At 39.4% G+C, this 72,089-nt stretch overlaps 9 protein-coding genes across 9 annotated transcripts in view; 4 read left to right on the top strand and 5 right to left on the bottom strand.

Annotated features, from left to right (window-relative positions):
- Positions 1-8,244: 8,244 nt before the first annotated feature.
- Positions 8,245-9,207, top strand: LOC311578645 (olfactory receptor 56A4; the record flags this gene model as incomplete). Its single annotated transcript, XM_084748628.1, has 1 exon — positions 8,245-9,207. One exon carries the CDS (start codon positions 8,245-8,247, stop codon positions 9,205-9,207), a length of 963 nt encoding a protein of 320 aa, XP_084604754.1.
- A 4,780-nt stretch (positions 9,208-13,987) lies between these two features.
- LOC311578639 (olfactory receptor 52L1-like) lies at positions 13,988-14,857 on the bottom strand (the record flags this gene model as incomplete). Its single annotated transcript, XM_084748621.1, has 1 exon — positions 13,988-14,857. The coding sequence occupies one exon, from the start codon at positions 14,855-14,857 to the stop codon at positions 13,988-13,990; it is 870 nt and encodes a 289-aa protein (XP_084604747.1).
- Positions 14,858-21,568: 6,711 nt separating this feature from the next.
- LOC311580994 (olfactory receptor 56A4-like) lies at positions 21,569-22,525 on the top strand (the record flags this gene model as incomplete). Its single annotated transcript, XM_084752831.1, has 1 exon — positions 21,569-22,525. The coding sequence occupies one exon, from the start codon at positions 21,569-21,571 to the stop codon at positions 22,523-22,525; it is 957 nt and encodes a 318-aa protein (XP_084608957.1).
- Positions 22,526-33,715: 11,190 nt separating this feature from the next.
- Positions 33,716-39,907, top strand: LOC311578637 (olfactory receptor 56A4-like; the record flags this gene model as incomplete). The annotated part of the gene is made up of 4 exons (XM_084748604.1): positions 33,716-33,855; positions 36,388-36,446; positions 37,949-38,211; positions 39,218-39,907. The coding sequence occupies 4 exons, from the start codon at positions 33,716-33,718 to the stop codon at positions 39,905-39,907; spliced, it is 1,152 nt and encodes a 383-aa protein (XP_084604730.1).
- Positions 39,908-43,145: 3,238 nt separating this feature from the next.
- On the bottom strand, positions 43,146-44,093 carry LOC311581193 (olfactory receptor 56A3-like; the record flags this gene model as incomplete). Its single annotated transcript, XM_084753224.1, has 1 exon — positions 43,146-44,093. One exon carries the CDS (start codon positions 44,091-44,093, stop codon positions 43,146-43,148), a length of 948 nt encoding a protein of 315 aa, XP_084609350.1.
- A 3,801-nt stretch (positions 44,094-47,894) lies between these two features.
- On the top strand, positions 47,895-48,599 carry LOC311578625 (olfactory receptor 56A4-like; the record flags this gene model as incomplete). The annotated part of the gene is made up of 1 exon (XM_084748593.1): positions 47,895-48,599. The coding sequence occupies one exon, from the start codon at positions 47,895-47,897 to the stop codon at positions 48,597-48,599; it is 705 nt and encodes a 234-aa protein (XP_084604719.1).
- A 4,798-nt stretch (positions 48,600-53,397) lies between these two features.
- LOC311581185 (olfactory receptor 56A3) lies at positions 53,398-54,345 on the bottom strand (the record flags this gene model as incomplete). Its single annotated transcript, XM_084753215.1, has 1 exon — positions 53,398-54,345. One exon carries the CDS (start codon positions 54,343-54,345, stop codon positions 53,398-53,400), a length of 948 nt encoding a protein of 315 aa, XP_084609341.1.
- Positions 54,346-62,688: 8,343 nt separating this feature from the next.
- LOC311581299 (olfactory receptor 52E5) lies at positions 62,689-63,630 on the bottom strand (the record flags this gene model as incomplete). Its single annotated transcript, XM_084753402.1, has 1 exon — positions 62,689-63,630. One exon carries the CDS (start codon positions 63,628-63,630, stop codon positions 62,689-62,691), a length of 942 nt encoding a protein of 313 aa, XP_084609528.1.
- An 8,339-nt stretch (positions 63,631-71,969) lies between these two features.
- LOC311581326 (olfactory receptor 52E4) overlaps positions 71,970-72,089 on the bottom strand; it is a gene marked incomplete at both ends in the record, with an annotated part of 939 nt that continues 819 nt past the window's right edge. Inside the window, one exon of the mRNA XM_084753449.1 lies at positions 71,970-72,089. This exon is cut by the window's right edge and continues 819 nt beyond it. Within this exon, the coding sequence (XP_084609575.1) occupies positions 71,970-72,089 (120 nt within the window).

Below are 72,089 nucleotides of genomic sequence, written 5' to 3'. Positions count from 1 at the left end.
AGGTGGGTCTCAAGCTGGGCCAGTCACAGATTTGCCATTCTTTCAATCTCTGTTTCCATTGCTGCCCCATGCTTCTTGTAGACAAGACTCATTTTGGGTCTAAGATTTTATGTGTGGGCTGGTGTCCTACTCCCTCCACTGGTTACATAAGGTGCCAACTTTATGCTCCTAAACATCTGTTGCTTGGAGTCTCAGCGAGGGTCACACCTATAGACTCTCAGGAGCTTCCCCTGTGCCAGAGATGCACTCTCATTTTGGTTCTTTCCCAGTTCTTTTCCTCACCCATCCTCCTTTCTCTACCCATCTGATCCCATACCCTTATCCTCTCGACCCCATTTCCCACCTAGTTTCCTCCCTCCCATCTACTTTGGATGTCTATTGTATTTTCTGTTCCGAGTGAGATTCAAGCATCTTCCATTGGGGTCTCCTTGGATTCTTTGAGTCTGTGGATTATAGAATGGTTATCCTGTACTATATGGCTAATATCCAATTGTAAGTGAGTCTATTCCAAGTGTGTCTTTCTGGGTCTGGGTTACCTTACTCAGGATGATCTTTTTTAGTTCCACTCACTTGCCTGCAAATTTCACGGTTTCCTTGTTTTTAATAGCTGAGTAGTATTCCACTGTGTACACGTTCCACATTTTCCTTATCTATTTTTCAGTTGAAGGGTATCTAATTTGTTTCCAGTTTCTGGCTATTATAAATAAGGCTGCAATGAACATACTTGAGCAAGTGTCCTTGTGGTAAGGTGGAGCATCTTTTGGGTATATGCTCAGGAGTGGTATAGCTGGGTCTTGAAGTAGATCTATTTCCAATTTTCTGAGAAACCTCCAGATTGATTTTCAAAGTGGTTGTACAAGTATGCACCCTTGCCAGCAATGGAGGAATGTTTCCCTGGCTCCACATTCTTGCCAGAATGTACTGTCACTTGATTTTTTGATCTTTGCCATTCTGATGGGTGTAAGATAGAATCTTAGAGTCATTTTGATTTGTATTTCCAGGATGATGAAGGATATTGAGTATTTCCTTAGTTGCTTCTTAGCCATTTGAGATCCTTCTGTTGAGAATTCTCTGCACTCCATATTTTAATTGGGTTATTTGGTTTGTTGGTGTTTAATTTCTCGAGTTCTTTATATATTTTGGATATTAGCCCTTGGTTGAATGTAGAGATAGTGAAGATATTTTCTCAATCTGTAGGCTGTTGTTTTGTCCTATTGATGTGTGTGTTGCCTTACAGAAGATTTTCAGTTTCATGAAGTCCCATTTAATAATTGTTGCTCTTAGAGCCTGAGTTGTTGGTGTTCTGTTCAGGAACTTGTCTGCGGTTCCAATGATTTCAAGACACTTTTCCACTTTTCTTCTAATAGATTTAGTATATCTGTTTTATGTTGAGTTTTATGATCCATTTGGACTTGATTTTTGTGCAGGGTGATAGTTATGGATCTATTATCTTTTTCTATGTGTAGACATCTAGTTAGACCGGCACTGTTGAAGATGCTATCTTTTTTCCATTGTATGGTTTTGGATTCTTTGTCCAAAATAAAGTGTTTTTAGTTGTGTGGGTTTATTTCTGGGTCTATGATTCAATTCCATTGATTAACCAGTCTGTTCCTATGCCAATGCCATACAATTTTTATTACTGTTGCTATGTAGTACAACTTGAAATCAGGGATGAAGAAGCCTCCTGAAGTTCTTTTATTGTATAAGATTGCTTTAGATATTCTGTTTTGTTTTTCCCATAGGAAGTTGAGAATTTTCCTTTCAAGGTCTGTTTAGATATTTTGATTGGAATTGCATTGAATCTGTATATTGCTTTTTATATGATGGTCATTTTTATCATGTTGATCCTGACAATCCATGAACATGGGTGATCTTTCCATTTTCTGATATCTTCTTCAATTTTTTTCTTCAGAGATTTGAAGTTTTTAATCATACTTGCTTTGACTTGCTTTGTTAGAATTACACCAAAATACTTTGTATTATTTGTGGCTATTGTAAAGGGTGTTGTTTCCCTAATTTATTTTTCTGCCCATTTGTATTTTGTATATTGGAGGGCTACTAATTTTCTTTTCTTTTCCTATCTTTTCTTTCTTTTTTAGTTATTTTTGCATGTATTTACTTTGCTGAAGGTGTTTTTCAACTGTAAGAGTTCTCAGAATTTTTGGGTTCACTTATGTATACTATCATGTCATCTGCAAATAGCACTACTTTGACTTCTTCCTTTCCAATTTATTTCCCCTTTATTTCCTTTAGTTGTCTTATTGTTCTAGCTAGAGCTTCAAGTACAATGTTGAATAGATATGGAAAGAGCAGGAAGCCTTGTCTTGACCCTGATTTCAGTGGAAATGCTTTACATTTCTCTCCATTTAATTTGGCTATTGGCTTACTGTATATTGCCTTTATTGTGTTTAGGTATGCACATTATATCTCTAATCTCATTAAGACTTTAAACATGAAGGGGTGTTAGATTTTGTCAAAGGTTTTTCAGCATCTGGTGAGATGATCATGTGATTTTTTTTCTTTCTTTCAGTTTCTTTATATGGTGGGTTATATTGATGGATTTTCATACATTGAACCATCCCTGCATCCTTGAAGCCTACTTGATCATGGTGGATAGTATCTTTGATATGTTCTTAGATTAGTTTGTGAGTATTTTATTGAATATTTTTGAATCGATGTTGATAAGGGAGATTGGTCTTAAATCCTCTTTCATTGTTGGGTCTTTGTGATGTTTAGGCATCAGGTTGATTGTGGCCTCATAGAGTGAGGTTGTTAATGTCCTTCTGTTTCTATTTTGTGAAATACTTTGAGGAGTATTGGTGTTACCTCCTTTTTGAAAGTCTGGTAAAATTATCCAGTAAAATTGTCTGGGCCTGGGATTTTTTTTTGGGGGGCAAGGGGAGGGGTGGAAAACTTTTAATGTCTGCTTTAATTTCCTTAGTGGTTATAAGACTATTTAAATATTTTACCTGATCTTGATTTATCTTTGGTAAGTGGGTATCCATCAAGGAATATGGGCATTTTGTTTAGATTCACCAATTTTGTGGAGTATAGATTTTGTAATAAGACCTGATGATTCTTTGAATTACCTTAGTGTCTGTTGTTATGTCCCCTTTTTTCCTTTGTGATTTTGTTCATTTGGATGATGTTTCTCTGCTTTTTAGTTAGTTTGGCTAAGGGTTTGTCTATCTTGTTGTTTTCTCAATGAACAAGCTCTTGATTCTTTGTATTGTTCTCTTTGTTTCTATTTTATTGATTTCAGCCCTGAGCTTGATTATCTCATGCTGCTTCATCCTCTTGGGTGTGTTTGCTTCTTTTTGTTTAGAGCTTTCATGTAGCTTTTAGATTTCTAGTATAATCTCTCTTCAATGTCTTTATGAAAGTACTTAGTGCTATGAACTCTTAGTACTGCTTTCATTGTGTCCAATCAGTTTGGGTATGTTGTACCTTCATTTTCATGGAATTCTAGAAAATCTTTAATTTCTTTATTTTCTCTAAGACCAAGTGGTCCTTGAGTAGAGAGTTTTCAGTTACCGTGAGCTTATAGGCTTTCTGCTGTTGCTGAAGTTCAGCTTTAATCCATGGTGGTCTGATAGGATATAAAGAGTTATTTCAATTTCCTTGTATCTCTTGAAGTCTGCTTTTTGGTGCACCATATGGTCAATTTTTTAGAAGGTTCTGTGAGGTGCTGAGAAGAAGGTATATTCTTTTGTGTTTGGGTGAAATGTTCTGTAGATATCCGTTAGGTCCATTTGACTCATGACATCAGATAGTTTCATTGTTTCTCTGTTTAGTTTCTATCCAATGGTGAGAGTGGGCTGTTGAAGTCTCCCACTATTAATATGTGGGGTTCAATGTGTGATTTAAACTTTACTAATGTATCTTTTAAAAATGTGGGTACCCTTGCATTTGGAGAATAGATGTTCAGAACTGAGACATCATCTTGGTGGATTTTTTTTTCTTTGATGAGTATGAATTGTACTTCCCTTTCTCTTTTGATTATTTTTGCTTAAAAGTCTATTTTTATTAGGTAGTAGGATAGCAACTCTAGCTTGCTTCTTGGGTCAGTGTGCTTGGAAAACTTTTTCTAGCCAGTTACTCTGAAGAAATGTCTATCTTTGTTGTTGAGATGTTTTTATTGTAAGCAGAAGAAAGATGGATCCTGGTTTCTGATCCACGCTATTAGTGGATGTCTTTTACTGGGGAATTGAATTTATTGATATTCAGAGATATTAATGTCCAGTGGTTGTTAATTCCTGTTAATTTGATGTTGGAGATGTTAGTATGTGTATTTGTGTGTAATTATTTATTTCCTATGTTTCCTTGGGTGTCGTTAACCTCCTTGTGTTGGATTTTTTTCTTCTAGTATTTTCTGTAGGACTGGTTTTGTGGCTAGTTATTGTTTAAATTTGATTTTGTTATAGAATATCTTGTTTTTTTTCCAGCTATGTTAATTGAGAATTTTCCTGGGTATAGTAGTTTAAGTTGGCTGCGGTCTCTTAGGGGTTGAAAAATATCTGATAGGGCTCTTCTAGCTTTTAGAGTCTCAGTCGAGAAGTCAGGAGTAATTCTGATAGGTCTGCCTTTGTGTATTACTTAGCTTTTTCCACTTGTAGCTTTTAATATTTGTTCTTTGTTCTGTAGATTTAGTATTTTTATTACTATGTGATAGGAGATTTTTTTTCTTGTCCAATCTAAGTGGTGTTCTGTAAGCATCTTTTATGTTAATGGGCATTTCTTTCTTCAGGTTGAGGAGATTTTCCTGTATGATTTTGTTGAAGATATTTTCTGGTCTTTGGATTTGGGACTCTACACTTTCTTTAATTCCTATTATTCTTAAGTTAGGTCTTTTAATAGTATCCCAGATTTCCTGGATGTTGTGTATCAGGAATTTTTTACATTTACTGTTTTCATTTACTGATTTATCAATTTCTTCTAGAGTGTGTTCTATACCTGAGATTCTCTTTTCCATCTCTTGTAATCTGTTGGTGAAGCTTACATCTCTTCTGTTCTCATCCCTAGGTTTCTCCTTCTCTCAGATTCCCTCAGTTTGTGTTTTTTAAAGTTGATTCTACTTCAATTTTTGAGGGCTTGATCAGTTTTAGTCATCTTCTTCACCTGTTTGATTGTATTTTTCTGTATTTATTTAGCAGATTCATTCATTTTTCTCTTTAAAGGTCTCTGTCATCTTTATAAGATTGGATTTGAGATCATTCTATTGTGCTTCTGTTATGTTAGGGGATCCAGGGCTTGCTGTGGCAGGTTCCTTGTGTTCTGCATGTGCTATATTTCCTTGGCTCTTGTTTGTGTTCTTACACTGTTCTCTAGCCATCTGGTTGTCCCTGGATGTTCTTGTTTGATGCTAGAGTGCCTAGCAGAAAATTTGCCTAGTACTCATGAGACCCTGAGTTTAATCCTGAGCATGGCCCAAAGAGTAATAGTATATATATACCCATAATTTCATATATTTTTCAGTGTGTGTGTGTGTGTATGTATGTGTGTGATGAGAACATGTAGCTGCTGGGGGCAACTTCAAGAGACTGAGGCAAGAGTATGACTGTGGTATAAAGTACTATCTCAAAAACAAAAGAAAGAAAGAGAGAAAAAGGTAGGTAGGTAGATAGGTAGAGCATTGCCATAGACAATGTGACAAATTCTTGTTCTATGTACTGCACATTGAAGTCTGGGCTTTCTCATTCGTCCTTACTGAGTCTTTAGACCCTTCAACCTCCTTAATTATCCCAACCTCTGCCCCTTAGTAACTACTACTTTATTGTCTATTTTCATGAATTCGATGTGTTTAGAGTCTACACAAAAAGTAGGTATGGGCAATAGATTTATCTCTGTTTCTGGCACATCCAACTTGTTTAACATCTTTTCCATTATTTAGGTTCTCCAGGTGTTTGTACCTTTTGTAATACTTGCAATGTATTTTGCCATTTTTTTCTCCTGGGAAATGGACCACAGGGCCACTTTATGTTACCTAATAAGAGCACTAACTCCATGGCAAACAGGGGAGAGGAGATACGCAGAGGAGCATCTAACACTATGTTACAGCCAACAGACAGGAACAGTGGCAGTTCTTCTGAGGCTGGTGAGTCTTAGGCATGTCAGGGGATCTACATGAAGGAAACACCAAGGAGAGAGTAAAAGTCTAGGGGGTTGGTATGGAAAGGAAGTAGAATTCTCTCAATAGGCTTTAGAGTATAGGTGCTAACCCTGCCAAGGCACTTAGATCCTAGTGCAAGGCCCCTTGACCGAACAGTAATTTCTTTAAGAGCTAAAGCTGAATCATCTGTGGCTGGTGGACCCTATGTTGATGTAAGCTCAGCCCTACCATGAGAGGACACAATGAGAGGTATCATCTGTGCTCCATGGAATGAGACCTCATCCAATTCAGGTGCTGAACTTCATGGCTCCTTAATCTTACACTTATTCACTTCTAGACAGTTAGTCATTACTGTTTGTGGTTTATACACCGTCCAGTGTATAGAATTCTGAATGGGCTAAAGTCACACCTTTAGCTCATCTATTCATTTTTTAAGTATCTGATGATTTTCTATAGTGTTTATGTGCACCTTCAGAGTGATCTCTAGGGAAACAAAAACAGTGGCCCACAAAAGAAAAAAATAACTATGAAAGCCCTAATTTTCAGTAACAGTGAATCACACAATCATGTTTATAATAAGAGAATAAGTAAATTGAATTTGTGTTCTAACTACATTGCAATAACTACCAGAAATAGCTATGGTGGGAAACAAAGATCTTTGCTTCATAATAAGATCACTGGAGACTAACAGCAATAAAATGGAAGCAGTTTTTTTTGTAAGTTTAACAAGTTGTACATTAGCCTTGAAGGGCAGGATTGTGAGGAACATAAAACCATGGACACTTCACTCAGCTTCCCTTTCCTCATTAATGAACAACCAGGAGGAAAAAAAATACACTCAAAATAGGTCAGATACTTTTCTTTAGCATAACAAAAGACACAAGTGGTTTCAGTTCTTTATTTCACTCCTATTTGTTTTAAAGTCTACTAGACACATGCACTCACCATGACTGCAGGTCATGGGCAAAGTTGGCTTGAGATAATTTTCTACTCTAAAGTTTTTGGTGGTCTCTCTCTCTCTCTCTGTATCTGTATGTGTTTCTTGTGCTTTTTAATTGGCATTTTTCCTGTCTGTTAGTTTTGTTCTATTTGTTTGCTTATTTCTTTTTTAGTTGCTTGTTTGTTTTCTAATGAGAGAGAGAGAGAGAGAGAGAGAGAGAGAGAGAGAGAGAGAGAGAGAGAGAGAGAATTTCAATTTGAGTAGGCAGGAATGTGGGAAGGACCTGGAAGGGCTACCTTGGGGATGAAAAACCATAATCAAAATATATTTTATGAAAAAAATCTATTTCAATAAAAAGACAAAAAATTATCTTCCAAAACCAACTTATTTTTTTCCATTAAAACTCAATATTTTCATTATCCCCCATTTCTCAGGAAAATGTAATTCTTCATTCCATAAAAAACTAAAACAGAAAGTCATCTTGAGCTTTGTGATGACTTGACAGACTTGTTTACTATTTTTTCTGTTTGCTCCCATTGATCAAAAGGAATGGACAAAATAACAAATGCTTAATCCTTCTCTTCTCTCTCTGTCTCTCTCCCCCTCCCTCCCTCCTCACTCTCCTTGCTATGCACACAGTTTTCTGACTACTTGTATGCCTGCATACCTGAAGAAGGTACCAGATCTCATTATAGATGGTTATGAACCACCATGTGGTTGCTGGGAATTGAACTCCAGACTTCTGGAAAGAGCAGCAAGTGCTCCTAATCTCTGAGCCATCACTCCAGCCTATAATGATTTTCTTTTAAAAAATGTTTTAAGAAAGAATGCATGTGTGTGTGTGTGTGTGTGTGTGTGTGTGTGTGTGTGTGTGTGGTGTCTGTGTGTGTGCACTGATATGCTTGTCCATGTGTATGCTTGTGGAAGCCAAGGTTGATTTTGGATGCCTTTCACTGACAACCAATACCTTCAGTATTTTTCAAAGATGGAAATGAATTAGTGGGTATAAATTATTCAGCACAGTGCCTTTTGTTAAGTAATGATGATAATGATGGTGATTTTCAAACTTCATTGGGACAGGTTCAAGCATGATGGAAACTTGAGCTCTCCTCTATATGGAACACATATTTTCTATGATCACTTGCTGCCTTCATATATGAGTCTCTGAATTTCTAGCTTGATTGGCATTTCTTCTATGGCATTATCTGGCAACAACTCTGAAGCTCCTGTCTCTGACTTCCTCCTCATCTGCTTCCCTAACTTCCAGACCTGGCAGCATTGGCTGTCCCTGCCCCTCAGCCTCCTCTTCCTCCTGGCCATGGGGGCCAATGCCACCCTTCTCATCACCATCAGGATGGAGGCCTCTCTGCATGAGCCCATGTACTACCTGCTCAGCCTGCTGTCCCTGCTGGACATCGTGCTCTGCCTCACTGTCATACCGAAGGTTCTGGCCATCTTCTGGTTTGACAGCAAATCCATCAGCTTCTCTGCCTGCTTCCTCCAGATGTTCGTCATGAACAGCTTCCTGACCATGGAGTCCTGCACCTTCATGGTCATGGCCTATGACCGCTATGTGGCCATCTGCAAGCCTCTGCAGTACCCATCCATCATCACTGACCAGTTCGTGGCTAGGGCTGCCATCTTCATTATAAGCAGAAATGCCCTTTTTTCTCTCCCTGTCCCCATCCTTTCTGCCAGACTGAAATACTGTGCTCAGAACATCATCAAGAACTGCATCTGCACTAATATGTCAGTATCCAAACTCTCTTGTGATAACATCACCCTCAATAAGCTCTACCAGCTTGTAGCAGGTTGGACCCTGCTTGGCTCTGACCTCATCCTCATTGTTATCTCCTACTCTTTTATCTTCAATGTTGTGCTCAGGATCAAAGCCGAGGGAGCCGTGGCCAAGGCCCTGAGCACATGTGGCTCCCACTTCATCCTCATCCTCTTCTTCAGCACAGTCCTGCTAGTGCTGGTCATCACTAACCTGGCCAGGGAGAGGGTACCCCCAGATGTCCCCATCCTGCTCAACATCCTGCATCACCTCATCCCCCCAGCTCTGAATCCCATTGTTTATGGGGTAAGAACCAGGGAGATCAAGCAGGGAATCCAAAACTTACTGAGGAAGGTGTATGAAGTTCCCAGCCACCTTTAGAACTCTTAATAAGTAATGGGAAAAATAGAAAATCATCTTTTTTATATTTGAAAGAAATTAAAAAATTTAAATCCTAAATGACTTTGATTCTGATTTTTATGGACATCTTAGGCAGCATGAAACCATTCACTTACAATTCCTTTTCTTTTGTTTTTTTTTTTTTTGTTCATCATGTCTTATTTATTTATTTATTTATTTATTTATTTATTTTTTACTGCTGCATTAAAGGAATAATTGCTATGAACAAGATGGACACATATTTTCATGGCATTCAGGAAAAAATACCTACAGGACATGTAAAGGACACAGAATCCTTTACTGTTCCACTCAGTGTGGAAGAATCCTGCCTCGGTTTTGTGCTATGAAGGGATATTTTGGGCAACCCACACAGTGGTCTGACATGTGTGGATCCTGGAGTGGGGTTCTTTATCCTGAGCACCTCTACTCATTTATTTTTGTCAAATGTTCCTTTCAGTGTCTCCCTAGATATTCCCCCCTCTCTCTCTTTATCTGTTCTACTCCAGCCTTCCATAGCCCAGCTAGTCTCAATGATACCACATCTGATAGGAAGAGGCTTCAAAATATTAAATTAAAAATATTTGTTTATTTTATGTGTAAAAATGTTTTGCCTGTTAGGCTGCCTGGTCTCTGTGGAGGCCAGAAGTGGCCTTGGATCTTAGAGATAGTTGTTAGGTACCGCGTGGGTGTTGGGAGCTAAACAAGGGTCCTGTGCAAGAGCAGAAAGCCCCACTGAGCTATCACTCCAGTCCCAGATTTAGAACTTTTCATCCTGTTTCTGACATCAGCTGTGTCCATTCATGACCCATCCCAAGTAAAAATGAGATGATCTGTCTATGAGTTCTACTGCCTGTGCCCTCACCACTTGTCTTGGGCAGCGCTTGAAAAAGAGTGCCCACAGTTTCCTCCATGAAAACTCCAGGATTTGTTTTTCATAGCAAAATCTTTCCCGCCCTTTTGCAAGTTTTCTCTTAATCATGATAACAACAGTAATGCCAAATAGGATGGTCGAAAGCCAATGAGGTCTCAGCCCTACAGAAAGGGCCATAGGCAACTGAGGAAATCTTTGTCTTTTCCAGGCAAGAACATATCAATTGGTCCAGTGCTAAACTCTTAAATCTGAAAAGACAACCTCATACAGACAGGGCAGGGTATATTTAGAAATACATAAGTATATACATGTATGCATGCAATAACAATGAAGAATATGTTGTGAATTTGAAAGAGAGCATGTAAAGGTATATGAGTGTTTTGAGGGAAGAAAAGGAAGGGAGAAATGTAACTGTATTAGAATCTGAAAAAGAAAAACATGATTAATAGTTGGATATGCTGATTTCTCTGAGTTGATCATTATTCAATATACACATAAAGTAAAAACCACTTTGTTCTTTACAAATATGTACAAATATTGTATGTCCATTGAAATATAAAATTGGTTGATTGAAATGTGTGTAGATATTGGAGAAAGAGAAGAGAATAAAACCTGTGTTCTGGGATTTAAAATGATTTGATTTAGGAATCTTGACTTAGTGAGTCGGAGAGTATATATATGCTTTAGAAGCTGTATTTCAGATTTTGAATTATGATCTTTTGTGGATAAGTAGTGGTATGATACTCTCGTGATAGTGGGTGGTGGCAGTCACTTGCTCACAAGGCAAACAATGGAAATCATAGGGTACTGAGTGGCTAGGCAGTTTTGTTCAGTCAGTAGGATAGGTACATGGTATATATAGTTTTTTTGTATGTGGGGTGTGTGTGTGTGTGTGTGTGTGTGTGTGTGTGTGTGTGTGGCTGGGAAGAGGTGCCACAGATCTGTTTGGATCTAGGAAGCAAGAGGTCAGTGTCAGATGTCTGTATTTATCTTTCCTTTAATGTTTAAATTAGCATTTCTCACCGAGTCTGGAGTTTACCATTTTGGGTTGAATGACTGTGTAATGAATCCTTAGGATTGGTCTCTCTCATCTCATTAGCACTGAAGTTCTGGATGCATGATGTAATGCCTGTCTTTTGTACGAGTCCTGGGGGATCTGAACTCATCTTCAGGCCTGGCATATGCAGCATGTTGTCTTAGTTACTTTCCTATGGTTGGGAAGAGACACCAATACCAAAGCAACTTAGAGAAGAAAGAATTTATTCTTTGGGCTGGAGAGATGATGACTCAGAGGTTAAAAGCAATGTCTGTTCTTCCAAAGGTGCTGAGTTCAATTCCCAGCAACCACATGGTGGGTCACAACCATCTATAATGAGATCTGTTGCCCTCTTCTGGAGTGTAGGCAAAACACTGTATGTAATAAATAAATAAATCTTAAAAAAAAAAAGAATTTATTTGTGAGTCTACGGCCATCATGGTAGGGACAGCAGCAGGCAGTTGTAGCTGAGAGCTTATGTCTGATCCAAAAGCAGAAGGCAGGAAAAGGGAGAGGGGGAGGGAGAGGGAGAGGGAGAGGGAGAGGGAGAGGGAGAGGGAGAGGGAGAGGGAGAGGGAGAGGGAGAGGGAGAGGGAGAGGGAGAGAGAGAGAGAGAGAGAGAGAGAGAGAGAGAGAGAGAGAGAGAGAGAGAGAGAGAGAGAGAGAACTAACTAACTGGGCAGGGCTTGGGCTTTTGAAACTTCAAAGTTCCCCGCCCTGTCACTGATGACATCCATTCTCCAACAATACCACACCCAATCCTTTCCAAACAGTTCCACCAACTGGGAACAAAATATTCAATCTATAAGTCTGCGGGGGGCATTTCAATCAAACCACCACCCAAGCACTTTACCTACTAACCTTCTCTCTAGCTTCTACTGCATGTATTTTTCATTTTGAATGATATACAGTTTAAAATGTGTTCATTGTTATACAACCTCTTCAGTAGTCAAGAAATGCCTGCATTAAACCCGCATTTAAAGATTTTTTTCCTAAGAATACAATTCATCTTGAAATATGCTAATTCTTTATTTTAAATATTTAATTTATTATAATTTATTCAGATTACATTCCAATTGTTATCCCCTCGCTTGTATCTTCCCATTCCTACTCTTCCCCTCTCTTCTGCCCTAGACCTCTGACAGAAGAGGACCCCCTCCTCAACCATATGACCACAGCCTATCAGGTCTCATTTTGATAATCTGCTTCCCCTTCCTCTGTGTGCCTGCTGGGCCTCCCCACCAAGGGGAAGTGATCAAATTGGGGGCACCAGAGTTCATGTCAGAGGCAGTCCCTTCTCCCCTCACAGCCACGAAGAATGAGCTATCCATTGGTTATATCTGAACAAGGGGGTTGGGTTCACTGTATGCATTGTCCTTAGTTGGTGAAACAGTTTGTGAAGATCTCCCCGGGTTCAGATCTGCCAGCCTTGACCATCTCCATGTGGGGCTCCTGAGCCCTCTGGGTCCTTCCATCCCTCCATTCTTCCATACCACTCTCAGGGAACACCCAGGGTACAGCAGCAAGTCCCAGCATCTGTCCCAATCTCCTGCTGGGTGGAGTTTCTCAGAGGACATCTATGTTGGGCTAGTATCTGCTTATAAGTGAGTTTATACACTATGCTTGTCTTTCCGGGTCTGGGATACCTTACTCAGAATGATCTTTGAACTCACAGAGATCCACTTGCCTTTGTCTCCTGAGTGCTGGGATTAAAGGCACATGCTGCCATCTTGGTTCTGGATAGTCACATTCTTAGTACAAAAACATATTTGCTTGCAAATGCATCTGCTCTCTTTTTAGAATGCCCTATCTCTTTTTTATTTTCTTTAATTCTTTTTGCCTTCCCAGTACCATTCCCACACTGTATTTTGTCTTCTCTGTTTTCTTATCCAACTCCAGGAGGAATAAGCTATGTGTTTTAGGTTCAGATGCCTGAAATGGCCTTACCTGCTGCGCTCAGTGATTGAATGAAGCTGAGGGCATGAAAGCTCCCTACAGTGTCTCGAAGAGGCTGGTGTAGCTGGTGCAAACAACTATCATAAATAGCAATTGTAGTGCAGCCTCTAAGAGAGTGGGTTGCAACCCCTTTGGGGGTCAAATGATCCTTTCAGGGGTATCAGGGGTGATCAAAGACTATCAGAAAACACAGATACTCACATTACTATTTGTAACAGTAACAAAATTACAGTTATGAAGTAGCAATAAAATGATTTAATGGTTGGGGTCCCCACCACATAAGGAACTGTATTAAAGGGTCACATCATGAAGAAGGATGTGGGCCATTGCTCTAGGAGCTGCTAGCACTGAGAACCAAGAATACATGAGGAATTGATGGTGAGGTATGTGGTAATGCAGGTGTGGAATACAGGCATGAAGAGGAACCATTTCAATAGGATTATTGCAAGCCTGCCTTTCCAAACTTAGAGGCCAGGAACCTCTCAGAATCTGGAACATCTGTAATTTATTATGAGACTAAATTTTAACTTATAATTGTATTTTTAATTAAATATATATTTTATTTATTTTTAAATTAAATGATTTTCAAAAATCTATTTTAAATTGAAATATAATTACATCATTTCCCCTTACTTCCTCTCAAATTCATGATCCCTATTTATTTTTCTGGTTTCTGAAGCTACTCCAGGATATATTCTCATGTCTGAAGATTTGTAGCTAGGTGGTATTTGTTTTTTTAAACTAATACTTACAAAACAAGTATATTCAATTCTTTATCTTGTTCTCTTTTTATACTGAGAAAAATTAAAAACACTTCAAAATACGAACCAACTAATAAAAAACAAGTTTACTGTATAAAAACATAAATTTTATTTAAAATATTTTTTCCCAAGTTTAAGTTACATACAGCACCTACTGTGGTGATTGAGGAGGGAGGACATTCCAGGGACATAGAAGATGAGAATGACACAAACATGAGACCCACATGTGCTGAAGGCCTTGAGTCTGGCTTCCCCCCCTGGGACCTTCAGCACTGCCTGGAGGATGAGGCCATAGGAAATGCCAATGGCCAGGACATCTAGCCCAACCACCAGCAGTGCCACCGACAGCCCATAGGCTCGATTAACTGTGGTTTCAGAACAGGCAAGTTTCACCACAGCCATGTGCTCACAATAGGCATGGCTTATGACAGTGGCTCTGCAGAAGACAAGGTTCTGTAATAAGATGGGAAAGGGGATGAGGAGGACCAATCCCCGCACCAGCACCACCATCCCAATACGGCCTATAATCCCTGGGTGCAGGATGGTGGAATGACGCAGCGGGTGGCAGATGGCGACATAGCGATCCAGAGCCATGGCCACAAGTATGCCTGACTCCATGGAGGAGAAGGCATGAATGAAGAACATCTGAGTCAGGCAGACAATGTACCCAATCTCATGGGCATGAGCCAGGAGCACTGTGAGGGCTTTGGGTCCAGTGGAAGAAGCCAGGACCAGGTCAATAGCAGCGAGCACGACCAGGAAGAGGTACATAGGTTGGTGCAAAGATGAGTCGTTCCAGATGATGAAGATGATAGTCACGTTGCCCACTAGAGCCAGGAGGTAAAGGACACCCAGGGGCAATGCTATCCAGTGCTGACTTTGCTCCAAGCCTGGAATCCCTACTAGGAAGAAAGGGGCTTGGGGGTGCCTCCAGCTGGAATTGCTCAGGGCCATCATCAACAACGCAGAGAACGAAGAGTGAAAAGACACCAGAGTCATGACATTCATAGCTAGGTGGCTTGCCAGCTTTCTTAAATATCTTACCTCATATTCATCTAACTTATGTCACTATTTCAGTCAATAAACCTTTGAGTATGTATAAAATTGAAAACTACCTTTACTCATTGTTACAACTGATGCCTTTTTTTTCCTTTTCAGCAACCCTCATTGACCTTATATTCGGTATCTAACAGCCATTCTTTTTTTTTCTCTCTCTCAGTTCTCAGTATCATTGCCTGAGTACATACTCCATGTTTCTCCTGCCTGAATTTTTCTACTGTAATTGTATTTTTGTTATCTGTTATCTTCACCAACTCTCTACCTCAAAGATACAGGATCTTCTTAAGATTCTACTATTACCATGCTGCCACTGTATGTAAAACACTTTGCTAAACACAATGCATAGAATGAATCACGGACTGCCATGCCAGACTTTGAGATTATCCTTATTGCATTGCTTTCCTAGCAGTTGTGTGCTTCCAGTTACACATATGCTCTGCTGTCACCATTGCAAACCTGTTGTAATTATACAATTTCTGAGGCCACTTTATGTGGTATCTTGTGCTTCTGCGTCCTCCTTCCTTCATCTGAATTGATCCCTCTTATCCATTGATCCAGGATCCAGCGTCCTCTCCCTCACAAAGACCCACAGCAGCGTCCTAACCCTCATAATGTCTATATTTTATTATCCTCCTTTATTAATCTATACTGTTCTGATTTATCATCATTATACAAATTAATTCAGTGTCTTACAAGCTTAGAATCAGATCTCATTAGACTCAGTAATCACAAGCCTGTCTATAAGCCCTTCTCAACAAATAAAGAGATTTAAAAAAATTCCAAATAGTGCCTATTTCATATTCTAGTATAAAACCTTGGCAGGCTACTTAAAATTTCTAACCCTTGATTTCTCATCTAGCAGCAAAATAATGTTGTTCATGCAAGTTGTTATAAACAGCTATCACGTAAGACATTCAAAATCTAGATTTGTGTTATTCTATAAATTATGGGTACCTTTATTAGCATTATTAATAAAAATGTTTAAGAATAAAATCTCAGGTATCTTTTCATTACTCTTGGCTGTCAAGACCCTCTGTTTTAAACTTTTGATATGTCTGTATCTTGTCATATTATAATAATTCTTTGCTATTTCCTCTATGTATGTTAAGAACAGGCATAGAAAAACCACCACATTGTTTAACCTGGTCTATGTGAGTTGAATAGTCCTCAACATTTACAGCAAAAAAAAGCTTAAAGTAATAATGATAGTTCTGTTGAGAGCTTCATGGTGATTTAACCAGGTACACAGCTTCTCCCATTGGTGCTTCATATTCCACACAACGAGAACGTTAATTCTCTTTCTTAGCTATCTTTTTCCATTGCAAGCCTTAGCCTACTTTTCTTTTCTTTTCTTTTTATTTATGCAGAGAAGTAAAAGTACCATTATGCAGTTAGGAAGTGTGTCCATAGCTACTATAGGAGCAATACTGGAGACAAGGGCGAGGGGTAATGATGTGCTTCCTTGCTCTGCGGCTTGTGTGCCCAGGAAAAAATCCTGGAGCTGCTTGTGCAAGTAAGTGGTCCTCTGTGAGCCTTACAAAAATCAGAAAAGCCTTTGTCTCCAGGAATATGAGAGAGAAATGCATTTAACTTTCTGACCAGGAAGTGGAAGGCGGAAAAGGGCTGGGCTGTATTGCCTTCCATCAGCAGACACATCCCAAGCCATCTGTCCTTTGTCAAGTTGTGCTTCAGTTCTGTAGGGAGGTCTGACGTGTCCCCTTTAGTTCTCAAGTACAATCTCTCACTGCTGCGTCACTGCATGATTACCTTGCACTGTAAGACCTTCCAATCCCTGAAAACTGGGGATGATGTCTTAGTCAGGGGAGACTTCCCAGAGCATGAGGCAGCACACCTGGAATCTGATTGGTCCTGCCTATGCCTGGACAAGGAAACTGGTGCTCAAATGTCTAAATCACACAATGAATAAGTAAGAACGCAAAGGTTTTAAAAGACCTGAAATTGTGGGAACTTGATGAGGGAAAGGGTGGACTTCAGGCACAAGGACATCATAATAAATATAAAAGTGTCTACTGAAGGGTGACCTCTGAGCCTTGATGTCCCCAATCTACAGGACACTGTGGGTGCTTCATGGGAGAGTGGGCTCTGCTGAATCTCAGCTGTAAGAGACAAGGACAGATTCTATATGTGTATAGAAAATAAGAGTTTGGTGGTTACTAGGAGTCACTTCTTTGACTGCCTCTAATGGGCAGGAAGGCTCCTCTCTGGGCTGTGACCTGACTCTTTCTCCTTAATCTCCTTAACAGTGTCCTGGACTCGATGGATGTATGGGAAAGGAAAAGACAAAAACGCAGGCAGTGGTGTAAAAATAGTACATCCATCATAATGCCCTGATATAAGAGGAAGACAGCAGAGCACTCAGAAGTGTGGGTCTAACACATCTCAGAGAACCTATTATGACAGGCAGGACACTGTCTTCCTTGTCTCTGGGCTGTCCTCTAGGATGTGCCCTTTGAATGTGAAGTTTTGGGTCAGCTATAAGGGAGATAGATACAACAGCAAGGAAAGTGCTTGGAAAGGTGGAATCTTGCTAGACTCAGGAAGGTTCTGCTAAGCCTTGCCCCTCCTCCCCAAACCTTCCAGGCACATGTCCAGCATCCACAGTGACACACTGCTCTAGCTTTGGACTGATGCTGAGGGAGACTTTGTGCTCAGAAGAGCTGCATTGCAATTCCTGAATGTTAAGAGAAAATTAAACACATCAGTCAAGACCCGGGCGGCTAATGCTTCTGAAGTTGTGAACACAATAGTAGCATCCTCCTGTGCTAGTGTGCAATAAGGATGAGAAAATGGGGCCATGTAGAAAGGCCTGTGAGTGTCTCCAGCTAACCATGAGGTTCAATAAGACCACTAGATGTCTGTGCACTAAGAGTTAGCTTGCAGCAGCACATCCTCCATGATCTCTGTGTCTGTGGGCTCAAATCGCCCTGACAGTGCCTAAGCCAGACCTGGAAAGTACAAGCAGTCTGACTCGGGAAAATATCTAAAACTGCTAAGGGATGCTGGGCTGGAGAGAAAGCTTAGTCGGTCAAATGTCTGCTCTGCAGGCACACTGTGTACAGAGGCAGCAGATGCTCCACCTCGCTGGCCAGCCTGGGTCAGTGAACTAAGGGGCAGTGAGAAACCCATACTGCAAAAACATGAGGAGGAAGAGAGAGACCAAGGAAGACACCTGTCATCTACCTCCGGCTTCCTCTTGCAGGTGCATTCATGAACACATGTGCACACACTCACAAAGCTATGCACATACACCACATCCACATACACCCACTGTGTCAAACTGGTGGTGTTGGCAGAGTTATAGCCTTACTAATTAAGCTGAGAAAGAATCATTTCCACAGGGCTGTGAAAAAAAGTCAGCAGTCAGTAGGTTTCCCCCAATACAAGGTTCCAAATCTGATCTCATTTCTACATCCCAAGTCTCATGCTTCATCTTGTTGTGAGTTGTGAAAATTATGAAAGACCATTTTTGATGACCCCTCAAGGGAGCGACAATGATTATGCACAGGCTCTGGGAATACTGATTGGCACGCCCTGGAGGATTCTCAAGACATCTGGCCCACAGCCTAAGGTAGCCTTCAAACTGGCATGGTGTGAATGAGCATCCCAAAATGATGCGTCGACAGACAAAGACACATGGCTAATGGTGGCACCTGCTCAGATTGTGTGGCCAGGTCTGTACAGTGCTGACTATGATCCCTACTCTGAATGCCCTGAGAACTGCACTAGGTAACGCATGCTCTGTGAGCCATGGGCCTCACTGTGCTCTCTCTTTACACTTCTCATTCATAGAGACTATTCTTAGGCTGCAGTTAAACACTCTTTGTCTCCAGGCGGTGCTCTGATTGATTCCGCTTACTAGAAGCATACTATTGGAACTTTATTGTCACCATTCTCTTGTGGTTAAAAAAAGCCCTCCCAATCAACATCACTTTTTTTCTTCTAAATTTAGCACATTCTCAATGATTAGTGACTTAAGAATACAAAAATATATCCCAGTGTAAACTGTACACTACACATTCAGAAAGCAGGTATTATCAGGGTAAAGATTCTTGAATTGTATCTATCCTTTGATCTTTTTCTATATGGGCCAGAGGCTAAGAAAGTCTCAGGAACCTTATGACATCAATTACAGTTCAGTTCCATACAAAAGTCTGCTGCACATACTAGTGTCAGGTGGCTGAGGGTCAGGCATCCTGGCTCCTTGGTTAATTTTTGGGTTCCCATCCTACCCTACATGTTATTGCATTCTTGCCTCTTGGGTTGGTTTGGATCATCTCTTTCATTGCTTAAGCTACCATATTCCTTGGGAGAGTCTAGACAGGATATGGATATAATTCTTCATGCTTGTTTCATTCTTCTAGGGAAAATAATTTCATAACCAATTGGAAATGATACAGATAACTTTACAGAAGAACATTTATTTCTTTAAGCTCACTACCAACTAGCTCAGGTAAGTTTATATAGTCTGACTTATGGGAAAGGATAAATATGCTTTTATTTTGATTTATTTGTAAAGTTGCATTTTTTTATAATTCAGTTTCTACCTTTTAAATCTTCACTGTTTTGTCTTTCTTTATGAGTGTTAGTTGATACTAGTTTTCATATATTTCTTATACAAAAATAATGTACCTAGTGCAATATTTGATGAGATCTGAAAAATTTGCCATTCTCCAGTAAATAGTAGGTATGCCTGTTAGTAAAAAGTAGATATAAATTCACTGCTTGAAGGAAGAAGGTGTGAGAGAAGAGCAGGGTGTGGCCTGGGTGGATGCTGCTAGAGAGGTCATCTGCGGGAGATGACCTGTGTTGGGACAAAGCATGGGCTGATTATTCCTGACCTTCATGTGTTTCCACTGTGAAGCAAATAAGATCAATTCACAAACAAATCTCTAAAGGAAGGCTATTTAAAAAGAGAGTAAAACTGTAACTTTGAGTGGACCTAGAAAAGGAACCAAATAAAATAAGTTCCCAAATCCAAAGTAAGAGATGTCATCAGGATTATCTTCACGTATGAACCAAAGTGAAAGGACCATTGCCTAGCAGTACTGTCCCACACTGAACTCAGTAGCCTTTGGGTAAGGGCAAGTGCCTAGCAGTACTGTCCCACACTCAGTAGCCTTTGGGTAAGGGCAAGTGCCTAGCAGTACTGTCCTACACTGAACTCAGTAGCCTTTGGGTTAGCACAAGTGCCTAGCAGTACTGTCCCACACTGAAGTCAGTAACCTTTGGGTGAGGACAGGTACCCCTAACAGTACTGTCTGACACTGAACTCAGTACCTTTGGGTGCATACATGGTTTGTAGTACAGTTTTGGTGTAGACTTTATAGTGCTGGGAAGTCTGTGTAGGGTGATAACACAGTGGGCAAGACATTAAAGCAAATTAGTTTCTTCCTACCTCTAAAATGCCTTTTTTCACTACTCATGCACTTACTCCTTGCCTTTGACAAAGTCACTGCTATTTTCTCAGACGAGAGAGGAAAGCTGGGCATAAGAGACCTCAGCTCTCAACAGGACCACTATCATTGCTGAGTTATAAATCGCCAAGTATGGGCTTTCTCAGAGTGTTAAAAGCATAGTTTCACTGGTGCGTATCCACTGAAGCTCAGAGAATAGCGTTGCTGTGGAAGCCAAGCAAAACCTTAGCTTATTAAAAGTTTCCTACAGTATTTATCACCTACAAGGCCAGTAACTAACGGGAAGTTGCTTAATGACTCACGGAGAATTCATGAGAGTCAGTAGATACGATCCAAAAGCTGCCGGCTACTGACATCTTTTAGTCTCATATCACCAAATGTCTGGGACACTGGAGGATGTTTTGCTATATCCTATTTCTGACTCTATCTTTTAAAATGTCATCAAGGTTGTTATTCTTGTCCAAATGAAGGCTATGTCTCCAATGAAGTTGCCAGATATACAGTCTCGTGATGCACTTGGGTCTGCCTTCTGATTTACTTGTAATATTGTCTCTTAGAAGAAGGAAAAAACCAGACAGTCCAATGAAGTCGTCATGGCCGGTCAACTTTAGGGCCTGAGTATTTTGTTTCAGTGGCAGGAAAAACCATTAGTGACAGATATAGACCTCATGTTTTTACTACTGTCATTTAGAAAAAATAGCTTAACTTACTTATGCATTTTCTCTTTCCTCTGCGAAATTAAACAATAGCAATCTATTTTTAAGAAGAACGCTAATATGATCTATTAATCAAGTTGAGTATGAGGAAATAAAAAGCAGCATAAACTGGAGTGATCCAAATAAAACCAGGAAATACAGTTTTTCTGTTAATTCCTAGAGGCCATTTAACAGAATGGATGGGCATGTAGGACAGTGCCAAATCAACTCTTATAATTGAAAAATGATTTATGTATTGTATGTGTGGAGCTGAGAGGTGTCCCATGCATGCCATGGCACATGTGTGGAGAACAAAGGAGAACTTGTGGGAATCAGTTCTCTTCTTCCACCATGTAGGTCCAGGGATTGAACTCAGGTCACTAGGCTTGTCAGCAAATGCCTTTCCCTACTGAGTTGACTCCTGGGCCCTACTTCTACTTTTTAGTGACTATTTGGGGGAACATATCACTTCCTTTTGGATACTGTATTACTTATTTCTGTTCTAGCCCCAAGGTTTTCTGGTGTTAGTCATGATCAGAAGGCAACACATGGAAGCACAAAGCAACACTTCCTCTATCCTGGTCTCTGACTTCCTCCTCATCTGCTTCCCTAACTTCCAGACCTGGCAGCATTGGCTGTCCCTGCCCCTCAGCCTGCTCTTCCTCCTGGCCATGGGGGCCAATGCCACCCTTCTCATCACCATCAGGATGGAGGCCTCTCTGCATGAGCCCATGTACTACCTGCTCAGCCTGCTGTCCCTGCTGGACATCGTGCTCTGCCTCACTGTCATACCGAAGGTTCTGGCCATCTTCTGGTTTGACAGCAAATCCATCAGCTTCTCTGCCTGCTTCCTCCAGATGTTCGTCATGAACAGTTTCCTGACCATGGAGTCCTGCACCTTCATGGTCATGGCCTATGACCGCTATGTGGCCATCTGCAAGCCTCTGCAGTACCCATCCATCATCACTGACCAGTTCGTGGCTAGGGCTGCCATCTTTGTGGCAACCCGAAATGGGATTCTTACTATGCCCATCCCCATACTTTCTTCCCAACTGAGATACTGTGTAAGAATTATCAAGAACTGCATCTGCACTAATATGTCTGTGTCAAAACTCTCTTGTGATGACATCACCTTTAATAAACTCTACCAGTTTGTCATAGGTTGGACCCTTCTGGGCTCTGATCTCATCCTCATTATCCTATCTTATTCCTTCATTCTGAAGGCTGTGCTCAGGATCAAAGCCGAGGGAGCTATGGCCAAGGCCCTGAGCACATGTGGCTCCCACTTCATCCTCATCCTCTTCTTCAGCACAGTCCTGCTGGTGCTGGTCATCACTAACCTGGCCAGGGAGAGGATACCCCCAGATGTCCCCATCCTGCTCAACATCCTGCATCACCTCATCCCCCCAGCTCTGAATCCCATTGTTTATGGGGTAAGAACCAGGGAGATCAAGCAGGGAATCCGGAACCTGCTTAGGAGGCTGTAAGAAATAAGATAAGACCAGAGCTGTGGACAGATACTGGTAATCAGAAACAATATTTGTGTTGCACAGAACATTTAAATAGTTACTGCAGGAGTAACTATAGATTTTTCCCTTTTAGTTCGTCATGTTATGCTCAGATTTAGCTCCCAAGAACTTCCGCTGACACAATGTGAATATTTCTCTATAGACACATCTGATGATCTTCAGCAGTGACATATGGCTGAGAAACATGCACTTGACATAAAGCTTACTTGGCTGATTCTTAAATTGCATCAATAGTTAGTGCATGCCTGCAATGGGTTTAGATTATATCACCCTGCCCCTTCCAACTGAGGCCTCCCCTCCCTTCCATTCTGTTCCCCACTTTATGTATCTATTTATTTATTTATTGTTTATTTTTACATAGCCCATGGAATCCAACCAGAAAGGGAAAAACTTTGGTGTAGGGAGTTGGGCTCTCTTATAAATTGTTTAGCTTATAAGATTGGTTTGGAGCTGGAGATTGAACCTAGGGCTTTGCACATGGACACAAGTGCTCTATTAGTGGGTTATACCATATCCTAAGCCTTACATTATAAAGGCACCTCATATCTTTCTAAGACCCTTAAAATATTCAGTGCATAGGTGTAACTTTAAATTGTAAAATAATCATGTTGAAGTAGGACCTGACAGAGTGAAGCTAAACTTTATGAGACTCTGCCTATATCCAAGCTTGCCCAATTTTAGGCAGAATTCTGTCTGTGGCAGAAATGAGGACATTTTGTCCAGTGGCTGGTTTGCCACATTTGAAGCCATCACCATAAGGAGGTTCTTTGATGCTCATCATCTTTGAGGAAAGCTAGGTGTTGCCAGGAGTTATCCTGTCTTTAAATCCTTAAAATAATAAAAACATCTTTAAAGGCCATATTCTGTAGGTCTCTGAGGCTTTTGAAGACCTTCTTTAATTATTTTGCCTTATATATCTATAGAATCATATCTATTTGTTAAATCTAGGATGTATATTTTTGTGATAAAAATAGACTAGTAATTGATATGACTATGATTTGATGAACTAACAATTAGCTTGTATTACTTAATTATATTAAACAGCCTGCAATACTACTTTCAAGGTATTGGAAGTAAACCTTGTGTTCCACTTGAGTTGTATAGGTATAATATCTCCTATTTGAGTAGAAATATATGTATATATATATTATGTACTTTGCAAAATTAAAGTTGTTTTGCATCAATATACAAAATTCTATACCAATGAATTAAAAATAGCCTTATTTGTGAGTAACAATTAAGGCTTTAAGTTGAGGAGTAGATTCAATAATCTACTTTTTGTCTTCTTTTTAAAATTTTTTTTATTAATTTATTCATATTACATCTCAATTGTTAGCCCATCCCTTGTATCCTCCCATTCCTCCCTCCCTCCCGCTTCCCCCCCTACTCCCTTCCCTTATGTCTGTGACTAAGGGGGACCCCCTCCCCCTGTATATGCTCATAGGGTATTGAGTCTCTTCTTGGTGACCTATTATCCTTCCTCTGAGTGCCACCAGGCCTCCCCATCCAAGGGACATGGCCCAATATGGGCACCAGAGTTTGTGAAAGTCAGATCTCCTCCTCCACTTAACGTTATCATCCCTGTATATTTGTATATTTCCCCTTTTTTCTCTTCCACTGCTATCACCGTACATAAGAGAGAATGATAAAGGAAAACAGAGAAATCCCTGAGTCCAATCTTGTTTTCTTTCTGAATAATACCAATAATAACTTATAACCAACTCCTAATGAAAATAAATATCTTTAGCCCAAGAGAGCCAACAAAAACCTACCCAACCCCCCTTAGTGGAAATGGGGCATCATTTTCTTAAGGTTTCTTCTGGATGATTTGGGGTGAATAATACTTTTTTAGGGGCCAAAAATTGGGGAAATGGTTAAATAAGCCAGGAATAGCATTAGTGGTCCAGCTTCTAAATGTTGAGAAATTCCAGGCTTAACAGGATTCCTATGTGAGACAGCTGAATGCCGGACCTATTTGTATCAGAAGCTTTCTTTGAAGCTTCACCAACCCTATATCTGACAAATGACTAATGTACAAAATATATAAAGAACTCAAGAAATTGAACACCACCAAACCAAATAACCCAACTAAGAAATGGGGTTCACATGTCCCCTGGAGGGGGAGACCTGGTGGCACTCAGAGGAAGGACAGCAGGTTACCGAGAAGAGACTTGATACCCTATGAGCATATACAGGGGGAGGTAATCCCCCTCAGGAACAGTCATAGGGGAGGGGAATAAGGGGAAAATGGGAGGGAGGGAAGAAGGGGAGGATACAAGGGATGGGATAACCATTGAGATGTAACAAGAATAAATTAATAAAAAAATTTAAAAAAAAAGAAAAAAAATGAAATGGGGTTCAGAGCCAAACAGAATTCTGAACAGAAGAATATCAATGACTGAGAAACACTTAAAGAAATGCTTAGTCATCACAGAAATGCAAATCAGACCGACTCTGAGATTCCATTTTACACCTGTCAGAATGGCAAAGATAAGAAACTCAAGTGACAGCACATGCTGGTGAGGATGTGGAGAAAAGGGAACACTCCTTCATTGCTGATAGGAGTGCAAACTTGTACAACCACTTTGGGAATCAATCTGGCACTTTCTCAGAAAATTGGGAATAGAGCTACCTTAAGACTCAGCTATTCTACTGCTTGGAATATACCCGAAAGATGCTCCACCACACAAAAAGGACATTTGCTCAACTATGTTCATCACAGCCTTATTTGTTAATAGCCAGAATCAGGAAACCATCTAGCTGTCCCTCTATTGGACCACTTCCCCTTGGTGGGAAGGCCTGGTGGCACTCAGAGGAATGGGAAGCAGGCTGTCAGGATGAGACCTGATAGGCTGTGATTATATGGTGGGGGAGGAGGTCCCCTTCTGTCAGAGGTGTAGGGGAGGGGAATAGGGTGAAAGAGGGAGGGAAGGGGAACAGGAAGATACAAGTGAGCGGATAACAATTGAGATGTAATCTGAATAAATTATTTTTTCTTTTTCTTTTATTTAATTTAAAATTTTTTATTTTATTAATTTATTCATATTACATCTCAATGGTTATCCCCTCCCTTGTATCCTCCCATTCCTCCCTCCCTCCCTCCCATTTCCCTCTTACTCCCCTCCCCTATGTCTGTGACTGAGGAGGACCCTGTATATGCTCATAGGGTATCAAGTCTCTTCTTGGTAACCTGCTCTCCTTCCTCTGAGTGTCACCAGGTCTCCCCCTCCAGGGGACGTGGTCAAATATGAGGCACCAGAGTACGTGTGAAAGTCAGACGCCACTCTCCACTCTACTGTGGAGAATGTTCTGTCCATTGGCTAGATCTGGGTAGGGGTTTAAAGTTTACCACCTGTATTGTCCTTGGCTGGTGCCTTAGTTTGAGCAGGACCCCTGGGCCCAAATCTGCCCATCATAATGTTCTACTTGTAGTATATACTCACTTATATCTGCACACTAGCCCAAGGGGCATGTCCCATGAAAGTCTTCACTTACCAGGAAACTGGGACAGAGGGGAGGACATCCTATTGGGACTCTAAATGAGAGAAGCATGGGAGAATGGCAAAATTGAAGGATCCAGAGGGTCCTAGAAACCTACATGAATAAATCATTTTAAAACTTTATTGATATAACATTATGAGACGAAGACTTTTCAAAGATGTCATTGAGAGGATTTTATAGTGGCTATCCATCCACTGCTGGGCACACAGCCTACCCTTAAGAGCGTTTTGTTTCCCTAGTGAGACTCTTTTGTAGAAATGAAAATTTTCACTTGTCAGTAGTTATCACTTGGAGAAAGCTTCTGGCTTAAGGATGGGGAGCATGTGTTCACTCTCCCTGTCAGCTCTAAGATTCAGTCTGGTGCAGAACTCTACAGGTGCTGTGCCTGCTGCCTCAGTCTCTGTGGGTTCATATGTGCATCAAGAGTGCTGCTTACTTATTCTTGTTTCCTTTGTGGCTTCCATCCTTTCTGGCTTTTACAGTCTTTCCATATTCCCTTCCTCAGTATTCCTTGGGCCCTGAGGGGAGGGATTTGATGAACACATCCTTTTTAGAGCTGTATTTTTTAAGCTCTCTCACTCTCCATTCTTAGTCTGGCTGTGAGCCTCTGTATTTGCTCCCACCTGCTGCAGGAAGAAGCTAATCTGATAATGGCTCAGCAAAGCTCTAGGTAGTGAGGCCACAGGCAGACCTGAACAGGAGATGCTCTACACCCACAGCATCTTCTCCTGCTAGCACTCCACACACTCTAACATTTTTATTTAATATCTTTTCTTTTGAATATGAACTTCTAGCAGCTCTTTTCTTGTTGACAATATGTTTCAGAATTTTAAGGATACTCACACATTTGCATGTATATTTTAAGTAAAATGATTTGTCCTTTCTTGTGATGTTTTATCAGTGCTTGACTTCATGTTCTCCTTTCTGACTTTTCCATCAGATCTGAGCCACTTTCTGTACCTTTCCTTTTGTTACTTGTTAATGTATACCCTTAGATATGTACATTTTTCTCTATGTGAAGCCCAGATTGTTAATCTCACATCTTCAAGATCCTGATCTCTGGGTTGGTAGGTTTGCTAAACATGGATTCTACCATTTGCATTCTACTATTTGAAATTTTGGTCATACTGCAAATGTCAGTGACTAGATATTGCTTGATGAACATTTCCAAAGATTAACTTAGGAGCAGCCAGACCTCTTTTGGAATAGTAATTGAAAACTTCCTGCATATTATTAAGAGTTACTTGAGAATGGCTTTTGACACTGTGATCTAGGATAGCCTAAGTGTTCTAAGGAGATTCATAAATACATTTAACACTTCTATAGTATTTCTCTCACCCAAAATAGCTTTGATCTTTTTTTGTTTCATAACATCAGTGTTTGATTCTAACCAAAATGTAAAATGCTTCAAACACTCTTCTACTCTCCCTCCCTTCACAGTCAGCTGCTGGTTTACTTTTTCTGATATTATCTCCCCACTAACTGATAATATTGCCTTAAGTATATGTTCAGTTATTCTCTTACAAACGAGTGACTCTATTTATTCACTTACAATCTATGCCTATCATTCAGTCTCTGCTATACTCTACCTCACGCACGATGCCTCCTTTATTCACTGATGGAGTTAATTTGGCCTCTTAGAGTCACAGGTGTGCCCATCTGTAAGCTATTTCATGCCATGTGAAGTGCTTTACCCATCTTCTAAGATTTACATACATTAGAGTAGCTGATATAAAATGTTTTAATGTGATGTGGGTCTTTTTTTGAATAAAAGTGAATAAAATATCACATTCGCTTTCTTATGTCCTTTGAACATTTCTTAGGGAAAGTTCATATTATTTATACAATGCATTAAAAAAACACTTATGCAGTTAACTTCTAAATGTAAACTCTGTGGTTCACTTTCCTTTGCTTCTTCAGATTCTTCAAGAGAAGCTGGTCTTTTGTATCTAACACACCACATACACATGTAACAGGCCTGCCTGTTGAGCCATTCATAGCCTGTAGTATAGTTTCTCTCTTACTGAGTTTTGTTTCTGGTAACATTCTTTGCTTATTTGAAGCTTATGGCATTGTAACTTGGAACTCTACTTAAAACCCATTAAAATTGTAATATTTTGGTCTCATTTTAGATGTTGATAGTTGGATCCCAGTATGATTACGTGGACTCAGTCTAAATACAATGTTATGCACAACAAAAGAGTAAAGTATATCCACGGGGTTGTGAATGTTGCTCAGTGGTAGAGCAGGTGTCTGTATAGTCTAGCATGTTCTAGGTCCTAGAGTTGATCCTGACACTGCTGCATAAGTAAGTAGATAAAGCTTTGCAATTGAAGCTGTGGAAATGACTACGTAGGTAAAATATAAGCGGAGCAAGCACAAAAACCTGAGGTCAGATCCCCAGAACCTATATCGTGTAATCCTCATACTGGGGACAGAGGTGGGGGGGTCCAGAGCTCTTTGATCAGAAACCAATCTAATGGAAATGGGTGGACTTGAAGTTCAGTGAGAGAGAAGCTGCCTCATAAACTAAGATGAAGAAGTGATTAGGGAAAGATGTCCTGACATCAACCTCTAGCCTTCATACACATGTTCATGAGCAAGCACAGCTGCATATACGTGTGAACACACACAGGCACACACACACACACACACACACACACACACACACACACACACACACACACACACAAGAGTCAACAACTTCATATCAATCATTTAGAAGAGTAATTTGTTTTCATTCTTTTCTTCCTACCTCTACCCCACTCCTACCCCCTTCCCCTTTATTTTTTTGCTCTTTCCCACCTCTCCCTTCCCCTTCTCCTCTTTTATTCATCTTTTTCCCCCTGGCCACAGAATCATGAATTATACCTATAGATATACAGTTTTTAAAAATTTCTCTCATTTTCTTGTGATCTTTGCTTGAGGCCATGTAGAAATACTTTCTGTGAAGGTAAAAGTCAGAAATTTTAATGTTTCATCAAATATTTATAAACTTGGAAGGATCCAGAGGGTCCTAGAAGCCTACAAGTAGAACATTATGATAGGCAGATTTGGGCCCAGGGGTCCTGCTCAAACTAAGGCACCAGCCAAGGACAATACAGGCGGTAAACCTTAAACCCCTACCCAGATCTAGACAATGGACAGAACATTCTCCACAGTTGAGTGGAGAGTGGGATATGACTTTCTCACGTACTCTGGTGCCTCACCTTTGACCATGTCCCCTGGAGGGAGAGACCTGGTGGCACTCAGAGGAAGGAGAGCAGGTTACCAAGAAGAGACTTGATACCCTATGATCATATAGAGGGGGAGGAAATCCCCCTCAGGAACAGTCATAGGGGAGGGGAATAAGGGGAAAATGGGAGGGAGGGAAGAAGGGGAGGATACAAGGGATGGGATAACCATTGAGATGTAACAAGAATAAATTAATAAAAAATTTTAAAAAGAAGTGAAAAAAATAAAAACTTGGTGTCTCTAGAACAGGGATATTGCTTCCTCTTCTTCCAAATTGTTTTCTGTTTATTTTTGATATGCTTCCTTCTATATCATTTTAGCTCTAACAAGTCAGTATAAGTTTCATGCACTTTTGTATATTCTACCAGGTGAAGTAGATTAACAAAACATTAAAGATGTATAGTATGTCCTTCCAGGATAGATCAATAAAGCATGAAATGGGAAAATATCATATATATATATATATATATATATATATATATATATATATATAGTGTGTGTGTGTGTGTGTGTGTGTGTGTGTGTGTGTAATAGAGTGGGAGTCCATATTATATATAATACAACTCTAAATCTTTGATATACATTTATGTTGAAAACACATTAATACAAAAATTGCAATTCTAGAAATGTGTGTGTGTGTGTGTGTTTGAGTGCACACACACACACACACACACACACACACACACAATTTTGCATGTATGTAGGCCAGACAAATCAATGGAGTCCATTCTCTCCTTCCACCTTTATTGGGGGTCTGGGAACAGAGTTCATGTTGCTAGGTTCTCATGACATGGACATTTACTTACTGAGCCATCTCACTTGCTTTTCCTATTCTATGAAATTTTGGTTGTTTTTGGAAAGTGCTTTAAGTCTCTATTTACTCTTCCTCTTTGTATTTAAGTATACAACCTCTCCTTCACAGTTGGTGTAGATAAAGGGCATAGAGTCCTTATGCTCACAGACAAGCTCTAGGGAAACCAGGAATGTTAAACACTTAGGGTTATCTCTCCAAAGAAAGAGATGAATAACCCATGTTCATTCCAGAAGGCTGACGATGGACGGGGCTATCATCCTGGTGACCTCTGTGCTATCTGTATAGCCAGGGGCTCCCCTGACTATGACTAGCAGGATCAGAGGTGGTGAATATTTATTATCATTGCCACCATTAATAATAATAATAATAATAATAATAATAATAATAATAATAATAATTTTGTATTTTGAAACACAAGGAATTCAATATTGCTATGATGGTAAATTCTGTGGCCTTGACCAGCAGGAAATGAGAAGTTGGGGAATGATATATTAGCTGTAAACTATTAATTAACTGAATAAGATATTAACTTGGGGGTATATAGTTATATGGATATCTTTTAGAAACATTCACTTCAGGCTTCACAGCATGAATACATCATGTAATGCATGATTCCTTAGATATTCTTCTAGAGTGATTTATCTGCCTCTAGTCTAATCCCTCAGATACTTCCACATTATTTTTTCTGGAAAAATCCGGACTGCCTTCAAGCATTCTTCTGTGGTTTCCTTGGAGGCTTGTGGGGAAAATTAACTATGAAGTTTCTATTATTCCCATACAGTAATTCAGCCATATTGTATATAATATACTTTATCTCGCTTTAGTAACAGTGCATATATTCTTGTCTCACCCCCAAAATCATGTTTCATTCCCCCAAATCTTCATCTTATTTGGACTGTTACATGTTCCATGAAATCACAGTCCTAGATGAAATCATGGTTTCCTCTCAATTACTGCTTCTCCACACCCACCAAATACCTGGCATACAGACTACTATGTCCCTTGTGTCTACTGACCAAGCATCTGCTACATCTCACATCTCAGGACTGTGCTTTGCAGAGGCAGCATAGAGCAGGGAAACAGCTATAGTAAGGTGAAACTGCCCTCATGTCTGATATCTTCATCTGCCTGTTTGACAGTTACTTCCCAAATGCTCAGCATCCCTTTGTGGAAGGCACAGGACTGGTGAGTGAGCTTCTTGAGGCAGTAGAAGTAGCCAGTTGGCTTTGAAAGGACACCCACAGCAATGGTGAGGGGGCACATAAGCATTAGTTGAAAAAAAAAAGATTTATTTATTTATTAAGTATACATCGTTTTGCCTACATGTATGCCAGCAAGCCAGAAGAGGGCACCAGATTTCATTATAGATGTTTTGTGAGGCACCATGCGGATATTGGGAACTGAACTCGGGACCTTTGGAAGACCAGGCAGTGCTCTTAACCTCTGAGCCATCTCTCCAGTCTGCCTTTAGTTGAATTTCAATTCTCCGTGCTTATTCATTTCCCATCTAGCAGTCTGAGTCACTAATTCGGCCATGTTTCCCCTAAACTAGCCACGTGTCACTGTTTACAAATGATCATTTTCATGTGAGAGTCAGTTACCACCACAGATGTGAGTAGAAGACTCCTAAATTATGACACATTAATTCATTAAGGGAGTGAGTCACCCCCTCTTCTCAGATGTATGTAGGTGAACACTAACATCAGACTTCCCATAGTCCTGCCCCAACTGTACTAGTTTCAAAAACGTCCTTCCAGCTTTACATACCAAGCAGACCACTGTTCTCATTCCTGAATCATGCCTTCTCCTACACATATAGACCCGGAAGTGTAGAGATGGGTCATATGTTAGTTCTACTCTTAATTCTTTCAAGAACCATTGGACCAATTTCTATACTGGCAGGAGCAGTTTACATTACCAATAATAGTGTGTGAGAGTCTCTGCTCTGTGGCACCATTACCACCATTTTCCTGTTTTCCCCTTGGTGATGGTTATTCTAACAGGAGTGAGATAGAATCTCAGTGTAGTTATCCTTGCATTTCCCTGGTCACTGGGGCTGGAGAGATGGCTCCTCAGTTAAAGGCACACACTGCTCTTTCTGAGGATACAAGTTTTGGCTCCTGCACCCATGTCAGCTGGCTTTTAATTTCCTGTAGTTCCAGGTCAGGGTAATCGAATTCTCTCTTTTGGCCTCTGTGGTCGCTGTGCTCTTGTGCCGCCCCCTCCACATACAGATAATTAATAATAAAATAATTTAATAACCATGCATGCTCTCTGCCCCTGCATGATATTCCTTCACATTGAAAGCAGTACACAAACTTATGTAGTACCTGTCCATCTCCAGAAACCATACATGAGTTTAAAGCATAAATCTCATTAGCATTTATGTATTTATTTACATTGGGTGTGTCTTTGCATCTTCAGAAAGACAGGGTCCCATGGGAGCAACATTCCCAAGCTTGTGTCTTTCTAGCCACAGGAGAATAGTTATTACACAGATAACACTTTTTTATAAAAACAACCAAGTACCAGAGCTACAATCCCAGGGCCAGAGAGAAGTAGAGGAGCCACGCATTTTCTCCAAGCCACGGGGTGCTCAAATCTGCTCTCCAGAGAAAACTTAGTAAGTATTTCAGAAGCTGTGCCTCAGAAAACCAACTTCAAGGGATCCTTGAAGTTTCTGCTTTGACTTTGTTATTTATCTCAGGATGTTATCACATCCTGTGACTGTCAGTGCATGAAGACCCTGAGGATAATTGATATCTGAGGAACTTAAGCAGCCATGGTGTGGGTAAGATGAACTCACGGGGGGCGTGTCTGTACTCTCACGCATGGTCAGAAACAAAAAAGGAAAGTAACCCACCTTGTCTTCTGTATTTATGTGCTTTGATACTCCTAAGAAAGCTAGCTAACTTTATGTGATGGTTTGTGCCTGGTCTTATTGTACTTGTTATTCCAGTTTTGGTTGATGTCCCTGGGAGGCCTGCTCTATTCTGAGGGGAAGTGGAAGACGTAAATTTGTAGGAGAGGGGAGGTGCAGGGTTGGTGGGGTGGGTGGGAGACTGGGATGATGGGAGGGAGGAGAAACTGTGCTTAGGATGTAATATATGAGAGAAGAATTTTAAAAAAGAAAACAGAGAAAGAAATGTGGCTAAGAAATTTACATTCACAGAGAGAAATAAGACCATGAAAAAGAAGTCTAGAATTTCCCCCAAAGGCTGAGCTGGAGAGAGAGAGAGGGAGGGAAGAGAGAGAGAGAGAGAGAGAGAGAGAGAGAGAGAGAGAGAGAGAGAGAGAGAGAGAGAGAGAGAGAGATCATATTGGAAGGCTAGAGATCAGCCAGAACTGTGCATATGTGACTTTTTTTTTTTTTGAGAAAAAGACTTTTAAGAAGTACTTTTTTTCTCTTCTTTTTTTTAAGCTTTTAAAATATAATTTATTTTTAATTTGTATATTTATTTTACATCCCAATCATATACCATTCCCTCCTCTCTTTAGTTATGAGAACTGGTTACTATTTTTTAACTACTTAAAAATTAAAACATTAATCCCCCAAAGTACAGAAAATTTAATATAACAGTTGTGTGACAGTGTCTGGTATGAATGTCAGTGAAGAAGATATCGCCTATGCTTGTGATGAAAACACTCTCTCCTCTTCTAGAGAATTCCTGACACCCAGCTTTGTCCTACATAGTAACAGGGTCATCACAGCAGAGGCTGTGTTCTCGAGGCTGCTGTGGTATTACAGGGCATTCCACCACATACCCACGATCCAGTAGCTCGATTAAAAAACTTTTAACTTCATTTATTTAGATGTTCACTTTACATTCCACTCATAGTGCCCATCATCCTCTTCTCCTGGCCCTAGCCTCCTTCCCTCTTCCCTCTTCCCCTTTCCATCAGTAAAATGGGGTCCCACTAACCAACCCCAGAACTTCAAGTTGCACCAACTGAGTATATCGTCTTCCAGGGTGGCCTGGCAAGGCAGCTCCACCAGGGGAAAGTGATCAAAAAACATGCAACAGAGTCCATGTCAGATACATCCCTGGCTACCTTTACTATGAGACCCACAAGAAGACCAAGTTGCCCACCAGGTATTTATGTGTAGTGGGCCTAGATCCAGTCCATGCATGGCCATTTGTTGGTGCTTCAGTCTCCACAGGCCACCCTGGGCCCAGGTTAGTTAGTTCTGTTGGTCTTCTTGTGAAGCTCTTGTCCCCTCTGGATCCTTCTATCCTTTCTCAACTCTTCCACAAGGATCCCTGCACCCACCCAATCTTTGTCCACGAGTCTCAGCATCTATTTCGAACTTTTGCTGGGAGGAGTCTCTCAGAATAAAGCTATACTAGGCTCCCATCTGCAAGGATAGCAGAGTGTCATTGTTAGTGTCGGGGTTGTCTCTCTCTCATGGGGTGAGTCTTGGGTACGGTCAGGCACTGGCAGGACATTCCCTCCATCCCTGCTCTATTTTTATCCCTGAACATCTTGTAGTCAGTGTAAGTTTTGAGTCAAAATTTTTGTGGGTGGGTTGGTGTTCTCCTCCCTCCACTAGGAGTCCTGTTTAGTTAGAGGGGGCCTCTTCAGTCTCTTGAGCCATGCTGCTAGGGGTCTCAGCTGGAGTTAGCTTGTCTCTGAAATGCCCCTGGCCACACTTTCTCTTCTCTCTGCAAGCCTTCTGTCCTCCTTCCTCCACTCTCCCCAGATCTGCTCCCAACTCTTATTTCCTTTCTTACTCTCTCTCCTATCCTGTTCTGTCTCCTCAACCACTTCTGATGCTTATTCTATTTTCCCTTCTGAGTGAGATTCAGACATCCTCCCCTGGGCCCTCCTTGTTACTTAGTTTCTTTGGATCTGTGAATTGCAATGTGGTTATTCTGTACTAGATGGCTAATATCTGCTTGTGAGTACATACTATATGTGTCTTTCTGGGTCTGGGTTACATCATTCAGGATGGTCTTTTCAGGATCCATCCATTTGCCTGCAAATTCATTATATCCTTGTTTTTAATAGCTGAGTGGTATTCCATTGGGTAAACATACAACATTTTATTTTTATTCATTCTTTGGTTGAGGGACATCTGGATTAATAAATGGGACCTTATGACACTGGAAAGCTTCTGTAAGGCAAAAGATACTGTCAAAAGAATGAAACAGAATCTCACAGATCGAGGAAAGATCTTCACAAACCCTACATCTGACAAGGGGCTAATATCCAATATATATAAAGAACTCAAGAAATTAACCACCAAACCAAATAATCAGTTGAAATATGGGGTACAGAGCTAAACCGTGAATTTTCAACAGAGGAATCTCAAATGGCCAAGAAACACTTAAAGAAATGCTCAACATTCCTAGTTATCAGGGAAATGCAAATTCAAACGACTCTGAGACTCCATCTTACACCTGTCAGAATGGCTAAGGTAAAAAACTCAAGTGACAGCATATGCTGCTGAGGATGTGGAGAAAGGGCAACACTCCTTCATTGTTGGTGGGAGTGCAAACTTGTACAGCCGCTTTGGAAAGCAATCTGGCACCTCCTCAGGAGATTGGAAATAGCTCTACCTCAAGATCCAGCCATACCACTCCTGGTCATATTACTCAAAGATTATCCACCATACAACAAGAACACTTGTTCAACTATGTTTATAGCAGCTTTATTCATAATAGCCAGAAAGTTCATATGTAACTTTAGGTAAATATAATGGGAGAAGAAGCCAATTGATCTGAAACTGATCAGAAAACTGCTATGGGAAGCTTGTTGTGTTTATCCAAGAAAAAGAAACATCTCTAAAGCTTGGCTGGGTGTATTTTTACATTCTGTATCATAGACATAGAACAGCATTAACAAAATTTAGATAGAAGAGATGAGTTTGCATCTCCATGGGAGAGTACAGCCTGGCCTAACAACATCACCTCTCATAAAAAATAGAGAACAGTGAATCCCTTTAGTTATGTCTTATATTACGTGTCTTATATCCTATATAACCTCCTATATTTTACAGAAGATGCAGGTATTATTTATTGTGACTTACAAAATAAACAAAATTGTTTGTGCACCTGTGTTTTTATATTGATTTTTCACTCTTCAATCATTTTATATCTTTCTCACCAGTAATTATTGTAAATTTTATTAAGCCAGTTTGTTGACAATTTGGCATTACTCTTTCCATCCTCTTTTTCCTACCTTCCCACATACCAAATCCCTCTCCTCCCCTCTTGTCCGTTTGCCAGAGTTATAACTTTTGATTTTGTTGTGTGACACACTTAACTAGGGCCATCTGTATGACTGTTGCGTTGGAGCTGTCCGTGGTACCCATGGAGCCATCGGCAGGTACACAACTGGAGGCAATGTCTCTCCCTTTCTTTGAATCTATCCAGAATAAATAGTTCAGCAGCTAGGGGGAAGGTCTCCTAGGTCTCTCCTCTATCCATGGCTGTTTGTTGATGGGCTCCTTATTATGCAGATCCAGTTTCCTATCTGTAGTTGTTGAGAGTCTGTGTACAATGACTGTGTTGACCAGAAGCTGTTCTTTAGCAGCCAGCTCCTTTTCTCTATGTTCTGGCTCATTCCTGTACATTTCTGTACCTTCTACAATGTTCCCTGAATCTTGAAGGGAATGGTGTCAAAGTCTTGCTTAGGGCTGAGCACTTGCCAATTACCATTTATTCTCTGGATCATAGACTGTCAGCTGCAAGTCTCTTCTTTCATCACAGTTCATTAGAAAGAAGAGAGTCTCCAATTAACGCTGATAATGTAAGGGTATATGGGTATAAGCATATATGTCAGAAGGTAATTCAGTGCTATGTGAGTTTATTAAAAAAACAAACAAACAACAGAATTAAGTCCTCACCACATCCTATGGCCTCTCATTTCATGGTCTTTTCAGAGGGCTTATAACACCAGGTGGAATGGGCCTAAAATGCAGATAATGGTAAGTTACCTCAATACAGTAATGGTACTATTGTACCAGTGGTCACATCTTGATTGTCACCTCAGCAGCCTACATAGCTCTTTCTGACCCTACGAAAGGTAGCGGATAGGGAAGAGGATTCTATTTAAGTCCCAGCTTGTGTCTTTGTTTCATAGATCTAGGTATGTTTCCTTAAATGATGTTTTACTCTCTGCTTCATTCACACTTTCCTGAGGGTTAATCAGCAGTTATAGTAGTCTTTGCTAGAGAAAAATGTGGAAATAGTAAATTATACTGTATTTTTGTCAAAGACATGGTACTTTTGATAATCTCCTAGGCTTCTCTACTTCTCCCATGGGGTTCTTGAGTGACGTTATTCACCATTGGCTAGTGTGTTTCTCTGTGATATAGAGAAAAGATAAGATACCACTCATAGCATCTTACCCACACAAATTAAAAGTATAAATATGAGTATAAAAATTTGATTAATATTTTATTGGTAACGTGATTAACTATTTTAGGAACGCGAGGGTACAAAAGAAAAAAAGACATATAAAATGACAAACAAGTAACCACTTTTCTGAGAAGTGACGCTTTTGCCATCATTAAGAAGGAGGCATGCAGGAGCTCATTATTTGGGGACTGAAGGACACATTCCAAGGGAAAGGAATGATACATGTGAAGTTCAGCATGATTTACACAAAGCAGAACACATCCTCTAAGTGTGGCTGCGTGTGAGCAAAACTGTAAAGTTCATCTAAGAACTTATTTAAAGGAAGTTATTATTTTTGCATAAAATTATGAGTGGCAATGGAAATTATTTCAGAAGGAAGTTGTGTGGTTCAGTCAGGTGGAAATGGACACACGTTAATTTTGTTGATGAAACCGTGGAAGCTTTGAATTCTTTCCTGTTTCTTTCCAGCCCCACTTGCCATCATGGTGTCGACCCCCAACAACACAGGGACTCAGGTGACAGAATTTCTGATGATCTGCTTTCCAGGAATGCAGGACACACAGCACTGGTTATCCATCATCTTGGCTCCTCTCTTGGTTCTGGCTCTTGCAGCCAACTTCGTCTTATTAGTCACAATCCATCAGGAGGCGTCTCTGCATGAGCCCATGTACTATCTCCTTGCCATCCTCTCTATGCTGGATGTCATCATCTGTCTCACAGTCATCCCTAAGGTCAGACTCTCCCAGGCCACTCAGTTTTCATCTTTAGCTAGACATATCTTTGTTTTGCTTGTGTGAATCATCTCATTCATAAAGAAAATGATCCATAGGTCACTCAGCCCTTACACCAGATCCCTCTCAGCTCCAAGCTGTGTCCTCTCTTATTTTTAATGCCTGCTTTTTGAAGCTTTCCCTCACAAATGGTAACTGCTCTCCTAATGTCTGTGAGTGGTATTTTAAATGCAAATTTCTTCTCAACTAAAGAGATACTTTCACTGACTCTGAAATCCCCTACTTCTATGTCCTAGGGCCCTAGCATTAGTCCACTAAAATTTAGTTGGATTTGTATGTCATGTATTTAGGTAGGAAGCGTGCTGGGGAAGATTCCCTGAATTATGAAGGGAGTGGAGAGTCTTCCAACGTGAGCACTGAGCTTGCTGTCTTTGGTCCTCCTTTGATGCTTGATGACACACGCATCTTTGGAAGACAGACGAATCTGCTGAATTGCTGCAGTAGCAAGGAGTTCATTTGAAGTCAGAGATATGAGAAAATGGGCTTACAATAAAATCTAGGATTCTAGACTTAGAGAAAAGGCACACACTAGAGTCAGCAGTTCTCAACCTGTGGGTAGTGACCCCTTTGGGGGTTGAACAGCCCTTTCACAATGGTCACATAGCAGATACTCTGCACATCACACATGTACATTACAATGTATAAGACTAGCAAAAGTATAGTTGTAAGTATAATTGTATATATAAGTATAAGTAGCAATGAAAATAATCTTAAGCTTGGGTGTTACCACGACCTGAGACCTGTGTGAAAAGGGTTGCAGCAGTAGGAAGGTTGAGAACCAATGCTGTGAATGAACACAGACATAGAGAGTATTTCAAAATAGGTTACCTTCCTAGTGGCTTTGGGATTTGGATTTTTTTTATCATAAACCTGATGAATTTCCTAGCGCTAAGTGTTTTAGAATGATAATGAATGCACAGAGTTTACGAGAATGATAATTTTGCAGGTCCTGCTTATCTTCTGGTTCAACATGAAACCCATCAGCTTTGTGGGCTGCTTCCTGCAGATGTTCATCATGAATACCTTCCTTCCTATGGAATCCTCTACCTTTCTGGTCATGGCCTATGATCGCTATGTGGCCATCTGCCATCCCCTGCGCTACCCATCCATCATCACAGAACAGTTTGTCATTAATGCAGCCATTTTTATTGTTTTCCGAAATCTTCTAGCTACCCTGCCCACTCCAATTCTGGCTGCTAGACTCAATTACTGTGCCAGCAATGTGGTCGAGAACTGCATATGTGCCAATATTTCTGTAGCAAAGCTTTCCTGTGGGGATATCCGGCTAAATAAGCTCTATCAATTTGTGAGTGTTTGGTGTCTGCTAGGTTCCGATCTGGTGCTCATCTTGCTGTCCTACTGCTTCATCTTGAGGGTTGTTATGTGTCAGCAGTCGGGAGGCGCAGTCACCAAGGCCATGAGCACTTGTGGTTCACATCTCATCCTCATACTTTTCTTCTACACGCTGTTGCTAGTCTTCATCTTCACAAACAAGGCTGGAAAGAAGATTCCTTCTGAGATACCGATTCTCCTCAATGTGCTGCATCATCTCATCCCCCCTGCCCTCAACCCCATTGTGTATGGAGTACGGACCCAGGAAATCAAGCAGGGCATCATCAAATTATTCAAGTTCTGAGATACATGACCCATTGAAGGACTTTGTGGAGGGGCTTGTGAAGCTCTGGGCATATTTTATTGTAGGTTTGATGAGGATGCTACAATGGACAAAACATGATGCCTATGCTGCTACTTTCATCTTGAACTTACAACTTCAGAATATTACAATGTTTACTCGTACACCCCTCTATGAATATATGCTAATTCAACCTTTAAGGATCTATTATGTTCTTCATTATGACTGTTTTTGACCATGATCTGTCAACTATGCTGGCATTAAATATAAATTTATCACCTTCTGTGTGTTTCTCAATCTTTACATTCAACGGGGGTCTCAAAATTTGTAGGAGAGTGATTAAGGGACACTTTCAAAAGGACTTTAGGCATATGAATAGGATTGGGGGAACCAAGAGGGCTTCTTTTAATACTCTAGGTGAAAAATGATGACAAGTCACTTGAACCAGGAAGAGCATGAAAATTGAAGGCATGAGTTACAAGATTTGCAGAGTTACTTGCTTCTGAGCCTGCTAGTATAGTCTTTAATAGACAAATATTTATCTCTGAAATGCTGAGGCCTCCTTCTGTGCTTAGATAAACGAGTCACTACATTATTGATAGGAATAGTGTCATGCTGATTCTAGGAACATCCCAGTGAAATCCCAATAATGCATTCCTGCCTTCTAACCCCAAACAAAATGCATGTAATTCTACAATGACAACATTTTCTCAAGTCTGGGTCACTTTTCCTGTTATGAAATATCTCATTAATTGATTGTATAGGGTGCAGCCTTACATATTTGGTCAACTTTGCTCACATCTTGTATAGTAACAAGACATATCAATATTGAAATTTGTCCTGTGGTCTTCAGGATCATAACAGGTTCAATAACTGTGACTAGAGCAGTAATGGAAACGGCTGTATGAGTATCCAGTAGGATATAGGTTACTGTAGGTACAGCTGTGTATGGCAGTTCTATTTCTAGGATTTTTTTTTAATGTGGATCCTTCAGACTGATTTCCAAAGTATCTGCTCTAGTCTACCCTCCCACCCACAATGTATAAGGGTTCTGTTTCAGCACATCCATGCTAACATTTGTTGTCAGTTGTATTTTCATGATGTATTATTCCCTAAATCTGGGTCACTTCTCCTGATATGAAATATCTCATTGTTTGATTGTATAAACACTTTATGTGTCTCATCAATTTTGTTCACATCCTGTAGAAAAACAAAACAACTCAATATTGAGCTTTTTCCTGTGGTCCTCAGGATGACCACAGCTTTGCAGTTTGCACAGATTGGAAATATGATTGTATTTATGTCTCTTTAAGCATAAATCATAATTGCACCTAAAATTATATCAATATCTTATTCATATAATATACTCATTATTACTACATAGGCTGGTATATCTAACAGAAATCTCACTCTTACAAATATTAATATGTGAGAATGCCTATTTTGAACCTAATTCTCTAATAAAATTAATATCATCTCACCTCATAGCTAAGCTAGATGTTTTTTCAGATTCCTTTTCACTCGATTCAGAATGACAATTATAAAAAGGATAACACCAAAGCTTTTTGCAAGCCAAAACTGAAATGTTCGTTAATACTTGTTTCATCAAGCTGAGATATGCACTTGCTTTCAGTAGTAGGATGCAAATGGGTCATTAAATGATGTATATGTACAAACACTTCTTAGGCTCACTTTAATATTGATCTGTATCTGGAAATGTTCTCTTTTCTTCTTTCAATTGTCACTGAAGAAACAACAGGGCAAGTGTCCTTTCTCATGCTTAAAGAGAAATATGGATGAGGCTCTTTAGTGTGAGTGATCCCTCTTTTAAGAGGGTCAGTCATTTTGTAGACCTCTAGGACTGCAAGTGCATTTTGAAACAACTGATTTACTGCCTCATGCACTGGACAAAGATTCTGAAGCTGCCTGACACTCCTTATTCATTCCAAGCTACATATGTCGTTTATAGTTGTGCAAAGCCTTTAATGAAGAGTTAGAACCTCAAATATCTTACATTATTTTTGCATGTATAAGTAACTCATTTTTTTCTAGGTGTTTCTCTGCAGAAGAGAATAAAAGCAACCTCTCAAGATTCCTTTTATTCTTTTTAACAATCCTTCAATATTCCTGGGGTCTGGATTGTTTTTTAATTTACCTAAATACCATATACATTTCTGAATAACTGCAAATTTCCATACATCTTTGTACTTCTAATCTCTAATAAGACTTCCGAATTCCAAAAAAAAAAAAAACCCCACTCTTTGAGAAGATTTTCCAAGCTAGTAATGGATTGTAGTATATTTTAATGTCATTCCTGAGTCTTACATGTACACACATAAACAGAACACTATACATACATCACATGGTACTGAAGTTCCAAGCACAGCAATAGTGTAAAGTCATAAAGGAAGATGCTTGATGTAATGATGATTTCTTCTCATAAATCCAGAAGGATGTACGACATTCTGTGTCAGTTCTTCAAAGAGCTCTGTCTTTTGAGAGCTTTGGCTAATGACCAAGAAGCTTTGCTTGAAAGCACAAAGGAAGATGGGAGAAAAATGTTGGCCTGCATAAACATGAACAAAGTCGACTTGCTACTGTGTTCCAGCCACTTTCCATCATTCAGAGCTGACAATTAAAATGCTGTGCTCTGTTCACAAACTCATTGTACAACTAGATTAATATTATCTATGAGAATGCGTTCCAATTGGGGCCACCAATGTTTACAGTCACAATAGAAGCAAATGTGCAGATTATCACCCTGGAAGCAGATGGAAGTGATTCTAGTACAGCATATACCATTCTGGATCATCCAATTTTAGATAAAATAGAATAATACATACCAGAAACAATACAAAGGAGGAGATATCCGATGTTTTGTCTAATTTTGTTTAAAGACAGTGTTTCTCTGTGTAAGACCTCTGGCCATCCTGGAAACCACTCTGTAACCAAGGCTGGTACAGGATTTGGAGATCCAACTGCCTCTCTCCCAAAGGTGCTGAGATTAAGGAAGGAATCACTACAGCTGGATGAGGCATAGAATATTTTTGTTCCATGGTATATTGAGTATTTTAAGAGGAAGGGCAGAGTTAGAAATGTTGTTTTTATTTTGTTTTGTTTTGTTTTTGGTTTTCTTCTGAGTTAGCACTTGTTTTCCTCATTGGAATTTTCTGTTTCATTAGTTTTCTATCAACATAATAAGTCATCACACACTAAGGATGCAGAGACGCAGTTGGGCTGTTTACCACTCCTTCTTGAGTAATCTCTTGATTCCTTGCTTGATCTCTTGGGTTCTCACACCATAAACAATGGGATTAAGGGCTGCAGGGATGACATGGTGGAGGACATTGAGCAAGACAGGCACATCTGGAGAGACCTTCCTCTTAGCTACATGTGTTAGGATGAAGACCAAAAGAATGGTGCTAAAGAATAGGATAAGGATGAAGTGAGAGCCACATGTGCTCAGAGCTTTGGCTACAGCACCCTCTGCCTTGAGTCTCAGCACAGCTCTTAGTATAAGCGTATAGGAGACGAAGATGAGTATGAGGTCTGATCCCAGCAGAGTCCAGCCTATAGCAAACTGATAAATGCGATTGACTGTGACATCATCACAGGAGAGTCTAGAGACAGACATGTTGGTACAAATGCAATTCTCGATGACATTTCTTCTACAGTAATGGAGTCGTGCTGAAAGAATAGGGATGGGCAAGGAAACAAGGACACTCCTGATCAAAATGAATGCAGCAGCCTTGACTACAAATTGGTCAGTGATGATGGATGGATATCTCAATGGATGGCAGATGGCTACATAGCAATCAAAGGCCATGATCATAAATGTGCAAGATTCCATAGCAAAAAAGCTGTTCATGATATACATCTGGAGGAAACAGGCAGAAAAACTAATGGGCTTGAGATCAAACCAGAAGATGGTTAGTACTTTGGGGATGACAGTCAGGCAGAGTATAATGTCTACCATGGATAGCAGGCTGAGCAGGTAGTACATGGGTTCATGTAGAGAGGCTTCCATCCGGATAGTGATCAGAAGAACAGCATTGGCCCCCATGGCCAGGAGGAAGAGGAGGCTGAGTGGCAGGGAGAGCCAGAGCTGCCAGGTGGGAGACCTGACAAAACAATTTAGGAGGAAGCCTGAAACTCCAACTGAGAAAGTGTCGTTCTTGTATGCTGTCATATTTTGTCATGCCATCCTACAACTTTCTTTTATGAGCTGTAAAAGTAGAATTTAGACAATTAGGTTCCAATTCTGAACATATGAGGGTAGGGCAAATTGCTTTATTTGGACACAAATATAGCCAGTTATCCAGGTCAAGGGAATGCATCTGTTTATCTCTAGTATCTTGGTACTGGGACACTACTATCACCTTAACCATGCAGAGGGCCAAAGTAGTAGGATTTATCTATACATTTGATGGTATCTTCAAAAGAGTTGGTGCATCTTGACAGAAAGTAAAACCGAGAAAAATACTTAGGAAATTAATAATCATGTGCAGGTGAGCCTAAATGTCTTGCATATATTTTTCTCCCCATTTTCTCTGAAATGCTCAGTCATCTATCATCCAATTAAACTACTCAATGTAACAAAATAATGAGCAGAGCTTGTCACAAACCAGACTCAGATAAATGTCTTTAGTCCCCGCAGCACTAGAGCCTTTCATTTGTACTTGTTTTTCTTTACTTATATATTTTATCAACTCTATAATGAAGAGTCAATTCTTTTGTCTCAGAAGTAATTTTTATTTGTTGAGAATATACCTCATCAAATAGTTGGTCCTCATTCTGTTTCTGAGATCATCATGCTTTTAGCAGTCCTAACTTCTGGTCCTAAGGAAAGCACTGTAAGTAGCTGAAATGCTACAGGAGAGCAGTAGATGAAACTACACAACATTAAAGCTCTCATGACTTGATGGCATGGGTTTGAGAGTGATGGGGTTCATTTGTCAAAGCTTTCCATCCCTGTTTCTGTTCCTTTCTACCTTGAACGATCCAGATACATATTTCCAACCTCCATATTGCTCTAAGTACTTCTCATTTAGGATTTGCCTTTAGAATTCTTTTAGCCTTTAAGTCACAAAATGGAAAACAAACTATCTTTACTTATAAGGCAGTAAAACTCTAATTTCTCAGTGGGATTATAGTGATAAGAAATGAGTTATCCTTGATAAGAATGGGAACATAGAGTGAGTTGGTCATACAGTGGTGAGTATAGCTGCCTTCCGAAAAAAGCAAATTATTTAGAGAAGACTAAGTCTCATATTGGGTAGAAGTAGGAGAAAAAATATAAATAGTATGAAACAGCACTTTCAAAGATATCAAATATTTTAATGTGTATTTCCTTTCCCCCAAACTGTGAGGACTTCAAAGAGCACTGTAGCTTGGTGAGTTGTGTTATTGCAGGGTCTTTCAAGTCAACCTACTGCAAGTAAGTCTGTCCAGAAGATAGCAGCATCTGATGAGGTATTATAAGGCCCACCTAATCTCTATTTCAATACATCTACTTGTGAATTTGAGGTATAAATCAAGTACCTGCTAAACCTTGATTTGTGATAACTGACCTAATCCCTCTTAGCTTTTCTTTTATCCACAGCAACACAACTTCTACCTAATGAAAAATACCCCTATTGTTGCTATATTCCTCTTTAAGGTGTTATTATTTATTGCTTGTTTATCTTCTGACTAGTTTCTTGGACAATCTTAGTTTTACTCCTCACAGAGTGTAGCCTCTGATTTCTTTGTGACCAAAAAACTTTCCCTTGTGTAATAAGAAAGTATTCTAGAAAAAACCGATGGGGTTTTCTATTGAATGTAGGGAGAACTTTGAGTTACCTCTGGAGGCTCCCATCAAATAGTTCTGCAGACTGATGCATGAGGGTTGATGCAGGAGTCTAGAGGAAGCAGTACGTTTTGTGTCCCACAGAGCTTTAATGTAACGATTCTCATCATTAGATAAAATATTTGAAGATGATATATTATCATTTAATCTCTTTCCCTCTTATTCAAGCTTCCATTTTTCCTCCCCCTTCAATGCACTGTCTTCAATTAGGATATCCACTCAACAATTATGAATTGTCTATGAAGCATCAGAAGTTAAACACCTTAGAACATATCTGTTGCATCTCTTAGTCTTGGTTGCCCATGAGAATTTCAAGGCTGACACTGAGATCTGATGTCTCTGGTTCTGGACAGGGACATGATGAGGAATTTTAGGACGCTGAGGACCAAATCCAAAAACAGAGACCTTGCAGCTAGAGCCTTTCTCTAGGCTGACAAGGCTACTGATCAAAACTAAAGAAGCATTGTTATTGGAAGTGACAGTATTGTTCTGGCTTCCTGCAGTTCAGACAGAATTGTAAGGAATCTGTTCAGTTGTTATCTTAGACATTATTGAGTGCACAGAATAGGGGTAACTCTTGGCTTCTTTGCATGATTTTCTAGTTTTGAAGCTATCACTTTTAGACAGTTTAACTTTTGCTAAAACTGACTGAATTATCTTCCTCCAATACCCAATCACAACTTCTGTCTTTACCCATGATGACCCCTGGACCAAAATAACTTGCCATGCAATAATCCACTTAAAATATATTCTTCCTCCAGATCTCTGAGTTTCTGTAGTCATAGCTGAAAACTACACATCACTCTACTTAAGCTCTATGTGATGTACTGTTTAGTTTTTCCATTTCTGACTCCAGTAGGAGAAAGGAGAGAGAGAGAGAGAGAGAGAGAGAGAGAGAGAGAGAGAGAGAGAGAGAGAGAGAGAGAGAGAGAGAGAGAGAGAGATCAGAGCCAGTTCCTCACACATGCTTCTTAATTCCTATAAGTAAGCAAAAGACCTAAGCCAGAAAAAGAAAGCACAGGTCCAAAGCGTTAGGTATCTTGTAAGTCCTGGTGCCCTTTGGCAGCCTCAACTCAGAATCACTTACTAGGAAGTTGAAATGTGGGTTCTGGATCCATGGATGCTAGGAGTGCTGGCTAGTTCCAGATTTGGCCAGTGTACTTATACAGGTAGAACCTCAGTGATATTACCTGCTGTGATCTTCTCAATTTATGTTCTTTGTATCTCAGAAGATCCCTCTGGGAGACACAAGCAGACAGGCAGGAAAAAAATTTTCTCTCATCAAAAATGGAATGTGCCCTGGTAATTAAGCCCTATATTGGCCATCTGTTGTCCGAGGACTAAGTACATCTCCTTAGTAGAGGGTTTGTACACACACATTTGTATGTGCTCATAATTAGCTTCACATATTTACCTGGTGTCTTCTATGGAGTACACAGACTCAGTTTGTGTGGGCTTCCTACATATGCCTGTCAGATGGATACATTGTCTAACCTGAATGAAATAAAGCTAACGTATCACAACTGTAGTCATAGAACTGTTATCCTAAAAATGCAAAAGAAATAATAACCAAAATATCACTGAGAAGGTTTTAGTGCAAGTTGCTTATTATTTATTATTCTGTACATCACACATTTACATTACAATGTATAAGTCTAGCAAAATTATAGTTATAAGTGTAACTATATATATAAGTAGCAAGGAAAATAATCTTTTTTGCATACTTATTAATGTTTAATTATTCATCATGAATAATTTACCTCATTATAGGAAATGTTTTAGTAACAGAAAGAAATAATTTTCTTCCAATTCTGAGTAATGACTAGTCACTTCAAGAGGATAATTTCTCTGAAATCTACAAAAAGAGGAATGTAATCACAAAGCACAACACAAACTTCCTGATTTGCAAGGAAAATAATCTTAATCTTGGGTGTAACCACAACATGAGAACTGTGTGAAAAGGGTTGCAGCAGTAGGAAGGTTGAGAACCAATGCTGTGAATGAACACAGACATAGAGAGTATTTCAAAATAGGTTACCTTCCTAGTGGCTTTAGGATTTGGATTTTTTAAAATCATAAACCTGATGAATTTCCTAGCGCTAAGTGTTTTAGAATGATAATGAATGCACAGAGTTTACGAGAATGATAATTTTGCAGGTCCTGCTTATCTTCTGGTTCAACATGAAACCCATCAGCTTTGTGGGCTGCTTCCTGCAGATGTTCATCATGAATACCTTCCTTCCTATGGAATCCTCTACCTTTCTGGTCATGGCCTATGATCGCTATGTGGCCATCTGCCATCCCCTGCGCTACCCATCCATCATCACAGAACAGTTTGTCATTAATGCAGCCATTTTTATTGTTTTCCGAAATCTTCTAGCTACCCTGCCCACTCCAATTCTGGCTGCGAGACTCAATTACTGTGCCAACAATGTGGTCGAGAACTGCATATGTGCCAATATTTCTGTAGCAAAGCTTTCCTGCGGGGATATCTGGCTAAATAAGCTCTATCAATTTGTGAGTGTTTGGTGTCTGCTAGGTTCCGATCTGGTGCTCATCTTGCTGTCTTACTGCTTCATCTTGAGGGTTGTTATGTGTCAGCAGTCGGGAGGCGCAGTCACCAAGGCCATGAGCACTTGTGGTTCACATCTCATCCTCATACTTTTCTTCTACACGCTGTTGCTAGTCTTCATCTTCACAAACAAGGCTGGAAAGAAGATTCCTTCTGAGATACCGATTCTCCTCAATGTGCTGCATCATCTCATCCCCCCTGCCCTCAACCCCATTGTGTATGGAGTACGGACCCAGGAAATCAAGCAGGGCATCATCAAACTATTCAAGTTCTGAAATACAAGACCCATTGAAGGACTTTGTGGAGGGGCTTGTGAAACTCTGGGCATATTTTATTGTAGGTTTGATGAGGATGCTACAATGGACAAAACATGATGCCTATGCTCCTGCTTTCTTTCTTTTTTTTTTTAAAAGAAACTTTTATTTTATTACACATATATAAAACAAACCACATACAGCAGGGAGAACCATGTGACAATCATGAGTTCTATATATGTCACATTCATAGTGACTTGGCCATCTGCATTCATCACGTTTGAAGTAAGTGTTTTTCCTGTCTTGTTGGGTCTAGATTTCCCAATGAGATTCAATGTCTATCTTATCTAAACTCTAATAACTTAGCTTCTTACCTTGATCTAAAATGATCTTGTCCCCTAACCAGGTAGACTTGGTCATAGAACTATAATATCTTGTCTTCAATGCCCCTGAGAGACTTGAGAAGGAACAAAACTTAAATTTCTGGGTGAATCAGCAGTGTAGGTTATCAGTTTCCAAAATGTACAAATTGACTTAAGACAGTTTACTGCCTGACCAGTCACCCAATATACTTTATAACGTTGGAGCCTCATCTTCTGCTTTCTGGCCTAATATTTCTGCCAGACTTGTTTGCAGGGCAGAAACTATTGAAGACTTGCCTACCCTGACTTGGCAGAGTACGGCTGTTGGCTCTGCCTGCATCTAAGTTGCCCATTTTTAGGCAGATTCTGTTAGTGGTGGAACAAGGACGTTTTGACTAGTGGTTATTTTGCCACCTTTGAAGCCATGTCCATAAGGAGGCTCTTTGATGCTCATCATCTTCTTTGAGGTCAGCTGGGTGTTGTCAGGAGTTAATTTGTCTTGTTGAAGAAATTTAGGATTGTGAGAACAAGTTTAAATGCCATATTCTGTATGTCTCTGAGGATTTTGAAGACCTTATTCAACTATTTTACCTCATATATTGATAGAGTCATATCTATCTGTTAGACTTTTGATATATATTCTTGTGTTAAAATCTGTCAGTTATTTGACATGCCTGTGTTTTGTATCAATATATTAAATTCTATAGCAATGACTTAGATGTAACCTTCATTTTAAGTAGCAATTAATGCCTTGAGTTAAGGAGAAGGTTCGTCATCTAGCTTTTGTTCTATCCTCCCTCTGTGTTCCTAAATCTCCCTTTCTTTCTTTTCAGCTCCCATCTCCTTGGCTACATATGCAAAATAAAGGCAAAGAGAGACGTTCCTATGTTTCCCCTATTTTTTCTCTGTATAAGACCAATAATGACTTATGACCACCTCTTGATGAGAATAAGCATTTGTAGATCAGGCAAGCATACAGCAACCTATGCAACCACACCCCCCCCTTTGAGGGAATGGGGCATCATTTCTTAAGGTTTCTTCAGGTTCAATTGGGGCACATAATACTTTGGAGTGGCCCCCCCAGGAATTGGAGAGAATGATTAAGCAATCTAGTGATTGCATTTGTGGTTCAGTTTCTAAATGTTGAGAGAATCCAGGCTTAATAGGAGATTTCAATGGTGATCCAAACTGGATCAGAAGTTTTCTACAATGTTGTTCAGGAAGCTGTCTAACTCAGATGAATAAAAGGAACAGATTCATCCAGGGCTGGAACTAGGAGGGTGCAGGATATCAGTGTCCATTGTGCTGGGGGAAATGATTCCTGTGAGGTCTGGTCTTGAACTTACAACTTCAGAATATTACAATGTTTACTCGCACACCTCTCTATGAATATATGCTACTCCAACCTTTAAGAATCTGTTATGTTCTTCATTATGACTGTTTTTGACCATGATCTGTCAACTATGCTGGCATTAAATATAAATTTATCACCTTCTGTGTGTTTCTCAATCTTTACATTTAACGTGGGTCTCAAAAGTAATAGGAGAGTGATTAAGGGACACTTTCAAAAGGACTTTAGGCATATGAATAGGATTGGAGGAACCAAGAGGGCTTCTTTTAATACTCTAGGTGAAAAATGATGACAAGTCACTTGAACCAGGAAGCATGAAAATTGAAGGCATGAGTTACAAGATTTGCAGAGAATCAATAAGATGAGGAGATATTTGCTTCTGAGTCTGCTAGTATAGTTTTTAATAGACAAATATTTGCCTCTGAAATGCTGAGGCCTCCTTCTGTGCTTAGATAAACATGCCACTACATTGTTGATAGGAATAGTGTCACTTTCATTCTAGGAAAATACTATTTAAATCCCAATAATGCATTCCTGCCTTCTAACCCCAAACAAAAATGCATGTAATTCTACAAGCAGAACAATTTCTCAAGTGTGGGTCACTTTTCCTGTTATGAAATATCTCATTAATTGATTGTATAGGGTATAGCCTTACATATTTGGTCAATTTTGCTCATATCTTGTATAGTAACAACATTGAATTTTGTCCTGTGGTCTTCAGGATCATAACAGGTTCAATAACTGTGACTAGAGCAGTAATGGAAATGGCTGTATGAGTATCCAGTAGGATATAGGTTACTGTAGGTACAGCTGTGTATGGCAGTTCTATTTCTAGGATTTTTTTTTTGTGTGTGTATCCTTCAGACTGATTTCCAAAGTATCTGCTCTAGTCTACCCTCCCACCCACAATGTATAAGGGTTCCGTTTCAGCACATCCATGCTAACATTTGTTGTCAGTTGTATTTTCATGATGTATTATTCCCTAAATCTGGGTCACTTCTCCTGATATGAAATATCTCATTGTTTGATTGTATAAACACTTTATGTGTCTCATCAATTTTGTTCACATCCTGTAGAAAAACAAAACAACTCAATATTGAGCTTTTTCCTGTGGTCCTCAGGATGATCACAGCTTTGCAGTTTGCACAGATTGGAAATATGATTGTATTTATGTCTCTTTAAGCATAAATCATAATTGCACCTAAAATTATATCAATATCTTATTCATATAATATACTCATTATTACTACATAGGCTGGTATATCTAACAGAAATCTCACTCTTACAAATATTAATATGTGAGAATGCCTATTTTGAACCTAATTCTCTAATAAAATTAATATCATCTCACCTCATAGCTAAGCTAGATGTTTTTTCAGATTCCTTTTCACTCGATTCAGAATGACAATTATAAAAAGGATAACACCAAAGCTTTTTGCAAGCCAAAACTGAAATGTTCGTTAATACTTGTTTCATCAAGCTGAGATATGCACTTGCTTTCAGTAGTAGGATGCAAATGGGTCATTAAATGATGTATATGTACAAACACTTCTTAGGCTCACTTTAATATTGATCTGTATCTGGAAATGTTCTCTTTTCTTCTTTCAATTGTCACTGAAGAAACAACAGGGCAAGTGTCCTTTCTCATGCTTAAAGAGAAATATGGATGAGGCTCTTTAGTGTGAGTGATCCCTCTTTTAAGAGGGTCAGTCATTTTGTAGACCTCTAGGACTGCAAGTGCTTTTGAAACAATTGATTTACTGCCTCATGCACTGGACAAAGATTCTGAAGCTGCCTGACACTCCTTATTCATTCCAAGCTACATATGTCGTTTATAGTTGTGCAAAGCCTTTAATGAAGAGTTAGAACCTCAAATATCTTACATTATTTTTGCATGTATAAGTAACTCATTTTTTTCTAGGTGTTTCTCTGCAGAAGAGAATAAAAGCAACCTCTCAAGATTCCTTTTATTCTTTTTAACAATCCTTCAATATTCCTGGGGTCTGGATTGTTTTTTAATTTACCTAAATACCATATACATTTCTGAATAACTGCAAATTTCCATACATCTTTGTACTTCTAATCTCTAATAAGACTTCCGAATTCCAAAAAAAACCCCCCACTCTTTGAGAAGATTTTCCAAGCTAGTAATGGATTGTAGTATATTTTAATGTCATTCCTGAGTCTTACATGTACACACATAAACAGAACACTATACATACATCACATGGTACTGAAGTTCCAAGCACAGCAATAGTGTAAAGTCATAAAGGAAGATGCTTGATGTAATGATGATTTCTTCTCATAAATCCAGAAGGATGTACGACATTCTGTGTCAGTTCTTCAAAGAGCTCTGTCTTTTGAGAGCTTTGGCTAATGACCAAGAAGCTTTGCTTGAAAGCACAAAGGAAGATGGGAGAAAAATGTTGGCCTGCATAAACATGAACAAAGTCGACTTGCTACTGTGTTCCAGCCACTTTCCATCATTCAGAGCTGACAATTAAAATGCTGTGCTCTGTTCACAAACTCATTGTACAACTAGATTAATATTATCTATGAGAATGCGTTCCAATTGGGGCCACCAATGTTTACAGTCACAATAGAAGCAAATGTGCAGATTATCACTCTGGAAGCAGATGGAAGTGATTCTAGTGCAGCATATACCATTCTGGATCATCCAATTTTAGATAAAATAGAATAATACATACCAGAAACAATACAAAGGAGGAGATATCCGATGTTTTGTCTAATTTTGTTTAAAGACAGTGTTTCTCTGTGTAAGACCTCTGGCCATCCTGGAAACCACTCTGTAACCAAGGCTGGTACAGGATTTGGAGATCCAACTGCCTCTCTCCCAAAGGTGCTGAGATTAAGGAAGGAATCACTACAGCTGGATGAGGCATAGAATATTTTTGTTCCATGGTATATTGAGTATTTTAAGAGGAAGGGCAGAGTTAGAAATGTTGTTTTTATTTTGTTTTGTTTTGTTTTTGGTTTTCTTCTGAGTTAGCACTTGTTTTCCTCATTGGAATTTTCTGTTTCATTAGTTTTCTATCAACATAATAAGTCATCACACACTAAGGATGCAGAGACGCAGTTGGGCTGTTTACCACTCCTTCTTGAGTAATCTCTTGATTCCTTGCTTGATCTCTTGGGTTCTCACACCATAAACAATGGGATTAAGGGCTGCAGGGATGACATGGTGGAGGACATTGAGCAAGACAGGCACATCTGGAGAGACCTTCCTCTTAGCTACATGTGTTAGGATGAAGACCAAAAGAATGGTGCTAAAGAATAGGATAAGGATGAAGTGAGAGCCACATGTGCTCAGAGCTTTGGCTACAGCACCCTCTGCCTTGAGTCTCAGCACAGCTCTTAGTATGAATGTATACGAGAGAAAGATGAGGATGAGGTCTGATCCCAGCAGAGTCCAGCCTATAGCAAACTGATAAATGCGATTGACTGTGACATCATCACAGGAGAGTCTAGAGACAGACATGTTGGCACAAATGCAATTCTCGATGACATTTCTTCTACAGTAATGGAGTCGTGCTGAAAGAATAGGGATGGGCAAAGGAATAAGGACGTTCCTGATCAAAATGAATGCAGCAGCCTTGACTACAAATTGGTCAGTGATGATGGATGGATATCTCAATGGATGGCAGATGGCTACATAGCGATCAAAGGCCATGATCATAAATGTGCAAGATTCCATAGCAAGAAAGCTGTTCATGATATACATCTGGAGGAAGCAGGCAGAAAAACTAATGGGCTTGAGATCAAACCAGAAGATGGCTAATACTTTGGGGATGACAGTCAGGCAGAGTATAATGTCTACCATGGATAGCAGGCTGAGCAGGTAGTACATGGGTTCATGCAGAGAGGCTTCCATCCGGATAGTGATCAGAAGAACAGCATTGGCCCCCATGGCCAGGAGGAAGAGGAGGCTGAGTGGCAGGGAGAGCCAGAGCTGCCAGGTGGGAGACCTGACAAAACAATTTAGGAGGAAGCCTGAAACTCCAACTGAGAAAGTGTCGTTCTTGTATGCTGTCATATTTTGTCATGCCATCCTACAACTTTCTTTTATGAGCTGTAAAAGTAGGATTTAGACAATTAGGTTCCAATCCTGAACATATGAAGTTAGAGCAAGTTGCTTTATTTGGACACAAATATAGCCAGTTATGCAGGTCAAGGGAATGCATCTGTTTATCTCTAGTATCTTGGTACTGGGACACTACTATCACCTTAACCATGCAGAGAGCCAAAGTAGTAGGATTTATCTATACATTTGATGGTATCTTCAAAAGAGTTGGTGCATCTTGACAGAAAGTAAAACCGAGAAAACTACTTAGGAAATTAATAATCATGTGCAGGTGAGCCTAAATGTCTTGCATATATTTTTCTCCCCATTTTCTCTGAAATGCTCAGTCATCTATCATCCAATTAAACTACTCAATGTAACAAAATAATGGGCAGAGCTTGTCACAAACCAGACTCAGATAAATGTCTTTAGTCCCCGCAGCACTAGAGCCTTTCATTTGTACTTGTTTTTCTTTACTTATATATTTTATCAACTCTATAATGAAGAGTCAATTCTTTTGTCTCAGAAGTAATTTTTATTTGTTGAGAATATACCTCATCAAATAGTTGGTCCTCATTCTGTTTCTGAGATCATCATGCTTTTAGCAGTCCTAACTTCTGGTCCTAAGGAAAGCACTGTAAGTAGCTGAAATGCTACAGGAGAGCAGTAGATGAAACTACACAACATTAAAGCTCTCATGACTTGATGGCATGGGTGTGAGAGTGATGGGGTTCATTTGTCAAAGCTTTCCATCCCTGTTCCTGTTCCTTTCTACCTTGAACGATCCAGATACATATTTCCAACCTCCATATTGCTTTAAGTACTTCTCATTTAGGATTTGCCTTTAGAATTCTTTTAGCCATTAAGTCACAAAATGGAAAACAAACTATCTTTACTTATAAGGCAGTAAAACTCTAATTTCTCAGTGGGATTATAGTGATAAGAAATGAGTTATCCTTGATAAGAATGGGAACATAGAGTGAGTTGGTCATACAGTGGTGAGTATAGCTGCCTTCCGAAAATAGCAAATTATTTAGAGAAGACTAAGTCTCATATTGGGTAGAAGTAGGAGAAAAAATATAAATAGTATGAAACAGCACTTTCAAAGATATCAAATATTTTAATGTGTATTTCCCTTCCCCCAAACTGTGAGGACTTCAAAGAGCACTGTAGCTTGGTGAGTTGTGTTATTGCAGGGTCTTTCAAGTCAACCTACTGCAAGTAAGTCTGTCCAGGAGATAGCAGCATCTGATGAGGTATTATAAGGCCCACCTATTCTCTATTTCAATACATCTACTTGTGAATTTGAGGTATAAATCAAGTACCTGCTAAATCTATGATTTGTGATAATTGACCTAATCCCTCTTAGCTTTTCTTTTATCCACAGCAACACAACTTCTACCTAATGAAAAATACCCCTATTGTTGCTATATTCCTCTTTAAGGTGTTATTATTTATTGCTTGTTTATCTTCTGACTAGTTTCTTGGACAATCTTAGTTTTACTCCTCACAGAGTGTAGCCTCTGATCTCTTTGTGACCAAAAAACTTTCCCTTGTGTAATAAGAAAGTATTCTAGAAAAAACCGATGGGCTTTTCTATTGAATGTAGGGAGAACTTTGAGTTACCTCTGGAGGCTCCCATCAAATAGAAGTTCTGTGGACTGATGCATGAGGGTTGATGCAGGAGTCTAGAGGAAGCAGTACGTTTTGTGTCCCACAGAGCTTTAATGTAACGATTCTCATCATTAGATAAAATATTTGAAGATGATATATTATCATTTAATCTCTTTCCCTCTTATTCAAGCTTCCATTTTTCCTCTCCCTTCAATGCACTGTCTTCAATTAGGGTATCTACTCAACAATTATGGAATTGTCTATGAAGCATCAGAAGTTAAACACCTTAGAACATATCCTTTGCATCTCTTAGTCTTGGTTGCCCATGAGAATGTTAAGGCTGACACTGAGATCTAATGTCTCTGGTTCTGGACAGGGACATGATGAGGAATCCTAGGATGCTGAGGACCAAATACAAAAACAGAGACCTTGCAACTAGAGCCTTTCTCTAGGCTGACAAGGCTACTGATCAAAACTAAAGAAGCATTGTTCTTGGAAGTGACAGTATTGTTCTGGCTTCTTGCAGTTCAGACAGAATTGTAAGGAGTCTGTTCAGTTGTTACCTTAGACATTATTGAGTGCACAGAATAGGGGTAACTCTTGGCTTCTTTTGCATGATTTTCCAGTTTTGGAGCTATCACTTTCAGACATTTTAACTTTTGCTAAAACTGACTGAATTATCTTCCCCCGAATACCCAATCACAACTTCTGCCTTTACCCATGATGATCCCTGTACCAAAATAACTTGCCATGCAATAATCCACTTAAAATATATTCTTCCTCCAGATCTCTGAGTTTCTGTAGTCATAGCTGAAAACTACACATCACTCTACTTAAGCTCTATGTGATGTACTGTTTAGTTTTTCCATTTCTGACTCCAGTAGGAATCTTTAGGGAGGAAGAGAGAAAGGAGAGAGAGAGAGAGAGAGAGAGAGAGAGAGAGAGAGAGAGAGAGAAAGAGAGAGAGAGAGAAATCAGAGCCAGTTCCTCACACATGCTTCTTAATTCCTATAAGTAAGCAAAAGACCTAAGCCAGAAAAAGAAAGCACAGGTCCAAAGCATTAGGTATCTGATAAGTCCTGGTGCCCTTTTGTGCCCTCAACTCAGAATCACTTACAAGGAGGTTGAATTGTGGGGTCTGGAACCATGGATGCTAGGAGTGCTGGCTAGTTCCAGAATTGGCCCGTGTAGTTATACAGGTAGAACCCTGCTGTGATCTTCTTAATTTATGTTCTTTGTATCTCAGAAGATCCCTATGGGAGACACAAGCAGACAGGCAGGAAAAAATATTTTCTCTCATTAAGAATGGAATGTGCCCTAGTAATTCAGCCCTATATTGGCCATCTGCCCTACATGGACTAAGTCAATCTCCTGGGTATAGGGCTTGTACACACACATTTGTATGTCCTCAGGATTCGCTTCACATATTTACCTGATGCCTTCTATGGAGTACACAGACTCAGTTTGTGTGGGCTTCCTGCATGTGCCTGTCAGATGGATACAGTGTCTAACCTGAATGAAATAAAGTTAACCTATCAGAAGTATTGTCGTAGAACTGTTATCATAAAAATGCAAGAGAAATAATAACCAAAATCTCACTGAGAAGGTTTTAGTGCAAGCTGCTAATTACTTAGTGGAAACATTTTAATTTCATGAAGTAAAAATCTTTAATTTTCAATTAACCAGTTACTTTTCTAAATATATTTTGGGTTTTATTTTATAATTTTTTATCTGCTACCTTTTGTTATCTATCATGTGAGACTTTTGTTGATTTGTTTTGAGACAGGGTTTATCTGTATTGCCTTGGCTGTCTTGGACTCACTTTGTAGTCCAGGGTGTCCTGGAACTCACTGAGAACCACCTGCCTCTGTCTCCCTGGGTGCTGGGGTTAAAGGTGTTACCACCACATCTAGCTGCTAGAACAACTCTTAATCTATGACTACTCTTATTCATGCTTTATTACTGAGAAAGACTCTTGAACATCTCCTAAGACCTGAGCATTGTCTTCCTTTCTGGCTGTAGCAGATAGGTATCAGGTTGGGTACTCTCATCCATAGTCTTTGCCTCTCTTCCCTGAGATTGTGCATTTTCCATACAAACACACTTTTACAGGAGCTAAGTTCTCTGCAAACTTTCAGAATTCTTTCTCAATGTATTCATTTCTCTCCCAAAGCTCTGGTTTGTCAAATGTAGCCATATTAATGCTTCTAAACTTTTAAGTCACCCTTTAATCAGGGACTCCACAGATGTGCTACTCCTGCAGACCTATCTGCCTCTGTTTACCAGAAGGGAACTCTTTTAAGGCTGCATATCTTTACAGACCTCTTAAAAGATCAATTCTTAACTTCATACGGAAAATCATAAAACCAGTATAGCTAAAACAATCATGTACAATAAAAGAACTTCTGGAGATATCACCATCTCTGATTTCAAGCTGTGCTACTAAGCAATTACAACTGCATGGTACTGTCACAGAAAAAGACAGGTGGCCAATGGAATCAAATCTAAGATGCAGAAATAAACTCACACACTTGGACACATGGACACTTGATTTTTGACAATGAAGCCAAAACTATACAATTGGAAAAAGAAAACATCTTCAATAAATGGTGCTGGTCCAACTGGATGTCAGCATGTAGAAAAATGGAAATAGATCCATATTTATCACCCTGTACAAAGCTCAAGTCCAAGTGGATCAAATACCTCAACATAAAACCAGATACACTAAATATAGTAGAGAAAGTGGTGAATAGCTTTAAAAGCATTGGCACAGAAGACAGCTTCCTGAACCTAACACCAACAGCTCAGGCACTAAGATCAACAGTTAATAAACTGAACCTCATGAAACTGAAAAGCTTCTGTGAACCAACAATAGGACAAACTGGCAGCCTATAGAATATAATTTTCTGGTATACCCTCCTGTATTACCCAATATATGTCATACCACTCTTTGTGGTTAGTTTTCTGGCACATTCTAGAGAAATGACATCCAGTTATCTTAGGGCTTCCAAAGTGTCTTATTGATTTGATTTAATCTAACATTTATTGCATTGAAATATACTTGATTTTTTTTCAAGTTTCTGCCTTAGCCACTAGATTGTGCTTTCTTTGAGTAAGGGGGCCAAAACTTGTTTATCTCAGGGTTTCATTTTCTGGTACAAAATGATTTTCAGTAAGTAATTTTGAATGTTTAAAGAGAAGTGTTTGTTTAAATATGAATTAAATATTTTAAAATGTTATTTTAATATTTAAATTATTCTTCCAAATCCCGCATGCTGTTCCCATCATCCTTCCCTCCTTCCCTCCCTCCCTCCTTCCCTCCTGAAATTAGAAAAAAAAAGAAACTGAAATGAGAATAGAAAGGACTAAAGTTGTGCAATGTGTGTGTGTGTGTGTGTGTGTGTGTGTGTGTGTGTGTGTGTGTATGAGAAAGAGAGAGACAGAGAGACAGAGACAGACAGAGAGAGGGAGAGAGAGAGAGAGAGAGAGAGCGCTGGGTTGATACTTCTAGAATATGAGAAAGGAAGTTAAGTGTTACAGTATGAAGGTTTCTAATCAATGATGATCAACCAGATGAAAGAAGAGTGGGAGAAATTAGGAGTCTTCTTTCTATTTCAAATCTACATTCTGCATTATACTCTCATAAGCACTCAATGAAAGCGTCTCAAGAGATCCGCTGTCTGCTAAGCCTGTTCAGATATTTGAATCCTTTTGTATGATCCACGGCCTCCCCCAAAGAGTACATGAGTGTAGCTTAAGATTGGTACAATATTCCCCTTGCCTTTTACTCATACTCTATCCCAGGATTTTGTCAAATTTCCCTTCAAGGTCTACTCCAAATGCCATCCTTACAATTTTTCCGGGTGCATGCCTAGCTATAGTCCCACGGGTATCATGGAGATGGCTTGATGCTTTCATTTTTCTATGCGGTCAGACTTACTGGATGAAGGTAGTTCCCTCTAGCAGGGAGAAACAGTTATGCACTCTGTCTCATAGAAAGGAAATGGTATATTAGAGTTCAGATCCCTTTTCTTCCCTGGAGAAATACAATCTTGCTGGCTCTGAAGAAGTTGGAGAATCAGGAGCACAGTATGATTTTACATTATTGAGTGCTTCTCTTAGGTCCTTGTAACCCATGATACCCAAAGTAGAGTCACTATTCTCACTAAAGTTAGTGTTCATTTCTGCTTTTGACATAGGTATTCATTACTCTCTCTTATTCTCCCATATATATATATATATATATATATATATATATATATATATATATATATATATATGTTCACATTGCATTCCGATTGTTATCCCCTCCCCCTTATCTTCCACTCCCACTATCCCTCAACCGTCTGCCTATTCCTCTCCCCTAGACCTCTGATGGGGGTATCCTCCTACCACAACTGTCTGGCAACAGCCTATTAGGTCTGTAGAGGTTTTTTTACTTGCACTGGGTAATGATGAAAACAGAGACCCATAAGTATTCTAAGTGCTGAAAGGAAATATATCAGCTCAGGACTTCATTGACCAAGTTCTCAGCACAAAGGAGATTTATTTTCCTTAGAGGGATGGAGGACAAGAAATAAGAGATAAAGACAGGAGATAAAGGATGAGGGGAAAGGAGAAGGGAACAAGGGAGAAGGGGAAGGAAGATTTGTCTCCTGGATAAGGAGAAGATAGAGGTTGCACATAGAAAAATGGAGGTTTATAAAGTACAAGTGAAAACCTCATGTAAGGATAGGTGTTTAATTTTAACTGGGCATATTAATTAGGTGAGTCAAAGGGGCTTTTGGTTGCTGAACTTCAGTATTTTGATAGCTGACCTTGGTAGTCAGCCTCAGGAAGAGGACGTGTCCAAAGTTAGACCTTGGTGGCTATCTTTAGGTATGCAATCTAATAGTTTTATCAAGGCAGAGGGAATGGGAGAGAAGGGCAAGTGTGCCCAAGGACATGCTTTCCTCACTCAAGCTGGGCAGACTCCCTTCAAGTATGGGTTGGCCATCTATGTTAACCTGCAGTTCTTTTATGTTCCTATATTTCATAGAGCATCACAAAATAGGTAACAGAAAGAGTGTAAGAGCCAGAGGGTAGGCTAGAGTGCTATGGGATGATTTTGGATGAGACATGGCTGTTGCCTGTAGAAGACTTGCCTAAGATCAAGCCATTAAAAAAATTCCAACAAGGATGTGGGAGGACCTGGTGAAGTCCAACCAGTAGCGGAACTTCTATTGTCAATTCATGATTGCCTGGGTAGGGAGAGTCATTTTTCCTCGGGGTGAAGCCTCTAGTAGGTTGCCCACATCCTAGAGGATGACTCCTCATCAATATGCATTTGGGCAGCATTGATTGAACTCAGTGAGTGAAAATGTCTACCTTTAATCCTCTCACTCAGGAGGTAGAGGCAGATGGATCTCTGAGTTCAAGGCCAGCCTGGTCTACAAAATGAGTCCAAGACATCCAAGGCTACACAGGGAAACTTTGCCTCTAAAAAAAAAAAAAAAACCAAAGAAACAAAAACAAACAAACAAATAAAAACCCACAAGAAAACTAAAGAGAACATGAATTTGGAGAGGAGATATGCTGGAGTGGAAGAGTAACAGATGAAAAGATGAATATGATTAAGGTACATTGTACATATTCATAAAAATTTCAAAGAAGAAATAAAAATATGATCAAAGGAACAAATCTACATACATGAAGAAAAACTGATGTTAAACATGCAAGATTCCAAATATTTTAAAGTTCAACAGGATGCAAATATTTTCATATTGTTTTGAGATCACAGTATCATATTAATTTTTAAAACATTTTATGGATAGAAACATTGAAGCTCAAAAAGGTTATTCTAGGCTTTTGTTTGTTTCTTTGTAGCCTCTCTCTCTCTCTCTCTCTCTCTCTCTCTCTCTCTCTCTCTCTCTCTCTCTCTCCTCCCCCTTCCTGCCTCCCTCCCTCCCTCTCTCCTTTCCTTCTTCCTTCCTTCCTTTCTTTTCATAGATTTTATTAGGCAGGAGCTCATTATGTAGTTTAGACTGACCTGGAACACACTCATCCTATTTAGCTCAAGATGGGCCCAGATGTGTTCCACTCCTTCTGACTCAGTGTCGCAGAAACTGAGATTTCAAGTAGTCACACCCACCTTCAAAGAGCTTTATTGTAATTTTTAGGTCAAACTTCCAGAAGGGAACAGAATCTGAGATTAATTGAATGTATGTTTTATGACATTCAGTTCATCATTTACCCGTATATTCTTGGTTTTGATAATACTCTATGCCATTTTTATCACTATAACTGGTTCTGACATGTGTCTACATAGAAACTTTATGTGGGAATATGTCACTCAAAGTCATTAGTGGGCACCAACTTTTCCCAATTCTCTTTTCTCCCTCTAGGTGTTTTCTCCTGACCTGGGTTTAAACAAAAGGTTTTGTTCTACCTTTAATAGATTGGAGTAGATATAAGATTTTGAAATCTTTATTTAATATCTTCTGATGGTGTATACTAACTTATATGAACCATTGAGGGCTATGTAATGGGGTTGGCCTTTATGGTGACAGTGAGGGGAGGTGAGCAAAATCTTTTGAAACTTATCGTTATTCTGATCACTTACTGTCCTGTGGAAATTAAACAAAAAGTGTCTCTAATGTTTACTTCTGACTGGGTATCATTATGTCATTATTGAACTGCTATGGAAGATCTTGGAACTAGATTTCAGTGGAGTTTAGGGTTAAGCATTCTTAGCACTCTCTCCCTTATCTGTTTTGTCCTGACTCCGTAGATAACAGGGTTCAAAGCAGGAGGAACGACTACATACAGATTGGCGAGAAGTATGTGGATGTAGTGAGGGATACTGTGGCCAAAACGGTGTGTCATGAATGAGAAGAGAGCTGGCAGGTAAAAGGCCAACATGACACTGACATGGGAGCCACATGTGCTCAGTGCCTTAAGCCTGGCATCCCAGGACGGAAGGCGAAAGACTGCTTGAAGAATACGGATGTAGGAAAATCCAATCACAGATAGGTCAATGTACCCCACTGAGAAAGCAACTAATCCGTAAATAATATTGACCCTGATGCTGGCACATGCTAGCTTTGCCAAACCCATGTGTTCACAGTAGGTATGGGGGACAACCCGGACACCACAGAAAGGCAACCTCAAGATGAGAAATATAAATGGAGTCACAAACACCAAAGTCCTGACTATGATGACGACACCCAGCGTCGCTATCACCTTGTTGGTGAGGATCATGCTGTACCTCAGTGGGTTACATATAGCGATATAGCGATCTATGGCCATAACTGTCAGAACCACAGATTCTAGGCCAGTGCATATGTGGATGGTATACATCTGTGTGATGCAGGCCCCAAATGCAATCTCCTTGAGATTGAACCAGAAAATGCCCAGCATCTTGGGGATGGTTGCTGTGGACAAGCCCAAATCAGTGCATGCCAGCATGGCCAGGAAGTAGTACATGGGTTGGTGGAGGCTGCGTTCAGTCTGGATCACAAACAAGATGATGATATTCCCCAAGACAGCTATTAGATACACCGCAAAGAAGGGAAAGCCGATCCACAGGTGCACGTTTTCCAGCCCTGGGATCCCTATCAGGAGGAAGGAGGAAGGGTGGAACTGTGTCCTGTTGGAATGAAGCATGTTAGTGGTGTGAACTGATCACAGATGCATTTCTTGCAGTTTTCTGGCTTGCACTGAGCGTCCTTAGCTTCTTTCATAGTATGTTGTGCAATTCTTTCTGAAGCAGAAAACCCATTCTTTAATTCCATAATGCAGCACATGAGACCTACGGAGGGAACAGGAGATATTCAGCATTGAAAAAAAATTGCTTCACATGTATAGGAAACGGTGTAGAACACCTTTCAATTTGACAACAAACATGTGATTCTGTCTTTTATCTCTTCAGTCTTTAAGGAAGAACTTATATACATTAATTTAGCATTGATGATTGCACTAGCTAATTAGAATATAGTGTATATATCCAATATGGAGTCTCTCCCTCCTTCTATCCCTTCCTCTTTTTCTCTCTCCTTCCTCTTCTCTCTCTCTCTCTGTCTTTGTCTACCCGCCCCCTCTCTCTGTGTGTCTATGTGCGCATGTGTATACAGTATGCAATATACCACTGGACTTGGGTTTGGAGATGGTGGTGGAAAAGCAAATAAAGATTGGGGATGGGATAAATAGACAGTGGCTTGGATTTAGACTATGGAATAGAATTAGAAATTTAGAGACCACTGGAGACTATTACACAATTCCATAAAACAATGCAATTGGAAATTTAAAATCCTCTTGTGCACTAATATTATGACCATTACACAGACAGGACTGGATACTCCCAACTTTAAATTTTGTTTTGTGATTTATGATCTTTTAATGTTTATGGTACATTATGTAAATAGACAATATTTATAGTATTGTAAAGTAGGAGGCAATGTCAGAATTTCTTTTTTAAAGATGGAGCAATATGAAGAGTAGTTACTTGTTTCCATTGTAGTGCTGTGTCTAGTTCTTCTGGTATAGTATGTGATAGTATTTCTAAGTTAGTTACTGGCTAGCTGACAGAAAAATTGAACTCATCTGTTGCCTTATTTGCTCATCTGAGTCATTACTGCTCTGTGGTATGGATGCAACTTGTAACTTGATGAGGTAATGGGTGTGAGCAAAGTATCCTATTACTTAACCATAAACCATAGATGGTAAATTTTGTGATAGACTCTGGGACACAAGTGATAGCCAGATATTGACTATGCTGGTTGGGTTCAGACAGTGATGTCTCTACAGCAGTGCTATGGATGGTATTTCCCTGATGGTCCTTTGAGTACAATGTATTCTAATTTGGTGGCATGGATTTTAAATACTAACTGTCCCTATGACTATAATATAGATTTTAGAACTGCTTTGGAATTAAGGTTGATATAGCTCATTTAGATTGGCATGTGCCCATATTACATCCCATTTACTCTACTAATATACTATGGAATTTTTCCAAATATGTGTTATAATTAGCTATTTTGTGATGTTTACTCTCTTGGTTGGCTTATCCTAGTCTTCTCCTCCCTTTGGTTCTGATCATATGAAACTCAGCATCAATCACTGGCTTTCACTCCACTGACCTTTCATTGGATCTGTCTTTGTGTTCATCCCTAGTCCATGCCTCAGTGCATAATAGGCTAAATAGTTCTTTTAATTTTTCTTTTTACTGAAAAGAACAATACCTCAGATTGTTTTGAGGGAATAGTGCTCTAGATAACATTTAAGGAACTTTCTTGGTGTTTATAAATATTATTGAAGTGTTAAAACAGATCTGATACTGACAGCTATGTTCCCATCTACAAAGGTGATAAATGAAGGTCAGGTTATGATTATCTGTCCATATACATGTATCTATATTATTAATACTACATATATGTTATATACTATTCAATAGTTGCAACAGCTTTTAAAATACACAGGCAGGGGTAACAAAACTCACCCCACGGTTTGTGTAACACACAGGGATAGTCTGAAAGCTAGAATTTATGGATTTGTGGTGTGCTTACTCAGCCCATATTTTTTCCATTTTATATTGTGTTTCTTTTTTAACATATACATTTATATTATTACACATAAATAAAATAAACTACATACAGCAGGAAGAACCATGAGACAATCAGGAATTATATAAATTTTACATTCATAGTGATTTGGCTATTTGTATTTGGCAAACTTGAAGTAAACATCTTTCCTATCTTGTTGGGTCTAAATTCTGAATAAAAATCAATATCTATCATATCTCATCTCTATTAACTTAAAACATCTATCTAGGTTTAAAAACATCTTAACCCCTAACCAACTAAGATTAATTGTCAGACTAAACTATCTGGTCTTCAACCACATCAGAGACTTGAGAAGGAATAAAACTTAATTACCTGAGTGAACTAGAAGTGCAGGTTAGCAGCTTCCAAAATTAAAAAATGACTGAGACAGTTTACTGCCTCAACAGATTCAGCCCATATTAACAAAAGACAAATCTATATAGATACAAGAAACACAAAGAACTCCAAAGAGACAAGAACAGAAAAAAAAGCTTCTCATGACACATCATACTTAAAATACTAAGTATACAGAACAAAGAAAGATTATTGAAAGCAGGCACACACACACACACACACACACACACCACAAATAGAGGAAACCCCACTAGAATAACAGCTTATTTATTAATGGAAAAATTAAAAAGCCAAATATCCTGGGTCAAGTTACTTCTAATTCTAAAAGATCACTGGTGTCAAACTAGTTTACTGCACCCAGCAAAACTATTTATCAGAGCTGAAGGAGAAAGGGAAAGCTTCCCATGAGTAAGCAGCCTACCTAAAAACCAAAAGCAAAACAAAGAAACCAAAACCCCAACAACAACTAAATAATGAATAAAATAAAATTTAAAATACCTTGGGAAAAGTAAGTAAAAGAAGGAAAGTTTATGTTTAAGTTCAGTTTTATATTGTTGTGGTTTCTTGTGACTTTAAATCCCAATTTTCCTTGCTATGTAGTTTTCAATTCAGTGATTTTTTTTTCTTTTTAAACATTAGGCTTTACTTCTTATTTTATGAATTGTATTTTCTAAAGTATTGTCTCTGGAGAGTTGTACATGTTAGTTCAAGTTTTAAAGTAATTTGATATATTTTAAAATGAAATTTAAATTTATCACTAATGCCACTTAATCTTCTATTTTAGTCTGAAATTATTTTCTCTCGCCACCACGACTAATTGGAAATTTGGTGCCATCAAAAAAGACTAGTAGAAATGTATTAGGAGGAAAAGCCACCATCTGTGCCAGCTAACCTGTTCCCATGGATATTTCTCTTATGTATACAATATTCAATTCTTTGTTCATATGCTCCTGACTGCATGTGTTGAAACCAGTTTCTTGTCACCATGGATGCTGATATTTGATTTTAAGGAATGAATCTGAGTTATTTTCAAGTCAACCCTTCACCATGTACCTTGGTATTAATCTACAGGGTCTACAGAGTCACTGGCTGACTTGTCGGAGCTCATTACTGACTGGAGAATCTTCTATAAGCATTACTGGAACTTACTCACCCACCTCTGACCAACGTCTGAGAAGTCGTTTGAGAAGAACTGGATGCCACAGACTGCAATCTGTGAGGACTAAGTTCTCAATAGCTAGAGCCAAGGAGTTTAACAAGATCTTAGTCCTCTGGGGAAAGCTGCCTCCCATTGAACTGTGTCTGAGGACCTAGATACAACACAGAAAATTCCCACATCTCCGAGGGTAGATCTTTGTGTTCTGCTTCTGGGTACCAATGCCCAGTGTCTATCACCTAGGGAATAATCTCCCCTGAATGGGTCCCAGGAGGTTAGCTACTCAGAGCAATAAAGGCTTCACATTTACATTTCAAATCTCACTGTGGTTACAGTGAAGCCACTTTTGGCAGAGAAGCAGGAAAGGCAGGAAAAGAGCAGTATTTTCTCAAAGTCATCACTGAAACACACATAAATTAATTGGGGTAGAGAAAGATGACTCTAAGTAACTTCCAAACCTGGATACACACACACACACACACACACACACACACACACACACACACACACACACACACACATGCTTTTTGTGAGCATTTGGTGTCCCTAATTCCATATATTAATTAATAAAACAAAAAACAAGTATACCTATCCATGCATTAATTGTTGTTCTTATTGCCGGCGCTATTGGTGTTCTGTACAGGAAGTTGTCTTTTGTGCCAATGCATTCAAGGCTTTCCCCCACTTTCTGTTCTATCAGACTTAATGTATCTGGATTTATGTTGAGGTCTTTGATCTACGTGGGCTTCAGTTCTCTGCAGGTTGATAGAGATGGATCTATTTACATACTAACGTCCAATTAGACCAGCACCATTGGTTGAAGATACTTTCTCTTTCCCATTATATATTTCTGGCTTATGTATAAAAACATCAGGTGTTCATATGTGTGTGGATTTATGCTGGGTCTTTAATTAAATTCCACTGATCAGCATATCCATTTTTTATGCCAGTACCATTCATTGTTTTATTACTGTAGCTTTCTAGTGAAGCTTAACCAAAGAGCTTTCATGGGCCAGACCTAGACCATCTCCATTTATGTAGCAGATGGACAGCATGATCAACACGTGGTCCTTTTAAAAATGGGGCAATTTCTGACTCTGTTGTCTGCCTATGAATCCCTTTCCCCTAGCTAGGCTGCCTTGTCTGGCCTCTGTGGGAGATGTGCTTATTTCTGTGACTTCAGGTGCCAGGATGGGTTGGTATCCCTTAGGGGCCTCCCTTTCTCTGAGAAGAAGGAGAAGGGAGAAGTAAGGGGGGGGGCATGAGGGCAGGACTGAAAGGGGCTTGGATAGGGCCATAGGGTGATTAAATAAAATTTTAAAAGTGGTGATACCTCTGGACATTCTGTTATTGTATAGGCTTGTTTTAGCTATCTTGCTTTTTTGTTTGCTTGTTTTTTGTTTTTGTTTTTTTCATATGAAGTTGAGTATAGCAAAGACTCCTAGTTCTGGGGGACACGGTGCTTTAACTTGTCATCTTTGGTAACTAGGCTAGACCTCAAGTGGAGGCATTGGGGCCTTATCACTTTTTATAGGATTTTTTCATAGGTGATGAAAATGACAATATACAGTCCATATGGCTTTTCTCATAATGCAATGAGTTAATGCAATCAGATAGAGTATTATAGTCTTTCACAGGAGATATAAACTATTATTAACATGTAAATTATCCTCATTACTTATTTGAAATAGAATTTACATATGTTAAATAACTAAGTAAAGGAGATAGAAAAAACTCAGTTGCATTTCTTTTAAAAATAACTTATTAGTATTTATTATTTATTCACTTTACATCTTGCTTTTAGCCCCCTCCATCATCTCCTCACAGTCCGACCTACCTCTCTATCTCCCCACTTCCCCTCTCCGTTAGTGCTCAGAAAGGGAAAGCCCTCCTCCTCCACCCTCTGACCACAGTCTATCATGTCTCATCAAGAGTGTCTGCATCCTCTTAATCCATTCTTCCACTGAGGGACACTTAGGCTGTTTTCATGTTCTGGCTATTATGCATAAAGCAGCTATGAACATGGTTGAGTATATGTCCCTGTTGTGTGGTAGGGCATTTTCTGGGTATATTCCAAGGAGTGGGATAGCTGGGTCTTGAGGAAGCCTGTGGTACATTTACACTATGGAATACTACTCAGCTATTAAAAACAAAATTTGTGGACAAATGGATTGATCTAGAAATTATCATAATGAGTGAGTTCACCCAGAAGCAAAAAGAGAAAAAGGGTATATACTCACTTATATCAAGACACTAGTCCAAGGGATATGTCCCATGAAAAACTTTACTTACCAGGAAAGTGGGTCAGAGGAGAGGACATCCTATTGAGACTTTAGGTGAGAGTAGCATGGAAGAATGGGGAAATAGTAGGATCCACAGGGTCCTAGAAACCTACAAGAAGAACTTTATGACAGGCAGATCTGGGTCCTGGGGTCCTCCTCAAACTAAGGCACCAGCCAAGGAGAATATAGGCAGTAAACTTCAAACCCTTACCAAGACCTAGCTGACGAACAGGATATTCTCCACTGGTGAGTGGAGAGTGAGAACTGACTCTCACACGAACTCTGGTGCCCCTTTTCTGACCACGTCCCCTGGATGGGGAGGCCTGGCGGCACTCAGAGGAAGGATAGCAAGTTACCAAGAAGAGACTGGATACTCTAAGAGCATATATAGGGGGAGGAGGTCTCCCTCAATCACAGACATAGGGGAGGGGAGAAAGGGGGAAGTGGGAGGGAAGGGAGGAATAGGAGGAAACAAGGGAAGGGCTAACAATCGAGATGCAAAATGAACAAATTAATAAAAAAAAAAGAGTGTCTGCATCCTCTTCCTCTGTGCATTTCTTCACTCAGTATATAGCCCATGAAGAGCTCACACTTTCCTCTCATCTGGATGTATATTTCCTTTGACCACTAGATGTCAGCAATATGCCTATGGCAAACTAATGTGCCTAGATGCCATCTATTTTCATGGAGCTCTTGTTATAGGTTACACAATACAATAATTCCATTCTCGATAACTATGAAGTAAATCAACAAAAACTTGCACGCCATTTGAATTGTACGGATACTTAGTGGTCGAATCAACTACATTTTTGCAGAATTACCAAAAGCTCCTTAAGCTATCACCCTGCCTCTAACACACACACTCTCTCTCAGAGATCTTTTATTTATTTATTTTTTTAGGATGAAAAGTGTAGGGCAGAAAGTTGGTAGCTTTTTAAAATAATGGTGGACACAATTTAATAACAAATTGTCAAATTATATAGGGAAGGTGTTTGTTTTTACAGTTTTGATTAGAGTATGCTAATTGTCCATATATATAAATGTATATAAAATATTGATGATGTTTATCCCCCCCACTACCCTCATATAGTCCCTCTTGTTTTATCCTCCTTTCCCCCTTATTATCTTCCCCTGTCTTCATGATGACCACCCCTATATTTCAAAAGTAAGAAAATACTTATTTAACACTTTCTGAGCTTCACGTTTCACATATGTGAGTTAATTATTTCTGATAAAGATAATCCATCTGAGAGATCTTCTATCTCTTGCTATATGAAAATAATCCTAAAGATGAGTCTATATATTTTAGACATAAGTAGCTGCTTATTTAGACTGCAGTCATTTTGTTTGTAAGATAAAGGTAAGATTAGTTTTTGATGGATTTTCATTCTTTTCCATTGGAAATTGGTAGCAAATAACTTCCAGGTGCATGAGGCAGAGGCTGTTAAACTGAAGGTCAGTTCATGCGCACAAGCCAGGAAATTCTGCAGGTTGCTACACCAGGCAGGAATGGGGCTTAGCTGGTGTCATTCAGAACAGGAGCTAGTCAGGTCTACAGGGATGAAAAGATACTATGCTTTACTCTCTTCGTGGCTTTATATACTCGTATTTCTTAGTCATCTAATAATTGAGTAATTTTGTATTGATGCATATATCTAGACAACATTTCTGAAACACAAGACATGCAGGGCATATCTATTGATTTTGAGGCAAGAATTCTTTAGCCAGTCATGAACTTCAGCTCAATAGCTATTTAAACAAAACTTCATTCTTCATCCATATTGAGAATTTGACAATATGAGCAAATATTCAAAGTCCAGCATTAAGAAATTTTACTGAGATTTTTTTTTTAGCTTATGCCATAAAATTGACCCTAAATTTTATAAAGTCCTATAAACATGAAGGCAAATGATACATAGAATCAGAATTGATTTAGCCATAGACACTTACAATTACTCACACCAACGATGACTTGGGTCAAACTGGAAAAGAATATCACTTTTTCTTAGTGTTCTTATGGTAGTCTTTCAAATCCCTTAAGACACCAAGACTCAGTTTATTGGAGAAAGAATAAAGACAGGGAGCAGGGGGAGAAGGAGTGAGAACACAGAAGGGGCAATAATAAAGACGAGAAATCAATGTGAATCAGTGATTTTAGAGACGAGGGGAAAGTCTGGGCTTATTGTAGAGAATAGCATCCCATGAGGCACTAGATGTTCTGATTCAAACACCACTAACTACTAAGTCAAGAGCTAAGACTTGCATCTATAAAATAATTGTTAGGTCACAATGTCCTTCAGTATTCAAACTTACCTAAAGAGAAAAATGTGCGGAGAAATGAAAAGGAGTATCGCCATTTACTGCAAGTAATTCTTTTCAAAGGCCATTGCCACCTTCAGCATCTACGTGACTTTCTAAACTTTGTTCAGACATGTGGAAGCAGGTGGGGGAGACTGAGCAAAATTGTGTTCTTCTTAGTAATCAACACTAAAGCATCTTAATCAAAATGCAAGACATGGAAACCACACCTAATATTATAAAGACTTTCAGGAGAACTCAGATTATTATACCTTGAGCCATATGTGGATACCTTTACCCAAACTTTACGTAGAATTATTCTTTTTGTATAAATATTTTTATAATTTTCTCTCGGATCTGCTTAGTCCTGACTCCATAAATCACAGGGTTAAGAGCAGGTGGGACAACTACATATAGATTAGCCAAAAGAATATG

The sequence above is a fragment of the Acomys minous genome (genome assembly GCF_964271855.1).
Source record: "Acomys minous genome assembly, chromosome: 2".
Taxonomy (NCBI): domain Eukaryota; kingdom Metazoa; phylum Chordata; class Mammalia; order Rodentia; family Muridae; genus Acomys; species Acomys minous.
Note: the sequence above shows the minus strand (reverse complement) of the source record. Positions and strands in the feature narration are given on the sequence as shown.